At 36.4% G+C, this 72,089-nt stretch overlaps 4 protein-coding genes and 1 pseudogene across 4 annotated transcripts in view; 3 read left to right on the top strand and 2 right to left on the bottom strand.

Annotated features, from left to right (window-relative positions):
• The window catches only part of LOC133297364 (uncharacterized), a 5,702-nt gene extending 1,792 nt beyond the window's left edge, over positions 1–3,910 (top strand). Inside the window, exons 2-3 of the mRNA XM_061496485.1 lie at positions 1–2,950; positions 3,401–3,910. The exon at positions 1–2,950 is cut by the window's left edge and continues 1,307 nt beyond it. Of these exons, the coding sequence (XP_061352469.1) occupies positions 1–2,938 (2,938 nt within the window). The 3' untranslated portion in view covers positions 2,939–2,950; positions 3,401–3,910. The remainder of the gene's footprint in view (positions 2,951–3,400) is intronic.
• A 22,211-nt stretch (positions 3,911–26,121) lies between these two features.
• LOC133297361 (uncharacterized) lies at positions 26,122–29,463 on the top strand (annotated as a pseudogene).
• A 1,006-nt stretch (positions 29,464–30,469) lies between these two features.
• Positions 30,470–36,751, bottom strand: LOC133297356 (kinesin-like protein KIN-5D). The gene is made up of 23 exons (XM_061496479.1): positions 36,656–36,751; positions 36,228–36,465; positions 35,991–36,120; positions 35,458–35,613; positions 34,894–35,370; positions 34,516–34,613; positions 34,254–34,410; positions 34,085–34,154; positions 33,839–33,915; positions 33,696–33,749; positions 33,531–33,611; positions 33,326–33,437; positions 33,053–33,139; positions 32,781–32,956; positions 32,533–32,694; positions 32,349–32,456; positions 32,120–32,278; positions 31,936–32,019; positions 31,645–31,850; positions 31,456–31,557; positions 31,261–31,370; positions 31,022–31,173; positions 30,470–30,910 (listed from the first exon to the last, which is right to left on the bottom strand). Exons 2-23 carry the CDS (start codon positions 36,398–36,400, stop codon positions 30,689–30,691), a joined length of 3,153 nt encoding a protein of 1,050 aa, XP_061352463.1. The 5' UTR covers positions 36,401–36,465; positions 36,656–36,751; the 3' UTR covers positions 30,470–30,688.
• A 17,245-nt stretch (positions 36,752–53,996) lies between these two features.
• Positions 53,997–55,196, top strand: LOC133297366 (chitinase 2-like). Its single transcript, XM_061496487.1, has one exon. The coding sequence runs from the start codon at positions 54,106–54,108 to the stop codon at positions 55,018–55,020; it is 915 nt and encodes a 304-aa protein (XP_061352471.1). The 5' UTR covers positions 53,997–54,105; the 3' UTR covers positions 55,021–55,196.
• Positions 55,197–56,138: 942 nt separating this feature from the next.
• Positions 56,139–56,945, bottom strand: LOC133297360 (ruBisCO-associated protein-like). The gene has a single exon (XM_061496483.1). It carries the CDS (start codon positions 56,943–56,945, stop codon positions 56,139–56,141), a length of 807 nt encoding a protein of 268 aa, XP_061352467.1.
• Positions 56,946–72,089: the final 15,144 nt, after the last annotated feature.

The following is a 72,089-nucleotide window of genomic DNA, read 5'->3' as shown; positions in this document are numbered from 1 at the left end:
TCTTTCTTCAAAGGCTGATCTACATGGATACACTAGAAATGCAAACCAATCTTCTGATATGAAAATGTTCACAGCAAAGCCATCTTCTAAGAGAGGTTCCAACAATTTAACTAGAAAGGCTAAGTATCCTGAAAATGATCATCAATTTGTAGGTAGTGACCATGTGAAGTCTCGATTCAGGGGTTCAGAGTTACAGCTTAAAGTCAATAAGGTTGACCCATCTGATTATGATGAACTTTTCTTCAACAACAAAACACCGGGACAGGAATTTGGTATGGATTCATCATTTAAATATGATGATTGGAATCCAAAGAGCAAGAAATGGAAGGCAAGGACAGAGTCTCCGGATCTCAGTTATGCTGCTCATAGATCTTCCTCGCCACTGGGGAGTGATAGACTTCCATCCTCTGACTTCAGAGCAAAATCATTGCAAGAGAAGATCAGAGGGACTTTTAAACAGAATGGAGGAAAAGATATAGCAGCTTTGAGGGGTAACCGGATGCCTCTAAGAAATGAGGAAACTGAATCAGACTCATCAGAACAGTTGAATGATGATGAGGATAATCTATTGCAGAGCCAATTAGCTTACTCGATCAATACTGCTGCTGGTTCTCACATGAAATCATTGAAGTCACACCTAGATCCTAAGAAGGCCAAATTTGTTAGGACAGATATGAAGACACAGGTAATAACACAATCCAAAAGGAAGCGCAGCTTAGCAGAGCAGGGGCATATGCATGGTGTAGAAAATTATCTTTCAAAAGCAAAGCAAAGGGGTGAAATACGCAATGGTGGGCCTTTGCATAACCCAGCTGGTAAAATTATTGAAGAGAGCTATCCTTCAGGATCAGATATGCTTGATGATGGCGATAATGATCGGAGACAGGTATACAAGATAGGAAAGAATGGCCGAGTACAAGGGGAACCTGTTGAAAGGTTAGACATGCCCTCATCAAATGCATATGCTGCTGAGCGAAAGAAGAAAGGGAGAACTGGTCTAGATCATTCCATTCCAAGGTCAAAATATTTGCATGATTATGTTGGTAATGAGGATGACTCACTTGAAAAACGATTGCTAGCGGATGATAATGGAGTTGGACAGAGTAGGTTTGGGAGAAAAGGGCAGAAATATGCTGCATATAAGGGTGATCAAAAAGAAAGATCTGAGGCACCATTACTTGGTTGCAACTCAGGAACAAAGAAGCGAAAAGTGAAGGATGATACAGCAGATCTTGGTAGAAGAGGAGATGAAGATAATCTTCTGTCAAACACTCTCCTCCAAACAGATACTTTTTCGAAAAGAAAGTCAAAGAAAAAGGCAGAGGCTGAGATGGTTAATTCAAAAATGGAAATTTCTGAACTGCTTGGTACCGATATGGGGACAGCAGACATGGAACTGGAAACTAAGCCACAGAAAAAGCCATTTACTTTGATCACACCCACTGTTCATACTGGATTTTCATTTTCTATTATACACCTTCTTTCGGCAGTCCGCATGGCAATGATTAGTCCACTTGCAGAAGACAGCTTAGGAGTGGGGAAACCCAGAGAAGATCAGAACAAAGAACAGGAAGGCAGTATCAATGGTGTTCTTTCTGATGATAAGGTGGCTGCCAATTGTGAGCCTGCTGACCAACTAAATATGCCATCTCTTACTGTTCAGGACATTGTTAATCGTGTGAGATCAAACCCTGGTGATCCTTGTATTCTTGAGACACAAGAGCCACTGCAGGATTTGGTCAGAGGTGTTCTGAAGATATTTTCTTCCAAAACGGCACCCTTAGGAGCAAAGGGTTGGAAGGTACTAGCGGTTTATGAAAAATCTACCAGGAGTTGGTCATGGACTGGCCCAGTTTTTCATAATTCATCTGAACATGATACCATTGAGGATACATCTCCTGAAGCTTGGGGTCTTCCTCATAAGATGCTTGTCAAGTTGGTTGATTCCTTCGCCAATTGGTTGAAATGTGGTCAAGAGACTCTTCAACAGATAGGAAGTCTTCCTGCACCACCTTTGGCATTGATGCAAGTCAACCTGGATGAGAAAGAAAGGTTTAGAGACCTTAGGGCCCAAAAGAGTCTTAACACTATAAGCCCAAGTTCAGAGGAAGTAAGGGCTTATTTTCGTAAGGAGGAAGTTCTCAGGTACTCAATTCCTGACAGAGCATTCTCTTATACTGCAGCTGATGGTAAAAAATCTATTGTGGCACCTTTGAGAAGGTGTGGTGGTAAGCCAACATCAAAAGCCCGAGACCATTTTATGTTGAAACGTGATCGCCCACCGCATGTTACAATTCTTTGTCTTGTCAGAGATGCAGCTGCTAGGTTGCCTGGAAGTATTGGCACTAGAGCAGATGTTTGTACATTAATTCGAGATTCTCAATATATTGTTGAAGATGTTTCTGATGCACAAATTAACCAAGTAGTTAGTGGGGCCTTGGATAGATTGCATTATGAGCGTGATCCTTGTGTACAATTTGATGGGGAAAGGAAATTGTGGGTTTATTTACATAGAGAAAGAGAAGAAGAAGATTTTGAGGATGATGGCACTTCGTCCACAAAGAAATGGAAAAGGCAGAAAAAAGATGTTGCAGATCAATCTGATCAAGGAACGGTAACTGTTGCTTATATTGGGACTGGGGAGCAAAGCGGATATGACTTGTGCTCAGATCTCAATGTGGATCCACCATCCATTGACGATGATAAGGGAATGGAACTTTTGTCTAATGATACAAGGCTAAATGCAGAGGACCATGTTGATGTCAACCAGACTTCTGAAGAAGGCAATGCTTGCGAGGGTAATTCAATGGCTTGGGAGGCTCTTGGTTTAAATCCTGCTCGAGAGTTATGCCAGGAAAACTCGACAAATGAAGATTTTGATGATGAATCCTTTGGGAGAGAAAGGCCTGTTGGACTACCAAACGCAAGCTTTTTGTGAAGAATTCTACAGGTAGGTTTATACATCATTATGGCATTATTCTGCTTGCAAGTTGCTCTCTTTTGTTAGGTTGCGCTTGTTATATTTCATAACACCCTTGTTTATGGCACTATTTAAAGATAAGAAAGAGACATTAGATAAGCTTGCTGGTTTTGAGAAGTGAAATTTCATGAATAAAATACAGTATCTTCATTTATTTTTTTTAGCTGGGGGGTGGGGGGATATTATGGTTGTTCTTGGTGGTAAGCCTCCTAGGAAAACAGTATCTTTGTATTTCCCAGTCTTGTACCCTCGCAAAGTCGGGGATATTCCCGCCATTAGCAGTGGGATTTGTCCATTATTCTAGTTTTCCAATATTCAATTACTCTATTTTTTTGTCTTTTATTTGCATGGAAATTCTAGCAATTGGAGCATCTATTCTCGAATACTTGTGACTTAACGCAAAAACACATGTTTCTGCAGGCTTTTTAGACCATCATCCGCATTCAAGAGTTCAGTCATCCTGGTTGTAGCTGTGCTTGTATATAATGTGGACGCGGTAGCTTTGTATATTGATTTGATGTGAAAGAATAGAATACAGTGTGATCTTGTTGAAGATCAAGGGATTTGGTTGGGTTAACTGGATGTCTTTATGGCTTTACATCTCCTAAATAATACCTTTTGGGCCTCATTATCTGATGATATCAAGTTAGCCTCTTCTGTGATGGATCAAGGCTCAATGTGGCGTTGTTGTATTGCATCGCATAATTTTTATTTTATCTGTATATATAGTTCAATTAAGACATGATGTCAGTACAAAATAGCCAATAAGTCTGTTCACCCAAATGAATAGGACAAAATATTAAGGGATATATTTTTCTTATGTTGTAGGAAAAGAATTACCTCATGTTGTAGAAATAAAAGTATAAGTGGGACCCACATGTAAGAGGAGAGAGAAAAAAAAAGTGGTGGGACCCAACCCTTTTTGTGTGTGTAGGAGAGATGTTTATCTCATGTAAAATGAGATAAACATAACCCAAATATTAATTACCCTCGAGTCAAACAGTCGACCAGGATAAAAAACAGAAAACATTGTTGCTCATTGTTTGATGAATATTTTTATGATTGGGTGATCTGGTATTGAGAACAATGTTTGGCAAATGGAATAACAGAATGGGATGTATAATGTTTGTTGGAAGATATCCTTTTGGGTAGGGAGAGGGGGTTGTGCTTATTGAGAATCGAGTCAGGTGTTAGCATTTGAAGTGTTTAACTGGTCATTCTTTTTAGTAATTTAACACTGGTAATTTGGGATGAATTGGCCATGTATTTGTTAACAACTCCGATTGCAGAGTTCAAATTAAAAAGGAGAGCTGAAGAGGGATAGGCTTGTGACTTGGTTCCACTTTAGGTTGCGACCATATGACGAACTGGCTTAATTAATTAATTATTAACATTGTTAATTTTTTTTATTCATAATCATGGTTAACTATTTTTAATTGTCGTGTCACTCAAATTATTTAATTTGAAAACGTTGGATGGTAATTCTCTCATTGAACAATTTATTTAGGATTTAAATTTGGCTTAGAAAAACTTCATGCTATCATTGAAAATGACACTGAGAATAATTAAATTTAATTCTCCTAAGAATATATACGAAGAATAGACACGGTCTGAGAGAACATTTTTTAATATGAAAGTTCCAGGGTCCAGCCAGCCAGCCCAAACTCATAGATCGTCAGCTTGTCATGATCCATTAGCGACAAGAAAGGCTTTGTTCGTTGTGGCGCAGGTAGGGGTGAAACTGGGTCAGACCGACCTATAGGGATTTACGGCTCGACCTATGTCAGGCTAGACCTAACCTAACATATTTTGAAAAATAGACCGGGCTTAAGCCTTGAAAAAAACTTGTTTAATAAAAAGGTCGTAGGCCCACTTTCACAAGGTCTGGCCTATAAGCCTACAGGCCGGCCTATATTGTATTATTTATTTTAAATAATATAAAATAGAATAAGTATGCCTTGAAGAAAAAATAAAAGATATAAATTTAATCAATTACAATTATTTATAACTTAATTATATTCGATTATATTTTAATAGAAATATGACTTTATTTCTTTTGTAGGAACAACTAACATCTCAACATGTTAGATTGTGTATATAAATATATTAAAATATTTTTGGTAGAAATTATATTTACTACAAGCATCATGATGTGTTTGTTGGATTCATATAGTTATTTTAATTACATAGTATGGATTTGTTTGTTGGATCTGATGAAATATATGTTATTTAGTTTGAGCATTTTGCTTTTGAAAGTGACTTAAATGCAGATTGTAAGAGTTTTGTTGTGATTCATAATTCTGTTTGGACGTTGAAATTATAATTTTTGGTTTAGCAACATTATTTGAATATTTTGTAAAGTTGATTCATGGTTCTGCTTGGAAGTTTAAAATTAAAAGGCTAATGGGCTAGGCCATGCCATTTGTTTTTTCATAAACGGGTCAAGCCAGGCTAACAATTAGACTCGTACTAGGCTTGGGCCAGGCCAAATTAAAATTTTTTGACGTAGGCTTGGACTTTTCGGGGCAAAGCTTGACCCAGCCCAGCCCAACCCACTTTCACCCCTAGGCGCAGGTCACCTCCAAATGTTTCTCCTTCATGGGTTATCGCCCATCACCCGTGATTACTAAATGATTCAAAATTTTACGGATGATAATGCGAACATTGGCTGAGAGAAAATCAGTTTCAATTGCAGTTTGGAGTAAAAAAATTAGTAATGTAACCCAAAAAAAATGTTTTTTTAATTACAAGCTGCAACTTTTTCACACAGACGGCTTTGACTTGGGACCGAATTGTCAGTTCTTTGATGTTGATGTCATGCAAACAGATACGAGCCATGGACTGCCATGATGTCTTGGGCGATCGAACTATCTGAATATCAGCTCAGATACGAACCATGGACCGCCATCAAGACTCAAGCCCTTGTGGACTTCATAGACGAGATGACGCATACCTCCCTACCTGATAGCCAGATCGCCATGTCCTAAATGTCAGCAACATGGAAACTCTACGTTGATGGCTCCTCAAATGCCAAAGGATCTGGAGCTGGTATGATTATTGAAAATCCAGATGGACTGGCGGTGGAACACTCCCTGTCCTTCAACTTCAACATTACCAACAATCAGGCTGAATATGAAGCCATGATAGTCGGGCTACTCCAAGCCAAAGAGCTAGGAGTTCAACGCCTTAAAGTCTTCAACGATTCACAGTTGGTGACTTCCCAAATCTCAGGCGAATACCAAGACAAAGGCCCATTGATGTGCAAGTACCTTGAAAGGGTGAAAGTGATAATGCAAACCTTTGAGGCGGTTGAAGTGGAACATATCAGGCGGTCAAAGAATACCCGAGCCGACATCCTCGCCAAACTAGCCAGCACCAAAAACCCAGGTAACAACCGCTCTGGCATACAACATAATCTGCCTAATCCATGCATTGTCATGTGTATCTCAGACACAGTAGCTGAAACCACTGAAGAAACATGGATCACACCCATCATCAATTACCTGTCTGAGGGAGTCCTCCCATATGATCAGAAAGAAGCGAAGAAAGTAGTACGGAGAAGTGCACATTTCTGCTTTGTGCAGGGGCGTCTGTACAAGAGAGGTTGGTAAACCACACTCCTAAAATGCTTAAACCCTAGTGATGTGGGGTACGTTTTAGAAGAAATCCATGAGGGTTTGAATGACCACCACATGGGCGAGCACTCACTGGAAAAGAAAGCACTCAGAGCTGGCTTCTACTGGCCAACCATGGAGCGTGACGTCCATAATCATGTCAAGAAATGTGAAAAATGTCAAAGGTTCGCCGACGTACATAAAGCCCCGCTCGAAGAACTGACTTCAATAACATCCCCTTGGCCTTTCTACAAATGAGGAATGGACATTCTAGGCCCATTTCCCATGGCGGCTGGAAAAGTTCAGTGATAGTCGCCTTTGATTACTTCACCAAGTGGGTAGAGGCTGAACCGGTTGCTACCATAACATCCCAAAGGGTGAGAAAATTCTTTTGGAGAAGCGTCGTATACCGTTTTGGCATCCCAGGAAAGGTTATAATAGACAACGGTACTCAGTTCATAGATGCCAAATTCAGAGAACTAATGGAAAATCTGCAGATTAAACACCGCTTCGCCGCAGTTGAACACACTCAGACCAACGGGCTCGTAGAGTCGGCCACCAAAATGCTGGCTCGAGGAATCAAGAAGAAACTAGAATCACACAAATAAGTATGGGTTGAGAACTTGGATAACGTCCTATGGGGCTACATGACAACCGCCCAATCCAGCACTAGAGAAACGCCCTTCAGACTGACCTACGGTGCAGACGCCATGATCCCAGCTGAAGTTGGCGAACCGTCCTGAAGGAAAGATCACGTGATTGAGGTGACCAATAGCCAAAACCTCAAAGAAGCACTCGACCTTCTGGGCGAGCTATGGGAACAAGCCGCACAATCTGAACGCCACTCCAAAGAAAGTCCTCACCCCCACCAAACATTGACTGGGAAGGTTCTCACCACCCCCAATCAATCCACAAGTTACGGGATGGTCTCACCCCCGCCAAACGTTGATTGGGAAGGTTCTCACCCCCAGCTAACCCACAAGTTACGGGATGGTCTTCACCCCCGCCAAATGTTGATTGGGAAGGTTCTCACCCCCAGGAAACCCACAAGTTACGGGATGGTCTTCACCCCCGCCAAACATTGACTGGGAAGGTTCTCACCCCCACTTAACCCGTAAGTTACGGGATGGTCCTCACCCCGCCAAACATTGACTGGGAAGATCCCCCCCAGTCAACTGACAAGTTAATCAACTCGTAAGAACGCCAAAAGAGTATAAGATAATGGCTGAAGTCTCAACCAGAAGAAAAAACGAAAAGGTAAACAACAGAGCTAAATTAAACCCGACTACAGCCCAAAGAGTTGACGCCTTCTTTAGCCGAAGGTTCTGATTCAACCACACCTTCAGCAACAACAGCCTCTCCAACACCTTATACCCCTTCGGGTGCCACAGTGGCACCAGGTATCAACCCATGAAGACCTTGCGTAGTCATATCTCCAGGAACCCTGCAATCGGTTCCCGGGAGCTGGTCCTCCCCAGTGTTACGACCTTCCTCCTTTGACCCTTGAGCCTCCTCAATCACCTCCACCACATCGTCCGAGACGCGATGAACCAAACGATCATTTTCCACCATACTCAGGATTGAGGCCATCAACATCTAGCCCGGGGTAACGAAACAGTATTTGGCGGAGAGCATTGTTGAAAGACTCAGAAAAAACCTGAGCCAAGGCGGACTGAGACTGGTCCAAGGTAGATTGGGATTAGCCTAAGGCGGTCTCCAATTCCTTCACACGCCCAGCTGACCGCTCCAGATCTTGCTTGTTTAGTAAAGCAGCCTGTAGAGCCTCCTGAGCAGTCGTCAGTTCGACGGTCAACCCTTCCCTTTCCAGCTGGAGGTTAACTTTCGCCAATGTGAGCTCGTCCAAAGACTTAGACAAAATGTCATTCACCTGAGATAGGTGTTGACCTCCTCACTATATTTCTTCAACAACTCGTTACTGTCTTGCAAAGATTTGTTGGTAGCTTGCAAGTTGTAAACCTCCTTACCAAGCCGGCAGACCTCGGCGGTCAAATCTTCAACTTTGTGCCCTAGTTGGGCAAGGCGGTCACCCTGCTCAGAACAGCGACGACCACCAGCAAGAGCTGCCTCTTGGACCGCCAAAGCACGGGCAATAAGTACCTGCGTGCATTGAACAACCGCCCGGTAGTCAATCTGTTCAAGCACCTCCACATTCAACACAGGCTTTGGAAAACTCGAATCGAGATCCCTCTCAGATAGCCTTAGGGCTCGATTCAGCGAAATAGCAGTAGAAGAAGAGGACTCCTTGGCGCCCACCATAATAGCTATCCCCTCAGACAGATCAATGGCCACCAGTGCATCGTCAGCATGAAGGTCCTCAGTAAAGCTATCCATTACAATACAGTCACTCCTCCCTGACTGACTAGACACTGCAGGCTCAATGCTCGCCACCTTTGAATTCTGGGGAGAAAGCACCACCTCATCCGCGAATATCTTCTGCCCAGAATGAGCGTGGTCAGAGCGACAAACTTGGGGGCAGACTTCTCAACAGACAAATTCTCCTCCCGGTCCTGCACCTCTTTGATGACAAGTCCTTTAGCTCTCCTCGCCAGCTCGTCGACAGGAATATCGGCGGCTGACCGAACTTTCTTTTTTGTCGGAGGAGGAGCTTTCCCTTTCCCCCTATCTTGGTTCTTATCTTTCTTGGCGGAAGAAGGAGTAAGAGAAGGAACCCCGCCACCTGCAGCTTGGATACGGGCAGCCGCCTCGCGTGCTATCTTCAATGCATCCATCGGCAAACTCTCAACTGCAAATAAACAAAGAAATATTAGCCAAATTGAAAAATAGGGAAGCGAGAAAAGGGCGACCTAAACACCGCGAACAACCATCACACCTGCGTAATCCAACACTTTCTTTGTGGGTCATCGCCCTAAATGCGTCTTAAGATCTTCAAACCATTTAACCACCCATTCTTCCTCTCGTGACAAAGTGTCGTAGCCAAAAGAATAACGACTGGCGGGAACCTTATAATGCCTCTTGGACCAATATAGCTCAATCCGACTCACCCCACTCCAAGAGTCAACAAAAAAGGTACCTCCCCCTTGCTAAGTACAGGCTTCACCTAAAAGACTGTTTCCCTCCAATTCTTGTATGAATCAGCATAAGTTGTGAATATTGCCCCCAGTTTAGCCCACGCCTTGAGAAAAACCCAACCAAACTTCCTATCTGTGGGAGACACTTGGAAACAGTTAAAGAACAACATCACAGAGCAAGCACATCCAAAGTACCGACACAATTTCTCGAAAGCCCGGACAAATGCCCAAGCATTGGGGTGCAATTGGGATGGTGCGACATGCAGATGACCCAAAACTCCCATCTCAAACTCAAAAAATGGGAATATAACCTTCTAGACGGTAAAGTGATTCTTGTACATGAAGAATCGCCAGTTAGCAACCCCCTTGTTGCGTGGTTGGTCACAGACGCGGTCAGACTCCTTTACTAATCACAACTGCCACTTGTCATCATCAACACCACCCTCGGTGAGATCGAAATTCCCCTCCAGGTCATAAGCGATACTTAGAATGGATAGATCGGTATAACAAGAAGACGTCGATGCAACATCTTCGTCCACCCAGTTCCTAGCCGTCAAACGTGCATGAAGCTGATCGCCCGCCATACGTCGTCAAGAAGTTTAGGACACTAAAATCTGGGAGGAGGAATAAATAGACAGTCAAACGCCAAACATTGCAACCGGCATCAAAAAATGAGCATCGCCACTCTAAGAATTTAGCCGTACTCCCTTTACTCCACCTGACACTCTCCCTAACCACCAACTTTCCTCCCTCACCTAAAGCATAAAACAAGTTTAAACCAAACATATGGCGTGCATACTTGAAGAATCAGATGTCTCAGAGGAGCTGGAGGTGTAGAAGTCTGAATAAGTGAGTGAGGATGGCCACCAGGGTGGAAGCACCTTATAAAGCCCCAAATCTTCAGCAATAGCATCACACACGCTATAACGTGTGAGCCGAGCATCTTCCGGATGATACCTACCCTACCGGTTATCAGTCGACTCGTCGTATTTACGACGATGGAAAGATTTTGGAATAGGAGGAGTGCGACGACAAGATGTACATAAGAAGAGTGACGGTTCAACATAAGGGTATATTATTTGCAAAGGACGAGGTTGGCAAGATATTTCCAAAGGACAGTTTCTAGGGTCTTGATTAATAGAAGATAAAGGGAGAATAAGACGCCCTGCACCAAAAGCAGGTCGCCGAGAAAAATGGCGACACAGGTCAGACCTAGAATTAACAGAAGAGCGCCCAGCAGAGCCAGAACGCCTCCTCCGAGAATGCCACTGCCTGCCAACGTTCTGGGGTCCACCAGAACGACGCCCCCAGATCTATAAGTCCTCCCACTAAGCGTAACTCGACGCCCACCACGACGGCTCGACCTAGAAGCCTCACCAGAATACAGACCCACAGGACCCAAGGCACGCTCGGGCAAAAGACCCTGGATCTCCTCCTCATTGAAACCCAGAAGTTCAGGTATCCTACCATGTGGTAAATATTCAACCCCAGGAATCAGTGAACGGCGGGCACCAGCATTATTACTGGGACCTGTACGACTAGCAAGGAAAGCTCTCATAGCCTCTCCTACAACACAGCCATCAAACGCCTCAAAATCATCATCAACTTCTTCCTCCTTAACAGCAACCTCCAACTCATTCAAGACCTCCCCAGTCAACTCACTTAACTTAACTATCACAAGAAAAAGAAAAGGCAAAACCCAGAAGCCAAAGAAAATAGAAACAAGCAAAGAAGTTACAAACGCAAGCAATTACAAATCCAGTAACACTATACCTGCAGCAACGAAGGCGAAGAAAAGAAGGAAGAGTGGAGGAAGAGGAAATTTGATGTAGTACTCGCATAGGGAAAATGAAACCATAGGAACAAAAATCAATTATGCGAAGAGCAGAGAGGAACAGTGAAGAAGACGACAATGAGAGGGAAAATCCCTTTAAATAGGATTTTATGGGCAATATTCCCCGTTCACCTGTAGCGTATTACACATGTCAACAATAGGATGCAAGTAACCGTTGGTCAATCGACGGCCCAGATGAAGGGCCTTACAGTAACTTCAACACGACAAGACACCCCTCACGTCACAATAAATGCGGCACGCTTCGTGACGATAGGAAACCTGCACTTCAATAGCAATGATGGGTTTGTCTATCATTATAACCGTCGAAAACCCAAAGGTCACCCTCTTCCCTCAAAAGACACGTGCCCAATCCTGCAAACCTCCAAGTCGTCAAACTTGCTACAAACCGCCAAGTCGCCAAACTCGCTACAAACCACCAAGTCACCAAACTTGCTACAAACCGCAGAGTTGCCAGACTTGCGACAAGTTGCCAAATCGCCAGATTCCCCCCAAGACGCCCAAGACAATCTACCTTAGCACCAAGCTACGCTTGCTACTAAGCTGGGGGAGCTCCTGTTCCGGATAACCCACATCTTAAGGCCCAATGACTTAGGCCCAAACCCCCCATACCCTTTCCACGTCAGCCCTGTTGACCAGTCGCTACCAACCCTTTTCCCTTTCTGTTCCTTAGGCGATCATGCCCCCCAGGTGAGACACTAAATAGTAACCCCTTGGGATATCAACCTAAAGTGTCTCACCTTGGGATATCAACCCTGCAAGAGACCGCCCCCAAGTACCCTAAATAGTAACCCCTTTTCTGCAGGGGTAGCATCAGATGCTGCCACCTCTGATGTAGAAGTTGTCCCACTGCTACCGATACAGTGTCAGCCACCCTTGGCACTCCCCGAGGAGGGTTGACCCACTACACCTACCCACACCAGGAGGATACCTGATTCTCTTATAAATACCCCCTCAAGACAATGATAGGGTATCTTATGTATCGTTATTCTACTAGTTTGTATCATTCATACTTGGGACAATACTTCCTAACTTGGTAACTACCTGTGTTAGAGGTATAACCCATGTAGAGATTCTATCCCTCAAGGGAACATATTGGGCTTATAAACACTTACGGTACAGTATAATTCCAAAGTTGAATGATAATTATGTAAAAGAGACAATAATGTATGTAATTGGACATTATGTTGAAATGTGAGTTAAGTGAGTAAGATGCTCACAAGGAGAAGTGTCATAGTATGAAAGGATGCATGAATGAGAAATACATGTTGGTAAATTACCTACGATGAAATGAAAGCAATGCATGAGATGCAAGATTGTGTATGTATAAGTTAATGATGTAACTTAAGACACAAGTCATGCAATTTGAGAAATGTAAGCTGAGGCATAATGCATGAGATTGATAATTGAATGGATATGTATATGATAACAAGTATGTTTAGAAGATGAATTGAAAAGGTCCATGGACAAATCATAGATTAAAGCCTTGAAATAGTTATTATCTTGCATGAGAAAAGATAAAATGTCAATAAGTTTCAAGTTGGAGAGCTTATATGACAAAAAAGTGGTCTATGAACCCTAAACCGAAGCTGGCCAATTTATTTTTGGCCACTGTCATGAAATATCCGGATATTTCATGACCAATATCCTAATATTAATATCCGGATATGACTTCCCAATTAATATCCGGATATCTGGGTGAGACAGCGAACATAATATATCATAACTTGAGCTACAGAGCTCCAAATTGAGCGAGGTTTGAACCTATATAAAACTAACACATAGGTACATAATTTTAGATCCATTAGTTAAGTGAATTAATCCTAATTTAATTTTGAAGTCGCTGCCCTATTTTTCAAAAATCCGATTTGAAACAGTTGGTTTGCGACGAACATCTTGAGCTATACAAATCCAATTAAGGCTTATAATATGTCGTTGAAAAACTCAAGATGTCTAGTTTAACATAGTAAAATTTTAGAATTTATGGTGAAGATTTTCAGTTCATTTTTAGAAAACGGTGGCTATTCAGTGTCAGTAAAATTCCAATGTACGTTTTACGCTATATTAGCTTATGGGGGCTACATGGTGGACAAAATTAAGCCAATGTGAGATGTTCCGCGTAATGCATGGGTAAGAAATTAATTATAAGCAGAAAAGAAAAGAAATTTTATTCGTAATTTAATTTAATTACTCTGATTATAACTGTGCTTAATATCATATGCAATACTAACAAACCAGATGCATACATACTATTACATTCGGGATGTCTTGCTTGCCTGTCATGAGCTTGCTATAGTTAGTTGTGTATGTTAGAGCTTTTGTATTCTGGTCTTGAAAATGTACCATGGAAGCTCCCTTTGAAGTAAACAACCAAACGAAAGGCAAACGATGTTTTTCAATGTGTATCCGTGTACATGAACCAAATAGAGCTCAAAATCTATTTTTTTTAAGAGAATGGACTTGTTGACCGGGAAAACTAATTGGCAAAAATAAAAAATGATTTTCTTTTATTTATTAATTCGCGGCACATTATATATTAAATACAAACATCATGAAATGCATTATTAGGATTTGTTAAAAATTTTATTTATTAGATATGTAAAGCAACCAATTTAACCCAAAAGCTTAAACGATTAGGTGATGCTAAATTAATAGTTTTTGTATTATATTTCTCTAATACACCCTCTTATACAAAGTCTATTGAGCTTTAAGGGTGAACAATGCATCAGGCCCGCATTAGGGGTGTAACTGGGTTAGGCGAGTCAAGCTTTTTGCTTAAATAGGTCAGACCTATGTAAAATAATTTAAGTTTGACTTAGTTTATTATTTCTGTGTAGTCCAAATTATAAGTCTGTCCTACCATGGATTTAAAAAACAAAAGATTTTCCCTAGGCTTGATAGTCTGTTTAAACTTATTAGGCATTCAATAATTAAAATAATAATATTTTATTATTCAACATTATTAAAATAACAATTTTATTTATTTTATTTAAAATAAATAATATGATATAGACTAGCTTATAGACTTATAGGTTGTGCCTTGTAAAATAAAGTCTATGGCCTGATTTCTAAAAGAACTTTTTTAAAAGTTTGAGCCTGTTTTATTTTACAAGATGTAATAAGCCAAGTCTGACCTGATGTAGGCCGAGCCATAGACCTCTGATAGATTGTCTACCTCATTTATACCTCTAATTAGGGGTGTTCAAAATGTCCAAAAGAACCAAACCAATCCATAACCAAACTGCTACACATTTTAAAAACCGGTTATTTTTAAAAACCGATTTCATATGAAATTGCATTTTATTTTATAGACTGGTTATTTACCAAACCATAAAAATAATTGGTTATCCATAACCAAACTGCTGTACAATTAAAGAAAAAATAAGTATTATCTTTTATCATGACTGTTATATTAGTCAATTGACTCGAACTTCCAAACAATAAATTAGCAGAAAAATTAAGCAACTCAAGTAGAAAATATTTACTTAAAAAAAATTACACATAAATTGAAAGCTCGCATCCTAATAAAGCACTTCTTATGCAACGTAACAATTTTTTTCCCAAAAAAAAAAATCACATACAGACCTCCGGGTAAACTCACAACTTAACTAGGCGAAGGCTTTGAATTGACAAAGATGAGTTAAAAAATCATAATGAAAATGGCAACAAAATTAATCAATTGGCTTAACGTCTCTGAGATGTTTAAGATGATAAATCAGAGCCGTTAAAAGGACAACTCACAACGAATTTATTTATTTGTTCTTTATTGTAGAGTAGTTTGGTTATGAATAACAATGGATAACCAATTATTTTTATGGTTTTCTAAAACCAATTTATAAAATAAAATGCAGTTTCATATGAAACCATTTTAAAAATACCAGTTTTTTAAATTGTGGAGCAGTTTGGTTTTGGATTGGTTTGATTCTTTTGGACATTTTGAACACTCCCTACCTATACCTTCCTCCATCAGTTCAAATGAAACTCTTAGTAACATAAATCTTGAGAGAACAAAGAGCAATTTTTTTTAATTTAAAATAATTCAACTGTTCTTCTACCAATCACTCTCAAAACAACATGAAACAATTTCTATAAGAATCATTTCGTCCAGAGAGTTCCAAAACAATAAAGATTCTTGCAAGAAATAGTTGGTTAACTACCTATAACCGAGAGAAACAAACGACTACTTATAAAAATAGCACAATTAATCAAAAACCGATTTTGAATTTTTTATAAAATCGGTTTTGAACTTAATAACCGGTTTATGGTTCATAACCGGTTTTGATTTAAAATCGGTTTTGAATTAAAATCGGTTTAAAACCGATTTTGAATTAAAACCGGTTATGAACCATAAACCGATTTTGGAACCGGTTTCAAACCGGTTTGGAAAATTAAAAACCGGTTTTAAAAAAAGAAATCTGGTTCGTTTTGAGAACCAAACCGTTTAAAACTGGTTCGGTTTGATTTTTGTCAAAATCGATTATAAACCGCTCCATGCACACCCCTACCTCTAATCACATACTTGTGCTGAGAAATTATATAATATTTAATTATTATTTTTAATAGAATGAGAGTAGTGAGGATCAAACATGTAATCACTTAATTATATTGGCTCTGATACCATATAAAGTAACTAATTCAATCCAAAAACTTAAGTTATTATAGGAAAGTCAATTAATGATTTTTTATTATATTTTCTAATAACATGCATTCTCTAATAAGTTTGTTATTGAACATTATTTTTTTTTCTCAAAAACTCTTCCCAAGAATAGAAATAAAAAAATATAAATATTTCTTTCCAAAAACAAAGCTAGAGAACAGAATCATTACCATGCACATCCTAGGAGAGCAAGCCGTGTTGTATAGCTTCAACCAAGCAAAGAAACCCTAGCTGCAACCCTTTGCAAGGAACATGAAGTAGAACCCATGGCAGAAGACGATTTTGAGGAAGGAGATAGTTTTGTAATGTGACAAGCCACTTATATCAACTTCAAGGATAACGTCATTCAAGAAAGCATCCACGAATGGTACCCTTAGTTAAGATGATAGTTTGCCACATCAGACTCAAGGGTTTAAAAACCCTAGCTAATAGGAGAAATCAATGCATTAATGGTTATAAAGTATAGACATTTATAACAATTTTTATACTACAGAAACCAAAACCAAATATTAAGGAACACTATAGGTACGAATTACATATTTTAACCTAAATAATAAATATAAAAAAATGAAGGAAAGTTTATTTAACCATACCTCATAAAAAAGTTGATGTAATTTTTATTGAATAAAGTTAGTAATACAAATAAACTAAAAAACTACCCTAGTCCTGCCTTGGTTGGTTCAATACACAAAGGATGTTTAAACACTTCAACAACCAAGCCGAAACGCATTTCAAATATCAAAATCAAGAATCACCAATGTTTCAAAATTTTATCGAATCTTAGCTTTCTTTAGGAGTAACTATGGATGCTAGGATTGGGTTGATATGAGACTTGTCTACTTGATGCACACTATCAATATTTTCTGCATCAGCTTTCTCAAGCAAAAGTTGTTGCTGCATTGCTTTCATCATCTCTTTCACGGTTTGTTCTTCCTCTCCTACACCCATTTTAAATAAAATCTCAGCTTCCTTCTGGTTGGTTTCAATGTTGTCTACTTGATGCGTACTTGCAATTTTTTCTGCTTCAACTTTTTGAAGCAGAGCTTTCACCATCATCTCTGACGTTTTCTCTTCCCCTTGTAGTTGCATTTTTATTATGATCTCAGCTTCCTTGTCAAGAGGCTTGAAATATTCTTCAATGGTTGTTTCCTACATGAAAATTACATCTTGTAATGTAACGAATTTGGGTGCAATAAATGAAATAATCAAAGTATAAATTAAGGAAAAGAAACAAAATATCACTAAAAAACTTCCATATAACAGACAACTATCTTAAATAAGACAATCATAATAGAATTTGCATTTCACACGGAAGTTCTCAATGCATAATGTAACATCCCGAGCGCTGATGAAGGCGGTGAGTGATCGCCGGTGCGAAAGGGCATGGGCAAGGAGCGGCTCCTAACAGGCTTCCAGCGGGGGGTTACATGCATGAATGAATCGAATCGACACCCGAAAGAGAGGGATTCCAAAGACTGTGCAGGTGTGAGACTGCACAGCTTGGGATAGCTTATAAGAATTAATTGGTACTACCTATACTAACAAGATGCATCTGCTTTTCGGTAGCCCAGAACGGAAGAACTCCATAGTTAAGCGTGCTTAACTTGGAGTAATTCTGGGATGGGTGACCTCTTAGGAAGTTTTCCCGGGAAGTGTGCGAGTGAGGAAAAAGCACACTGAAAAGTCTCGTGTTAGTATGTGGGGATAGTCGTTGATTCTTGAAGCGGTCGAGCATTACAAGTGGTATCAGAGCAGTTCTGAAAAGGGAATTCCTTGATGTATTGCAATAACTGTGTTGTTTATGAGTGGCTTTTAGGATTTTCTATGATAATGCATGTGTAACCACTTAGTGTGAGCCTGATCAACTCATTCCTTTGCGTAACATGTGTAGAGTCATGGTTCTTCCTAGGAGACCTTTGACAGCAGATGACGATCAGACAGATCCTACATTAGCTACTTTGTTAAGATCTCTGAATACTGTTAGGGCCACTTCCAGTCAGCCTGATCCTATAGCTACTGCTTTGGCTGGTGTTCAGCAGGAGCTGGATACTAGTAGGCAGGCTAATGAAAATCTTATGAAAACAAATCAAGATATAATTGCTGTCAATCAAATTTTGATGAACCAGATGATGGCTGAGTTGAGAGCCATGAGAGATGGTAGAGCAGGAAATCAGCCCCCACCGCCTCCACCTCCACCACCACATACTCCCATTCCATCTCCGCATACTCTTCATGAAGAGCACGAGGATGGAGAGGGTGAGGCTAGTCATCATGATGGTGCTACTGTTCATACTGGGTTGCAATTTGTTCATACGGTTGCAATGGATAATGTTGAGGCTAGAGAGAGACGATTAAATGCTTTCAGGAAGCATCAGCCACCTACTTTTGAGGGTGGTTATGACCCTATTGTTGCTTCTACATGGTTGTAGGATCTAGAAAGGATTTTAGGGTGATGGAATGTCCGGATAATCAGAGACTATTGTATACTACCTATATGCTGAAAGGTGATGCTAGTGATTGGTGGTTAAATACTTCTCATCCATTGGAGCTGCAGGGTTATGCTATTACATGGCCTTTGTTTGAGAGGCACTTTCTTGACAAGTACTTTCCCCGAGATGCTAGGGAAAGGAAGGAAGGTGAATATAATGATCTTGTGCAGGGTGAAATGCCTGTTGAAATATCTGGCCAAATTCAATTAGTTGGCTAAGTATGCTCACTTCAGGAGAGCTATACCAGATTCAGAGTCTTTAGCTGCAAAATTTCAGTGAGGATTAAATGATAGAATTGCAGAAAGTCTTTTAGGTTGTGGTTCTAGAGATTTTCCCACCCTGATTAATCAATGCAGGGCTGTTGATAGGGGTGTTCGCGGTCTAGATTTGATCGGTTTTGAAAGCAAAAATTATCCAATCCAATACCTTCGGTTTGATCATTTAATCATTCATTCGGTTTGGATTTTTTTTCAAATCTAATCCGATCCGATCCAATCCAATTTTTTTCGGTTTGGATTGGATCAGTTTTCGGTTTTTTGAAAATCCTAAAATTTGTTTTATGATTATTGTGCAAATAACATCTTTTGTATATATTGGCTTTGTAATTTTTATTTTTTTTGAAATACAAAAGCATTAGAAAACGATAATATAGTTTTTTTTTGCCAATGAGATATGAAGCTCTACACAGATAAAATTTTGTTTATGAGATGTGATTAGATTTTTTCTTGGGTGTAGTTGATGAGTTAACAGGTCTTGGGTTTAGAAATTTTTGGACTATGATTGGGGAAAAACCCAAGTAGGTAGAGAAAAATTAATATATTGGACCGGTTTGGATTGGATCGATTTTCATTAACCCATCTGAAAACCAATCCAATCTAATTAAAATTTGCGGTTTTTTTTTTCGATTTTAGGTTTTTTGGTTTTCGGTTTATTCGGTTATCGGATTTTCAATTCGGTCACCGCGGTTTGATTCGATTTGGATCGGTTGATGAACACCCCTAGCTGTTGAGGATATCCACAAGAGGCAAAAGAACTGAAATTCTAAAGAGTCTGATTCCAAGAAGTCCGGTGGTTCAAATTACTGGAAGAACAAGAAATCTGATGATAAAAATAAGAATTTGCAGGTGAAGCAATCAGGTAAGAATTTGCAGGTGAAGCAATCAGGTAATAAATTCAAGAAAGCTAGTTCTTCTGAGAGACCACTGATCCCTAAGTGTATTGGTTGTGGTAAAGAGCATAGAGGACCGCGTGCCACGGGCCAGGTGATTTGTTATAAATGTGGCAAGACTGGCCACCACTCCAGAGACTGTCCTCAGAGAGATGTCAGGGTTGCACCTCTTCAGATGGTTCCTACTCCAGCTATCCCTGAGTCTCAGACTGTGGGACGAGTTTATGCTATCACTCAGTAGCAGGCGGTTTAAGCGCCAAATTTGGTAAAATGTACGATCTTTATTAATGGTTTTGATATAGATGTGTTGTTTGACACATGAGCTACTCATTCTTGCATATCAGATTTTATGGTTGTGGGCTTAAATTTGCCAATGTATAAAATGTCTTCTCCTATGAAAGTGACTACGGCCACGGGGAAAAGTGTAGTACTTCCTATATGTGCAAGGATGTTGAATTTAAGTATAAAGGCCGAGACTATATAATTAACTTCATCCGTCTACCCATGGTTAGTCTTCAGGTCATCTTGGGTATGGACTGGCTTTCTAAAAATTGTGCAGTGATTGACTGCTGTGGTAAGAAACTAGTGATGCTGTCTGAGGAGTCTGTTACTAGCTCCTCTCCTTGTATATCAATACATCAGGCTAGACGGGCCTTGGAGAAGGGAGCATTCAGCTACATATGGTTGGGAAGATTAGTGAGCAGTAGTACTTAGGATAAGATTGTTGATATCCCAATTGTAAATGAATTCATGGATGTATTTCCGGATGAGATTCCACATCTTCCACCAGAGAGAGAAATAGAGTTCTCTATTGAATTGTTGCCTGATATGAGGCCCATTTCTATGGCTCTATATCGGATGTCTCCTCTGGAATTGGCTGAATTGAAGAAACAGATTGAGGACTTGTTGGCTAAGCAGTTCATCCGGCCTAGTGTGTCCCCGTGGGGAGCACCAGTATTATTTGTCAAGAAGAAGGATGGAACCATGAGACTTGTGACTGACTACAGGAAATTGAATAAAGAGACTGTAAAGAACAAGTATCCTCTCCCTCGCATAGATGATTTGCTTGATCAGTTGAGGGGTGCTTGTGTTTTCTCAAAAATTGATTTAAGGACAGGTTACCACCAGATTCGGGTTAACTCGGATGATATTCTGAAGACTGCATTCAGGTCTAGATACAGACATTATGAGTACCAAGTAATTTCTTTTGGTCTCACTAATGCTCTGGCAGTGTTTATGGACTATATGAACCGTTTGTTCAAGCCATATCTTGATCGATTTGTAGTTGTTTTCATAGATGATATTCTATCTATTCTAAGAATAACAAGGAGCACGCGGACCACCTTAGGATTGTTCTGCAAGTGTTGAAGAATAATCAATTGTATGCCAAGTTTTCCAAGTGTGAATTCTGATTGTCAAAGGTTCAATTTTTGGGCCATGTCATATCTGTTGATGGAGTGGCAGTGGACCCTAGTAAAATAGAGGCCGCGATGGATTGGGAAAGGCCTAAGACTATTTCTGAAGTTCGAAGTTTTCTAGGACTAGCTGGTTATTACTGAAGATTCATTGAGAGGTTTTCTACAATGGTTTTACCATTGACCCGCTTGACCAGAAAAGAAATCTCATTCGTGTGGACTCAGTAGTGCGAAGATTGTTTTCATGCACTAAAAGAAAAGTTAACGACTGCTCCAATATTGACTCTTCCTGATCCTGAGCGTACTTTCGAGGTCTATTGTGATGCCTCACGGAAAGGTTTGGGATGTGTCCTGATGCAAGATAGGAGAGTTGTTGCATATGCTTCTAGGCAATTGAAACCGCATGAGGAGAATTACCCTACACATGATTTCGAGCTAGCAGCCATAGTGTTTGCCCTGAAAATATGGCGACACTTTCTATATGGTGCTAATTTCTTAGTGTATAGAGATCACAAAAGTCTGAAGAATCTGTTTGACCAGAAAGAGTTGAACATCAGGAAAATGAGATGGATGGAGTTCCTGAAGGACTATGAATTTGAACTAAAATACCATCCGGGTAAAGCTAATGTTGTAGCTGATGCCTAGAGCAGGAAATCTGTTGTGATTGTAAATCTGATAATTGAAGAATATCAGTTGATTGAGAACTTCAGAAATCTGAATCTGGTGGTCAGTAAAGGCGATGGTAGCTTAGAAGTTGAGAAAGTTTCCATTCAGAATGCATTGTTGGAGAGAATCTTAGAGGCTCAACAATTTGATAAGGATATTGTGGCCATGACAGGCCAGAAAGATGTGTTTGTTGATAATCAGGGCTTCAAACGATATCAAGAAAGGATAATTATGCCCAAGGGTCAGTTAGTGGATGATGTGTTGACTGAAGCACACAAAGGTCAATACTCTATTCATCCAGGAGCTACTAAGATGTATCATGACTTAAAGGAAAATTTCTGGTAGCCGGGTATGAAGAATGACATTGCTAAGTTTGTTGCAAAGTGTCTTGTTTGTCAGAAAGTAAAAATTGAACACCAGAGACCTGGTGGTTTGCTTCAACCTCTGGATATTTTGGTATGGAAGTGGGGTTGTATTTCCATGGATTTTGTTGTTGGGTTGCCCAGGACTCAGGCTGGATACGATTCTATATGGGTTATTGTTGATAGACTTACGAAGTCTGTCCATTTTCTACCAGTGAAGGTGACTTTTACTACGGAGCAGTTGGCTCGACTCTATTTGAAGGAGATTGTGCGACTTCACGGGGTGCCTGAGAGCATTGTGAGTGATCGGGACCCGAAGTTCACATCTCGCTTCTGGGGAGCACTGCACCAAGCTTTCGGCACTCAGTTGAGACTGAGCACAGCTTATCATCCTCAGACTGATGGTCAGACAGAGAGGACTATTCAGACCCTGGAGGATATGCTGAGAGCTTGTGCCCTGGAGCAGGGTAAGTCATGGGATAGGCACCTTATGAGGCTTTGTATGGCCGGTGGTGTAGATCACCTACTTGTTGGACTGAGGTTGGAGAGAGGCAAATGTTTGGGCCAGACTTGGTACAAGACACTTCTAATCAGATCAACATAATCCGAGATAAATTAAAACAAGCACAAAGTCGCAAGAAAAGCTATTATGATCATAAGCATCGACCTCTTGAGTTTGCAGAGGGTGAGCATGTGTTTGTGAGGTTGTCACCTGTGACAGGTGTGGGGCGTGCTCTTGGAGTAAGGAAGTTGAGTCCTAGGTTTATTGGTCCCTATCAGATAATAAAGAGGGTGGGACCGGTTGCTTATCAGCTTGTCTTGCCTCCACAGTTATCCGGTATTCATGATGTATTCCACGTGTCGCAGCTTCGGAGATATATTCGGGATGAATCTCATGTTGTGCAGCCTGATGAGGTTCAAATAAAGGAAAATCTTAAGACTCCCGTGGGGCCGTGGAAAATTCTAGACAAAGATGAAAGAAAATTGATAAATAAGTCAATTCCTATGATCAAAATTCAATGGGAAGGCAAGACGTCTGAGGAGGCTACTTGGGAGCGTGAGGATGAGATCCTTCGGTTATATCCTGAGTTTGTTTCAAGGTATGATCCTAATTTTGCAGAAAAAATCCTAAAAAAGTGGGGTGAGTATAATAACCCTCATATGTAGTGTTGGATTTAATTATGAATTAATGATTTTAATCATGATATTGAAGAATAATTATAAGGAAAGTAGAAGAAAAAGAAATAAAGTCACCTTTGGTGAAAAAGGAGTTAAAATGACAGTTAAGGAGTAAAAATGTGGGTAAATAAAGTTACCCGAAAGTAAAAAGTAAAATTATAAATATTACCATAAAAATATTCTAGACTAGTGTGCAAAGTTTGGTAATGAATGGAGGTGCGTAGATAGATAAGCTTTTACCCAATTAATGTAACTTAAATACTTAAGTTAAGACACAGTGCTTCATTTCTTTTCTATCCTCGCGTGCGTCCCGTTCCACTTTTTTTCTTCTTCTTGCATCTGTGCACTCCAAGGAGCAAGGGAGAACTTCTTCTCCTCCTCTCCATTTGGCTTCAACTAATCCTTTGAGAAATAAGAGAATCTACTAACCAATCTCCATCTTTATCTCCTTCCCTTACCTTTCCATTGTGGCGTTGTGCTGAAAGAAAGAAAGAGAGACCCATGGTTTCCATTTCAGATTTAAGGGTTGTGGAAAGGTTGTGACCTTGTTGGAGGCTTGGATTGTCTTTCTCTTAGTGATTTGAAGCTTCTAAGGTAAATGCCCTAACTCCCCTTTTGTGTTTTTGGAGAAAATGCATGATATATGGTTGTATAAATTGGGATTAAATGGTATGAGTAGTTGGAGGGTGATTTGTAGGTGAGTTCCTTTGTTAAACATGTTTGGGATTGGTTCTCGTAAAAGGAAAAATTATGAAATCGCCATTTAGGACACTTTGATAAATTGGACTAAAAATCAAGTGTTGGCTTTTTGTATGTATAGTCTTGAAAATTAAATGTGGTAGACTGGTATATAGGAATACTGATTGTCTTCACACCTTGGAACTAGGTTGTGACTTTGTGAGAGATTGTGACTCTGTGGACACGAGAATTATTGGAGGGCAGTGCTTGACAGGTAAGCTTTCGGTCCTTGAGGTTAATCCCTCGTTTGTTCCACCAAACTTCTAGGGAGGGTGGTAGTTTGATATGGTATGTGAAAATGATGTTATATGTTGCATGTATATGTATGTATGTTTGTGTGCCACACAAGACGATGTTTCCTTGTGTGAGGCATAAGACGATGTTTCCTTATGCATAGTATGAGACGATGTTTCCTCATACGGTATGTTGCAAGACGGTGTTTCCTTGCATAATGCATACTTGTTATATTCTCTGGCCAGTAGGATTACATTATTGCACACTGCATTGTCATACATATTCTGATGCATGCATGGATTTTTATACTATGTTTATACCAGAAGTGAGCTTAGGGGTGGAGGAGACCTCCAAGGGTCCCTAGCTTACTGAGGTAATTATATTATCTCACCCCGCGTTATGGGGATTACCATTTCAGGTACAGGAGCTGATGGTGCTGAGGCATCGCGTGGCAAGAGACCAGATGAGATATACTACTTGACATGATTGTCAGGGTTTTACGGATATTTAGATTTGTACCTGGCATACTTTATTTTGGGTTGTATGTGCCATGTATTTTTTTTAGAGCATAGGAGATGTCTATGCCATGTTGATAGTCTGTATATGTTATTAGTGATGCATGCTCAGGTCTATGTTATTTAATTGCATCTCTTTTGTTTATTTGATGTAATTATATAAGTAACATCATGGACGTTATTTTGAGACAATATGATTATGAGATAGCCTATGCCATGGATGGCTGGGTAATATGGTTTATGTCTGGATTATACTAAACTGTCAATCAGGTTAAAATTACCATAGTGAGAATTATCCCTAATAGTCCAAAATACAGAGGAAATGTTGTCCGTTTTATTTTAGCCATGAAAGTGAAAAAGTTTGCAATACATAAGGAAAAAGAGAAAATTATATAGTTAGCTTCCGCATTAATTAAGTTGAGCATGTTGCGCTTACTATCATATGAATGTTAATTAACCGGCTGCAGACGGGGCATTACGCACGAGTCAGGGAAAAAGATTCCAAATTTCAAAGATAATTTTATAAGAAATACAATTATTTAAATCTTAAATTTCCAAAATTTCATATTTTTCATGAATATGCAACTTACTGTTTCTTCTAGCTTTTGTTACGAACAAGAGAAGGATTAGAGCTCCGGTTTGGGCAAAAGACTTTGTGGCTAATATTCAAAAGTAAGCATAGGAACAACAACTATATTAGTAGTCTTGTATAGTTGTATATCAGTAGCCTTTTTGTAAGTAACAACAGTAGTTATGTTGAATATCAGTAGCTAGTGTAATAGTAAAGTAGTGGGTATTCTTTAGTGCTAATGTGGCACTTGTTTTGGCGTGAAGCCATTGGTTGTTAGGAGTCAATGTAATAAAACCCAATTGTAATGATCAGGGGCGAGAAGAGAGGACTTCCCTTGCCTTGCCCCTCTGTTTCCTCCACCCAAAGCTTCAACAATGATCAGGGGCTTACCTTCACCGCTGAATCGAACAATGATGTGATGCAAAGTTGCTTCAAGAAAATCCACCATACTTCCAAGAATGTGTTGGTTGATGCAGTGGACTCGCTCGATCTGGTGGATCTGCCGCGATCAACCCTTGGCGAGGGCGTTTCGACCTTCGCTATGCTGACAGTGGATCCTATTAAGCCGCTAGAGCAATAAGTGGAAACTGAGGTGTTGATTAGCCACGATTTAGAGTTGCCTCCAATAGAAATGAACAAACCAATTGTTGCTGGTGTGACATTCCATACAGGCATGGCTATTGCAAACGACGTTATGCTTTCATTCGATAAGCTTGATTTAGGCCAAGTGGTTTCATATACCATAATTCCCAGATATGGGGAAGTGAATAGTACTATTGTCACATATCAATTTCAACGAATCACAATCCTACCCATTCTGCAGGCACACTTGATGTTCGCCCAATCCTTCGTGCATATTGTGAAAAGGTGCGTGGAAACCTCCGGTGATCTTCCCTTCCTCGATGCGACACATCCCCCTCCAATTGATCCTCCTTGGGATCCTCAGGAACATGCAACCTTGTATAAGAAACTAGTTTTTGATGCCATCAGTTATTTGGTATTTGAAGATAGAGACGATGTTGTAGCTGTCGAATTGCATTCTAAGCTTCTAAAAGAGTTCCCATAAGATCTGGTCTCTCTAAAGAGAGCACAAATCTTGTGCTTCTACATAGGGCGACATGATATTTCTTTATCTCTTGTTCATCAGGTTCTACCTCAAAGTAAATGAGAAAATTACAAATATGGCATGCTTGCTTTTCCTTTGTTGGACCTTGGACAAATGAAAGATGCTGAGGAAACTACTAAAAGGGGGTTTGAAATCAATAAGAAAGACAGCTAGTCACAACATGCTTTGTGCCATGTTCTTCAGTGTGAGTGCTGATTTAAAGAAGCTGTTAATTTCATGGAAGGATGTTCATCATCATGGAGTTCTTGTTCTTCTTTTATGTTGACACACAATTGGTGGCATGTAGCACTTTGTTAGTTAGAAGGTAATGATCTGAGGCAAAGAATGCTTGAGGTATATGACAATTATATATGGAAGGAGTTAGACCCAGCTGATTCTGTGAGGGCAAAGGTTTACTTACATGTTGATAACACATATTTTGTTACACTCATTTATTACGCTTGGTTAGTATTTTTAGGATTTATTTGAGATAAATAAAGGTCTTTTGGGTCAAATCAGAATTCTAGATTTTAATTGGGTTTAATTGATAACACATATTTTGTTACACTTTCGTATTTTGTCCATATCTCACTCTACAGATGTCAGATTAACTTCTTTCTTGTTGCGTTTTGCAGCTAACAGAAAAGACTACAATCTCTATTTAAACCACTGAAGCCCAATTCAGACGGAAAGATGGTCGAAACCTGAGCCCAAGATGGAGTGTTTTTGCTGGAATTTTATTTTGACGTTTGGACTTGTAAATTAGATTAGAACCCAATGTGTTTAGGGCCCAAGGCCATATTTTAATGTTTTATTCTATTAAGTTTTTATTTTATGTATGGGCCAAAGTGGTGGAACCCTAACCTGTTCTGAATGTGGGTTATTTAAGGAAAACTTTAGGAAACCCTTCGGCAGTCAGATTTTGGAATTGAACAATTGTTTGAGTTTTCTTTATCGAAATTTTGCACTCTTTTCCTTTCATCTTCTTCTTATCTTTTATTTTATTTTGAATGATTTGTAACCTCGCGATGCTAGGCTAAACATCTTTAATCAATCTAAGGATTAAAGGTTCGTTAGTTTATTTTAGAGGATCTGTTTTTAACTTTTAAATCAATTTCATTTTTTTCCTAATTCAGGTTGAATATCATGCGATTGTAGGTATTGAAACTGAATAATGCGATTGCATTCTATAAGGGAAAATTGATCATTAGACTTAATGTTCAGATTAATTAACCCAATGAACGTAAGTTGAGCAAGTTAAAACTACTGCGATTGCATAGTTGAAACACTGTATTCAACCAAACGCTAGGCGATAGTCTAGAGAGGATTTCCAATTGAATTTGAGGATTCCAAATTCAATTGGGGTTAATCACGAATTGATAATTTTATTTTTATCCAATGACGAAATAAATTAATAAATCTTAATTCCTTAGGTTGATTTCTTTTAAATTCTGATTTTTAAATCCCCTTTTCAATTCTGTTTTTATTTAAATTTCAAATCAACAAAATCCCCATTTTCTTTTTTGTATTTTATTTTACAGAATGATTTTGATTTCTAGCAGGTTCTTTGGGAGACGATCTGAGTTGCCCTATTACTATAAACCTAAATCTCGGTAATTTGTGTGGATTCGACGGTGCACGTCACATGTCGTGGGTTTGCTTTTGTGATTGTGTTATAAGGTGAACTGGATAACTCTGGTGATCATCTCAAGTTACTAGTAGAATGCCTTACTAATCAAGCAAACTGGTATATAGAGTGGCTAGACACTTATTCAATGAGGGAGGAGTTAGATGCTTTACAATTTTTTTTGAACACAAGATGGGTTAATTTGCTGAATTTATATGTTGAGATGTTCCATAAGGGAATGGCTAGTGGACTGGAGACTAGTTGTGGATGGGCTTATGGAATGCAGACATACACTGTTCTATTCTCTCTTATTTTGGTTTGTCTTCCCCTGTCTTTCCTTTGGATCAGCATGGAAATGATACTAGTTTTCATAGGCCAGGACCCTCCAATTGCACATGAAGCAAGGAAATTCATGATTTTGTTTCTTCCAGCACTTTTTGCATATGCAATTCTACAACCATTAGTTCAATATTTCCAAATACAAAGTTTGCTTCTTCCTATGCTTATAAGTTCTTGTGTCACTCTTTGTATCCATATACCTCTTTGTTGGGCCTTAGTATTCAAGATTGGACTGAATAACGTTGGTGGAGCATTAGCAATTAGCATTTCAATCTGGTCAAATGTGATTTTTCTGGGATTATACATGAGATAGTCTTTTGCATGTGCAAAAACCCGTGCACCAATTTCTTTGGAGTTGTTTCAAGGAATTGGAGAGTTCTTTTGTTTTGCTATCCTTTCTGCAATAATGATTTGCCTTGAATGGTGGTATTTGAGCTGCTTGTCTTGTTGTCTAGGCTTTTACCAAATCCACAACTTGAAACTTCAATTCTCTCCAGGAGCCACTTGATACTTTGTATTAGGCAAGTATAGAATATTTCTGCATTAATTAGACGTTACAATCATGTAGATAGATTATATGTCACCAAATTCATTTTATGTCAATTAATAAAGAAAGGATAGTGTTAAAAAGAAAAAATTTATCCGCCAATTTTAATTAACATTTATGATTGTAACTACGTTTAATATCATAGTTGGTGATAACTAATTATTTCTAGAACGGGGCGTTATGTGGTGCTCCAGGTCGCTGCATTCTTTTGCATATTTTGTATGTTTTTGTAGTCTTAGTGACATTATCAGAGATAGATTGCGATTCTCAATATAAAAGGAATTCTAGTTTTTTTTTTCTCTCTCATTGGGCCTTGAGAACAAGGTCACTTTTGAAGGGCAAGGCAATGTTATGAACAAGAGAAGGTTTGGAGCTCCGATTTGGGCAAAAGTCTTTCTTGTTAATATTCAAAAGTAAGCATAGGAACAACTACTATATGAATGAGCAAAGTCAACTCCAAAATCAAAAATCTCAAGTGAAGAAAGAAACTAGAAGACAAGACTCTAATTGACACTTTCTGTTTGTAATATTAGTTTTAAGTCTTAGGAGATTGGAAGTTAAGGCTCTGATTGATTACTGTTTTTAAAAACAATTTTTTAGTTTTCAGAACAAAAAAACTCGTTTGGTAAGGCTTGTTTTGTAAAAAAAAAATTAAAAATTGTAACTACTTTTTTGTTTTTAGAATCAAATTTAGAGAACTTGTCTGAGTTGTTTTTGTTTTCTGTTTTGATTTTTAACTTTAAAACAAAAAAACATAGAAAACAACTGTTTTCATAATTATTCTACAAAACAGTTTTAAAAACAAAAAAATCAAAACACAATCAAACATGCCCTAAGTTTATTGAGCTATAACTCTCAAAAACACTAATAGAATGATGTTAGAAACAAAGATACATGTGTGAGAAGTGAACAAAATTCATTTAGAAACCAATTGGATTGAAACTATTTCTCCACATGTGACCAGGCTGTGCAACAGTGCAAGCCTTTTTCCCCAGGTTAGAGTTTTTGCTTGTGTCTCCTACTCCTGGCTAAGTATTTTAATTCCTTTATCTGATTATGGCACGAGCAGATGAAATGTACAACTCTCCTTGTGTCCGGAAATGCATATCTTTCTTGGTTTGGTTAGTACCTTATCTCGTGCTACTTGTCCATGTGCGAAAAAGTATCTCATTATTATATTAAAAAAATTCAACGATAAATTTTTCATCGTCATCGTCAATGGATACCAAACCCTTGCTAACATGACCCTATATCCCTAATCGTAGTATCTTCCAATTTTTCTGTTTGTCATTAGCCATGGCAATGTCAATTATATAGATTTAGAATGCCTTAATTTAATACAAACACGCCAAAATCATTATAACGTACCAATCTCAGCAGACATCAATAATATATAGATTACTTCCCTTGCGGAAGCGAAACTAAACTTAAAAAAGGCAACCTTTTTACATATTCCGGCCTCCACAAAGACTAACCCTTTCTTCCTCTTTCCCAAAAATAATAATAATAATAATAAATGAATATATCATTTTATGGAATTATATCTAAACAATATGCTATTTACAGAATTTCAACTCTCCCTAGTTAATAGCAGTAAGAGGAACTCTGGAATCTCTTACAGATTGAGTGGCTTCATATGCCCCAATATGTTTAACATCTCCATTTGCTTGTTTTGGAGATTTTGCATCCCAGAATGATCTCAGTAATTCCTCAAATGATGGGGTTCTTAGTTCTTCTATGGATGAAACGCTAGGTAAGTTGAAGAGTCTCTTTCTTGGTGTTGAACAAGATGGTTCGTCAACCTGTGTGTCAATTAGCAATTAAACAACATTAAGAAATTAGAATCCAGTAACCAATGAATATTGTCACGGCTGAACAGGTGAGGACTGTGTATACAGAAGTCTCCTACTTACCATGTATTCATTGAGTAGACATTTCCCTGCATTTTCAGTTATCTCTACAATTCTGTGGTAATGACCACCCTTCAATTCTCTCAAATCCCCACAGCATGGGATAATCATAGAATTCAGATTCCCACAAGCTTCATGATCAAGTTGCAACGAATCTGCAAGTGTTTTAACTTGTCAGTTGGCATTTATGGTATGACCTACCAAGGCAATAATGATACATAGGTATAACACTAAATACTAACGGTCAACGGATGAGTTAATATCTTTGTTTGCTATTCCTGCATCTTCAAGTGTAGTTGACACAGCATTTGAGAATCGGGCTCGTAGAGCTTGATTAGCTTCCATTCCTCCCCTAGACATAAAACAATTGAAAAAAAGGTTAACAAAATGTATTGTCTTTTGACAGTTTCGATCTTAATAAGGAATACAAAACCTACATAACAATAGTATCCACAGAAGCAGCATTTCTCTTCTCTAAACTGAGCAAGGACTCTTGAGCATTTTTCCATTGTTGTGAACCTACTTTTGCTTTGTTGAGGCTGCAGTTGTTTGTTCAGAATAGGACTCAGTAAACAGGATAGAATATACTGGAGACAAAAGTGTGCGTTGTCCAAGCACATACATACCAGATTTGAAGAACTTCCACAAGGTCATTCTTTCCGGATTCTACAGCAGAAGTATCCTCATGATAGTTGGATTCTGTTTTTTCCATGTGAACTCTCCATTCTGCCTTGACAGAAGAAGTTGAATCCTGCATGGTTAATGCTTCTTGCCGAAGTTTACTGGTTCTACAGTTTGCACTTTCTCGAAGATCATTAACTGCCATTTGTACCTAATAAGTACGAAAAGAATGTTAAGTTCAGGTACTCATGGAAGATACTATAGGTATACTTAGCATGTTTAAAAGCAACAGCTACCAGTTTTTTCTTTCTAGCATTTGAACTTGCTAGCATTTCTGCCACTTTCTCTAGTAATTGCTTTTCTTCATAAGCAGTACACTCCTACACAGTAAATAATGAGAAGCAAAGTTAAAAAATGAAAACGAGTATAAAAATTTCAGATCATGATTTATGTATTTGTCAGAAAAGGCACTGCATTCACCTCAAACTTGTTTTCAAGTTCACACAATTTCTGATCATTGACAAATTGTGCTTCTTCCACAATTTGGGTCAGACTTGATGCGTGTCTGTCTATAGTCTCAAAGAAGTTCACCGTTATTTTAGATACTGCACGTGTAGTTTCCACTGCTCTGGCATGTGCCTGCATGCAATAGCAAAAAAATCAGCATCTCTATCTCAGAAGTTTGGTCAACAAACTAAAAATCACAGACCTCTCGTTGTTGATGAGCGTAAGCAGTTAAATTGGCCTCTTGCTTGTGGAGATTACTTTGAAGATCATTTAGTAACGAATCAGCTTCTAAAGCGATTCCTTTAAAAAGCTGAAGCACATAAATTAAGTTAAAACACACAAGAAAGCTTGAGTAGAATCGACTTTAATGGTAATTAACCACTTACATCCTCCAAGGCAGATGAATGCTTAGCTACTTCAGATTTCAAGTCTTCATAAGTTAGCTGGTTATTTACTTTAAGCTCCTCAGCTAAATTATCCAAAGCTTTAATGCCAGAACCATACATGTTTTTCAACTTTCCAACCCTTACTCGAAGGGCTTCAGTAGCCTTCAAAAACATACCAAAAAGGAAGTTGGTAAATCTGAAAATTGAAGTTTAACTAACAAACATAATAGCCTCCTTTGGAAACCCACCTCTGCTTTTGTTGATACGAAAGACTGCATATCTTCCTCCATGTCCTTCAGTTGCTGTTCTTGATGCATTACGGATGCTGAAACTGTCTTGTGCAAAACTTCAAGTTGTTGAGCTAACTGAGACTGGAATTTCTGGATAAGTATTCTATTTCCTTCTTCAATTTTATCCTTGCGCTCTAATGTTGATTTATGGGCAATCATATCCCTGATGTCAGAGGCATGCACTTCTCCAATTGATACGCAACAAGAAAAATTACTAGTGTTATACTAACCAATTTTAGAAAACAGGTTTGACACATCTGATGCAGCATTCTCGAGCTCTGTCCGTAGTTCAATTGCACGCTCCACAAGTTCTTTCTCTGGAAAAGACATAAAAATATTGTTGAAAATAAAAGATATGAAGTGTTGTGCAAAAATATTTTCAACCAACCCTAAATACTATTACTGCAGGCATGTGACGAGTAAAAATTCTCAATCAACCTAAAAAAAAAAGTAACGAATATTCTAAAGGGAATACACAAACAGTAAGATTACACATGACTAACCAGATTTTAGGAGATTTGATATCAAAAATTCCTTTTCCTTAATTGTTGCATTTGCTTGTTTGTGCCTTTCCTCAAGATCAAACAGTGACTGCTCAGTTTCTTCTAGACTTTTCTGAGAATACAGATGCCAGAAGTACGTTTAATTCTTTTACAGATCAGAAGTTCAGAACAAAAGAATGAAGCAGTTACGTACAGCCACTTTTACCTCAGTTTTGTCAAGTTTAACACTTAATTCAGCAGTCAAAAGTTGCTGAGAATTGTAGAGCTCTTGAAGCTCCATCAGTTGCTACATACATACCACGGAACGTCCTTGTTACAATAGCTAAGCAATCATCATAACTATAGGGAAATAATTAATGACGGGATATACCTTATCCTTAGTCTCTGCTTCTAGTTCCACGCGTTCTATCTTTTCAGCCATGGCCTAGAGAACATAGTAAAAGTTTAGGATTAGCAATGTTTCCAAAATCATAACAATATTTCCAATTCATATCAAAACACTTATAAGGAAACCTTCTTCTCTGCTTCTTCATGAAGGTAGCGATCCCGTGGTATATAGATTCCATTCTTCTCTCTTGCAGCATACACCTCTGCGTAACATAAATAAAAAGTGCTACTTTTCAGCAGTGAACCATCAAAGGTGGAGAAAGAGAGAAAGAAGTTTATCAACATACCCTTCTCTCTCTATTTGGAGAAACAGAGCATGGAGGAGAAAAACAAAGTTACAGAAACTACATCAATATGGGAACAGTCAACTACCTTGCTTTAGTCTGTCAATTTCAGAATACAAATCCTTAATCATTGCAGATTTCATCATTTTCTGATTAATCTGAAAAAATGACCAACTTCAAACTATTAAATATGTTCCGCTGCCTGATAAAAAGAGCAAAAGATTGAGCAAGGAAGAAGGAGCAACTATAAAAGTCACCTCTGGTTTGTTCTTGATATTTTTGGCACGGTGTGCGTAGTCCAAGGTACTAAGGGTTTCTTCCAGACAGTGAATTGAAGGTGATACTGTGGCAATAATGCATGTCTTGGTTTTACCACCCAAGGAATCCCTCAACAGTCTGGTTAATTTGCTATCCCTGATATATTAAGAGATATCTTAATAATAAAATTATTCTCCAGATTTGAAAGCAAACCAAAAAATGTCATTGAGAATTGACTAAATAAGTTGCAGCTACTCATACCTATATGGAACATGACCTGAGTGCTCAACTAGAGCATTAATCACTCGACCAAGTGTAAGCAAGCTTTTATTTATCTCCCCAGCCTCCCTTGCTCTACCCTGCAAGCATTTTTCTTCTTAGTGAAGCTCCAAAGTTATGAATTTTTTATTAACGCCAGCAGTGAAAAAGATTAAAAAGACAAGGGTCAAGGGATAATTCAAATTTAGAAATATAGTCAAGGGATTAACACTAATTTTTATAAAATACCAATATTCTTATAGCCGGACTGAATTAGTAATCTTCCATATCGTATGCCAAAACATGCTGGTTTTCATATTATTCCAAACTACACCATTTAATTACAAGTACCAACTGAAATCTGGCATAATCATTTGATACCTCTCTTGCACCAGAACGTGAAATATTCTCAGAGCCTGCGAGGTCCACAAGATTTAGCTTCCCACACTTAATCATTTCTTCACCCTCTGGAGTACACTCCTTAATATGAATTGTGATAGAAAATATGGAGTGAGAACGGCTGCTCTGTTTATTGAGAAGAGTCTCCGCCGTACGCCTTTTTGCAGAACCTTGTTCCAATATCTTGTAAATTTCATTTGCAGTGCAAACTATCTCTTCTTCTAAACCTCTGACAAAAACACCTCCTTTCCCATCCTCCATTAGAGCAATAGGTTTCTTAGACTTATCATCTACAAATTTTGAAGTCTCCTCAGGGGCCAAAAGATCTGTAATTTCCTCATTGTAAAGCTCTAAAAATGTTACTTTCATGCTATACTCAGCACTCTGAGCTTCTAATATATCAAAAATCTGTTTCACAGCTCTTGGGATGACACCAGCATCACTTGGAAACTCACCATTCTACAGAATCAAGGATAGAAAGAAATGGATTTGAATACAAAGCAATGAGAAAATAAAATAAAGAGTAAGGCAAGTGAAATGAATAACCTTCTTTCTTGCGCCTCCTTCCATTGTGTATGTTTTCCCCGTTCCTGTCTGTCCATATGCAAAAATGGTGCAGTTATAGCCCTCAAGCACTTCATACACAATAGGAGACACAGCCTGGTCGTACAGTTCTTTCTGTTGAGAGGTAGGACCAAACACCTAGGCCAAAAATAAACCAAAATCAGGATAATTGCATGGGACAATTTTATCTGAATAACAGAAAACAAGTAAGGTCTTCTTTATTCATGATTACGATAGATAGAGAGTGAGGTAAGGCGTAAGAGAGTTGGTTCAAAATGTCATAATTAAAAAAGTTCAAATTCGATATTCCATTCTTGAATATTACTATCTTCTGGAAATCTGAATGCAGAATCAATAAATATCTCTATCCTAAGTTGAGTCATCACATGTAAAAGTTATTCAATTAACAAGAATAATTTCTTCGATTTTCCAGATGGCACAGAATGAAAACATGACCATATAATTGGATTCATTTTAACACACAATTCCACAATTAAAAAAAAAAAGCATAAAACCTTGTCAAATGCAAAGGTTCTATCGATCTGCTTGTTGGCTATATTCTGGACAGCTAAAACTTCCCTCCTTCCCTCGTTACACGAAATCACAACAGGCGTATGCACCCTCATTTCATCTTCACTCAATGGCCTACAAAAAAAAACAAATAAACAAACACGAAACCAATCATCAATTTTCCGAGTCGTAAACAAACTCGATCATCAACTCACCGAGTTAGAGTGACTCATATCACTCACCTGCACCGAACCAGGACCTGCACATTGACGCCTTTGTCTTTGTCGTACTTGTTATGATTACTGGAATTAGAATCCGCAGATCGCAGATCTCGCGCTGGCTTATCGCTCGAGCGTGGAGTCTGCGACGGCGATAGTGGCACCAATCCTCCTCCTCTCCTCTGCTGATTCTCCATTGAACTACACAGCACTTCCAATCTCAACAACCTTCTAAATCAGTTCAAACCTCACACAGCGAAACCTGATCAAATAAAAACTTCTCTCATAAGCTTTTCTTCTTTTTTTCAGATACGGATTCCGGTGCGATCCGCATGTTCGTGATGGAAGAGTGAACGTGAGATGCGAAGAAGAACAATGAAATGGTGCATCGATGTGTGTAGATCGAGAATGAAGAAGAATCGGTTACCTACGAAATTGAAATCGGAACTTACAGTGTGCGTTGCCGGCCTTCAAATGAGGTTCTAGTGTGTTCTGTTGGAACGGAATTTCACGTGAGAAATCGTCAAGTCAAAGACTACACTACACTGCACAACCAATTGCTTTAAGATATTTCTTTATTTATTCTTAATGATTATTAATGTATATATCTAATTATCTAGAAAGCGAGAAAGAGAGAGAACGTGTGGTGGATGAAGAAAGGGGAATGAGGAAGTGTCTCTTTTGGGAGCTGGAAGAAAAAAACCGGTGATTATGCAATTAGACATTAGACAGAAAAAAAAAAAAGAGAGAGAGAGAGAGAGATGGCAAATTGAATTTGAAGGCCGTTACGGCGCGTTTGAAAATTAATAGACGGCAATTGACCATGAAGGGTGAGATAACGGCGTTTGTTTGTGACGTTTCTCTTATTATCCGACCGTTATAAAGTAGACAAGCTGCGTCAATAAAAAATAAAACATCTTTTTTATTTGAAATTTTTTGAAACCTAATCAAACAGCAACTCCCCCCTCTCTCTCTCTCTCTCTCTATATATATATATATATATATATATAAACTTTTATAAGAGTTATGTTGTAGGAAAAGTGATTGTGTAATGTTATAGAGATTCGTTTTGCGTGCCATAATTTTGTTTTTGTTTTTTCAAAAAGTGTGAACCCCACAAAATGTTGTGTGTGTAGGAAAAATTTTCGTGTCATGTGAATAATAAATGCAAATCTCATATATATATATATATATATATATATATATATATATATATATATATATATGACTTTAATGTTTCTAAAATGAATGTAGATAAGTTATTTACATTCGCTCTCAAAACGACTTCGTTTGGGATTGAAAAATTTAAAAGTTATAATGAAAAAGACTATTATAACTCTGAAATAAATTATAATTATAAAAATACTTTGATTTTTGCCTCAAAACAACGTCGTTTTGGGCTCGCAATAGATAAATTATCTATGTAGAAAAAGCGAAACTTATATATATATATATATATATATATATATATATATATATATCACTTCAACTCTAATTATTTTTAGCTGTTGATTGATTAGGCAATAGAATAGAATGACTTTTAGTTTCTTAGTCACTTTTTTAGAAGTAGGTACGTCTTGCGCTTATTGCGTGGTATTATTTATAATTAAAAGAAGAGGATCATTCCTTCACCAAAAAAAACAAGGTGAGGGTTCCTATTATGATTAAAAAATGCTGCCATCTATAACACGCCGAAGGACCCACTGCAAATTTTATTGCTTAAAAGATAATTACTTTGGGGATTTGTCAATTGTTTTTTATTTTATTTTTTTTGGCTTGTTGATTAGTCTCTAACAAATGGATTTTTTTCCCTTTTCGTAAATAGTTTGGTTTTCGGATTAAGGGTTTTAATGGAAAATATGATGTCCTATTTAAGCATATATCTCTTGCTTAACCACAATTTTCGGCTGCTTCCTTACTTAACATTTGAATCATTCCCCAAATTAAAGCAATTTGTCCCGAGATTCACTGGACTTGAGATTGAGCATAATTAAGAGATACTATTATTGTTCAAACCTTCTTTGCTCTTGTGCTTTCTATAGGAAACATATATAAAAGTATGCAAAGTTGGTGCTTAATTGGGATGGAAAAACTATATTATAAAGTTATTTTTTTCGATTAAATATGTTAGAGAAAGAGGCTAGATAAAAGGGAGTAGAAGTTTGGTGGTTCACAAAAGAAAGACAGAGTGGGGTTTAGCATGGTGGTCTACTGGTTAAGTAACCCCACTTGATAAAGATTGAGGCACATGCCGGTTGGTTTTGATGATTCCATCTTCCTTTCCTTTTTCTTCTTTTTTCTTTCTTACGTGGCTTCTAATTTTGATGCTTGACAGCATCCTATGACCATTAATATATTTTGAACTTATATGGAATTTTAAATAATTTTACAAGTAACTAGTTATTTAGTTTACATGTGACTGAGTTGCTTTGTATCCCACGGCATTTCTCTACCTTTTTTCTTTATTTTATTTTATTTTATTTTTTGAGTTTCTTAAGGTATCCTTCAATCGACAGTCGAAGACTAATCTTTTCAAGGCATAGGAATCACCGAAATGAGTTTTACCTCTATAAATAAAGACCATTCCATACGCACGATCAGGATCGAACCCCTATCAATAAAGTCTTTTCCATACGCACGATCAGGGATCGAACCTCTATCAGCATGCTTAAGAAATTCAGTCATCTACCAACTGCACCAAGCTTTGTTGGTAAACCATTTCTACCTTGCTTTCTTTAGCATGTTATACCATTATTATTGTTTTATTTTGCCTCATTAATAGGGGTGTTCAAAATGTCCAAAAGAACCAAACCGATCCATAACCAAACTGCTCCACATTTTAAAAATCGGTTATTTTTAAAAATTGATTTCATATGAAACTGTATTTTAATATATAAACTTGTTATTTACCAAATCACAAAAATAATTGGTTATCCATAACCAAACTGCTCAACAATTAAAGAACAAATAAGTATTATCTTTTATCATGCCTATTATATCAGTCAATTGACTCAAACTTCCAAACAATAAACTAGCAAAAAAAATTAAGCAGCTCAAGTAGAAAACATTTATTTAAAAAAAAAATTACATATAAATCAAAAGGTCGCATCCTAAGAAAGCACTTCTTATGTAACGTAACAACTTTATTTCCCAAAAAAAAAATAACCACATACAGGCCTCCGACAAAACTTATAACTTGACAAAGCGAAAGCTTTGAAATGACAAAGATGAAGTTAAAAAATCATAACAAAAAGGGCAACGAAATTAATCAATTGGCGTAACGTGTCTGAGAGCGCCGTTAAAAGGATAACTCACAATGGATTTACTTATTTGTCTTTAATTATAGAGTAGTTTGGTTATGGATAACCAATTATTTTTATGGTTTAGTAAATAACCAATTTATAAAAATAAAATACAGTTTCATATGAAACCGATTTTTAAAAATAACAAATTTTTAAAATGTGGAGCAGTTTGGTTATTGATTGGTTTAGTTCTTTTGGATATTTTGAACACCCCTACCTGTAACACCCCGTATGCATCCGGATTTTTTATCATATTACGGTATTAAGCGCAGCTCAATTAAATGCGGAAGCTAACTTTTTCTTTTCAATTATGACGTCATTCTCAATTACCAAGTTGATTACTTAATCTTTTTAAAAACATTGTCTGTATGTAAATTGCAAATAGACAGCTATCTACACTGAATAACCTCATTATATAAATAGGTGAGTATCTAAGTCACAGATCTATAACACGTAGTCCGGACCATATCTTGATACAATTATACAACTCAATGCTAAATAAAACATAGTCAATCAACGTGGCATGGACAACCCACATGCTCACCAAATAAGGCAACAAAGCCCCAAAATAGTCTCAACAACAACATCATAATAATAACATAAAGCATAACAGCACCCAAGCACATCATCATGATCAGCATATAACTAACTCAGCTCCGACCTCGTGCCGCCCGAGGTCTCAATCCCCGAGTTACCTGAACCTGAAATATGTGCCCCAAACGTGGGGTGAGATCTCTAAACAGAAATCTCAGTAAGACAAGGGGTCCTCAATGATTTCTCCACCCCAAGCTCACTTACATGTGCAATATAAGTTCAAAAGCTGGAATATAATATAAGTTCCAAAATCAGTGCAATGCAGCAGAATAATCATGTCAAGTGTGTCAACTATTCTACTGGCCAGAGAAATGCGGGACTTACATACGTCTATTGCCTATATTCAGTGCAAGTACTACTTACACTACCCACAGAATCACTTATGGCATGTCTACTACATACACAGGCTTACCGTCTAGGTGGAACAACACATGCATATTATAAGCACAGCATTTCAAAATCAATACATAAAAACACATCATGCGTATAAACCATCCCCTCATGGGGTATGGTGGAACCAACAATGGCTAACCGAGGACGCGAAAGCTTACCTCTAAGCAATCAATCCAATACAAGGTCCACACAAGCTCAAAGTCCACAAACAACAGAATCACAATCTGTTTTAGACCAGCAATATCATCAATAACCATACTCTACAAGTATATGATATGAAGACAACGTTTTCCTTTTACGTTTCATGTCTTTAGGCTTCTCACAAAGCCATAAGCCCTTAATCACTTAGATTCTGACTTAGTTAATTAATACAGAGGTTCAACCTAACAAATCTAGGGTCCACAAGTCCCAAATACAGTTCTGTATGAACAGAACAGTCACTGTCTCGAAATTCCCAGAATATTCGGATATTTGTCGGGGACATATTCGGATATCCATATCCGGATATCACAAGTCCCATATTCGGATATCAATATCTGGATATTTCGCGACAGAATGCAGTTTCTGCATTTCGCGAGATATCACTCCCAATGTTCCATTTTTAATCCATTTCAACGTCCAAGCGTGCATTTTTATAGACAGATAGGTTCATGTTCAGGTTGGTTACCTATTCAACTCATTAACATGCCAAGACTCTACTTTTATTAGAGAAAACTCATGATCAAGATTCAACAACTTACCCCAAGCTCCAAAACAGAGATGAATGATGCTCTTGGAGTTCACAAGTCAGCTCCAAGGTGCTGACTCCAAGGGTACACGAAAATGACACTCAAGCAAGGTCCTTTCTTCACAAAAATTGCTTTTTGGAGCATCAACTATCATGAAAATGACTTCTACACTGACTCAATCATAAGAACAACCCTCAACTCACAACACAGCCACTGTCTGCACAGAAATGGGGAGCCTTTCCCCCTCACCAAGGTTGCTCTCAAGTGTATACTAGTTTAGAGATGAAGAAATCAAGAAAAAAGAGGTAACTTGGAGAGTTTTTTATGCAAGGGAGGCCATGGAAGAAGGTGGCAGCAGATCCTTCAGAAACTACACGTAGGAGGCACAAGAATCTGACCTAGAAGTGTGTGTCATGCCCTTATATAGTCCACTTATGCCTTAATCACACTGTATTAGCATTAATAGCTACGCTTAATATTTTAATCTCAAACATAGGATTCTGAACCTAGCCATTTTTCTAAGATTTTTCATATTTTTATTTTATTTTTCGCAGTACCTTTCCGGTAGGCGCTTTAACATAGCCAGTATCAGTTCTGACATCAGTTCTCATTATTTTGACTCCAAACTTGTTGTACAAGTCCTATATATTATTCTAGTAATATATACACACTTTTCATAATTTTCCGGGATACTTCATCGGTATGCATTTATACCGTGAGGCAAAACCGGTATCTGCACTTTTCATCAGAAAAACGACTTTCAGCATTATTAATTACTTACCATAATTATTTAAGCCTTCTCATAATTATTAGGGTCAATTATGGAATTATTTCATTAATCTCATAATTAATTAATTAAATTCCTAACTTAACGGTGCAGGTTCTTACACTACCCATATCTTCCTCCATCAGTTCAAATGAAACTCTTAGTAACATAAATCTTGAGAGAACGAAGAGCAAATCTTTTTATAATTTTAAAATAATTCAACTGTTCTTCTACCAATCACTCACAAAACAACGTGAAATAATTTCTATAAGAATCATTTCATCCGGAGAGTTCCAAAACAATGAAGATTCTTGCAAGAAATAGCTGGTCAACTACCTATAACCGGGAGAAACAAATGACTACTTATAAAAATAGCACAATCCATCAAAAATCGATTTGAAATTTGTTAAAAAAACCGGTTTTGAACTTGATAACAGGTTTATGGTTCATAACCGATTTTGATTTAAAATCGATTTTGAATTAAAACCGGTTTTAAATCAAAACCGATTTAAAACCGGTTTTAAATCAAAACCGGTTATAAACCATAAACCGGTTTTGGAACCAGTTTCAAACCGTTTTAGAAAAATAAAAACCGATTTTAAAAGAAAAAAAACGGTTCGATTTGAAAACCAAACCGTTTAAAACCGGTTCGGTTCGGTTTTTGTTAAAACTGGTTATGAACCACTCCATGCACACCCCTACTCATTAATGTAGGGATGATAATGGTATTTTCCATATCTGAATTGTATTCATATTTTGGAGTCAATCTAAAATGTGGAAAATTAATTATAAAGTGTATGAAATTTAAAATAGGAAAAGCAAGTTTTAAAACAGAAAGAAACTTTGTTAAGATCAAGAACCAAAGTTAAGATCCCTTGTCACACCAACGCACAAAACACACAACACACACAAATATATATATATATATATATATATATATATATATATATATATATAGAGGGTAGGATATTCTAACAACTAAGTAGGGTTACTACCATGTTACTACCAATCAATCTCACCGTTAATTGGCTATTTTGATCCGACGATCCTGATTTGATCAATATAAAGCCCTTCTCTCTTCCTTTCTCTCTCCCCCCTTCTTTCTCTTGCCTTCTCTCTAGTCTCTACCGCCGTCGCCGCTCCCCATAGCTGTCGTCGTGCCGCCGCTCATAGCTGCCATCGCGTTGTCGCCCATAGCTGTCGTCGCCCATGGTTTTGTCCAATCACCCCCTTATAACTATGTACTTCGGGGACTATGTAATATTAAAGTTTTTTTTTCTCTCTCCACGTTAGCGTACAAGTCTATGAAAAATTTATGAAAAGAAAAAAAAAATTCAATATCATAACTATGTATTCCTTTGAGTACATAGTTATAATGGAGTGACATGACAAAACTTTATATTCAGTCACAGGACAAACAATAAATCTTATATATATATATATATATATTACATTTTTGCAGCTGTTGTACGTGTAGCAATCAAATACTTGCCATATATATACTTGAAAGCATTAAATGCAGGGAATCATAACCATACAAAGGTGAAAGCATTAAATGTGGGAAATCATAACCATACACTTATCGTTGTTGTACGTAAAGCGATTGCAGAAATGATTTTACCATATATATAGGGGAAGGATATTGTAACAACCAACTAGTGTTACTACCAATCAATTTCACCGGTAGATCGTTATGTTAATCCAACGATTATATTTATTTCCATCTTTATATGGTTATGATTCCCCACATTTAATACTTTATATTTATTTCGGTCTTTGTATGGTTATGATTTCCCATATTTAATGCTTTCACATTAAATAATGGGAATCATAACCCTACAAAGATGGGAATAAATATAATCGTTGGATCAACATAATCGATCAAACGGTGAAATTGATTGGTAGTAACATTGGTAGTAACCTCTGAAACACGGACACGCCATTTTTGGCCAAAAATGCGTGTCCGACACGGACACGTTCGGACACGCGTCCGACACGCGGTCAACTTTTTGGGACACGTTGACTAGTGGGACACGCGAGTTTGACCGAATCCGACATGCGGTCAACGTATTTGGACACGTTTTGGGACACGTTTTGGCATTTTTTTGTAAAAAAGAAATAAAATGACAATTAAAAAAATAAAAAATATTTAATAAAATTTAAAAAATCTGGAACCCTATCCTTTCTTTTTCGTTGACGCTGGAGGAGGCTGCTGGTCACTGTCTTCATCGGTCTCGCCGGTCATCTTCAATCAGAGTGGCATCACATCATCACTAAGTTCTCATTCTTTCTCTTCTCTTCCTCCATTAACGACTTTAAACTCTGCCCTTTCTTTACCTGCACCTCAGCTTTTTCTTTTTCTTCTTTTTTTTCTTTGTGTGCATTCTTCTCTTCTTTTTCCTTTTCTTCAAGAATATCATCTTCGCTCTCTCTGAATAATACCACGCATGAGCAATAATGCATTCGGAGGAGGGACACTGGGCTCGCCAATTGATCCATCATCTCTTACCTTATCCTTGCCCTCTCTGTGAAGCCCATTATTTTGATCCTCATCTTGCAACACCATGACTCATTTGGAAAACACAGTTCTCGATGCTTCCTCATCCTTTCTACTACATCTTCCCTGGAAGTTGTGTTTACTTTAGTTTTATTTATTTATTTTTCCTTTTTTAGTTTTTGTTCTTTGTGGATTTGTAACTCTTCAATCATTATAATAATTTTTCTACACTCTACACTCTTGGGAAGTTCTATTTTTTTTAATATTTACGTTATGAAATTTGAATTTTTGATTAGTATATGAGTTATTATGAGTTGCTATATGTATTAAATGTAAATTATATTATATATATTAAAAAATTTATTTAATATCAAAACGTGTCCAAATATGACATTTTTTAGAATTAACGTGTCGGCGTGTCGTGTCGTGTTGTCTCCGTGTCCATGCATCATAAATAGTAACACTAGTTGGTTGTTACAATATCCTACCCACACACATATATATATATATATATATATATATATATATATAGAGAGAGAGAGAGGGGGGGGTTATTTTTACAACCTAAAAGTTTTAGAACTTCTAACAACCTATTTTTCATCGTTAATTTTCGTCAATCCAAATAATTTATTGAAAATTAATAATTAATTGATAATCGTGACTTAATAAATCACCTAATTTTTAAAAAATTATAACCGTTGAATTGACAGAAATCAATAGTAAAATATAGGTTGTAAGAAGTTGTATGCAAAAAGGGCTTGTAAGAATAACACTCATATATATATATATATATATATATATATATATATATATATATATATATATATATATATATAGGCTTTAAGGTTTCTAAAGTGAATGTAGATAAGTTATCTACATTCGTTCCAAAAATGACGTTGTTTTGGGTTGAAAAATTAAAATATTATAATTAAAAGACTATTATAACCCTGAAATAAATTATATTTACAAAAATACCTTGATTTCCGTCTCAAAACGACGTTGTTTTGAGCTCACTGTAGATAAGTTATCTACATTGACGGTAGAAAAAGCGAACTCATATATATATATATATATATATATATATCTTAATCATTGTTTTTCGTCAATCAACGGTTATCATTTATTGTAAATTAATAATTAATTAATAAATCTGATGACGAAAATGATAACCGTTGACTGGCAGAAATCAACGATTAGGATTTGATGTCAAATTTCAAAGTTTGACATATATATAAACACACACCAAGAGTCTGCCAAAGATTTTTCTTGGTCAGAAAACACGCTTCGAGTTGCTGGTCTTGAGACTAACTCGAATAAAGAGAAATTAGTTTCTTGGGTTTTTCCTTCGGACCCTTGGGTTAAGCTCAATGTGGATGGGTCAAGTATGAATAATGGAGAAGCTTCTGCTTGTGGGGGTGTATTTAGGAATGCTAGTGGAAGGTGGCTTGTTGGCTTTTGTAAAAATCTTGGCTGTGGTAATGTTTTGTTAGCAGAACTTTGGGGTTGTCTCCTTGGGCTTGAGATTGCTTGGAGGAAAGGTTTCCGTTTTGTCTGGCTTGAAGGTGATTCCTTAGTAGCCCAGTTTTTCATAAGAGAAGGGTGCAGCTCTCATCATCCAGCCTCTAACTTGGTCTTGCGCATAAGGAATATGCTGGATTGGAATTGGAGGGTTAGAATTTCCCATATTCATAGGGAAGGGAATGGGGTTGCCGATTGGATGGCCTCTTTTGCCTACTCCTTTGATTGGTCTTTACAAGAGTTTGACTCGCCTCCTTCTGGTTGTCGTGACAAACTTGAAAGGGACTATGTAGGAGTAGTTTGGTCTAGGAGGTGTTCCTAGTTTCTTTTTTTGTTTTTCTGTTTCCTGTTTGCTTTTCAAAAAAAAACATGTGCCTTTTTTTTTTTTTTTTGATAACATCAACATGTGCCTTTTATTGATAACATCCCCGTGTACTTTTTTTTTTCCGAATATTTTCATGTATAATAGATAATATAAAATTACGGGATGGTTAAATTGTCTACCTATTTAATATTTCTTCATTTATAATCTTTTTATCACCATTGATTATATTTAAATCAACGATCTCAAATATAATAATATTTTTTATTTTATTTATCTATCCCTTGTTTTTTTTCAACTAATTACATGAATTGTTTATCACCGTTGATTTAATATAATCAACGGTAATAAAAAGGTAGTAAGGATAGAAAGATTAGATAGGTAGGCAATATAATCGTCCCTTAAAATTATTAATGTAATTATCACTTATCAATTAATTAAATTTTTAGGTTGGATTGGTTATAATATATTTAATTACTTAAAATAGCCTGTTTTGTATAATACTAATAATGATAAGGTTGTGTGATTTACTCTATTTTCCAGTATTAATCGAAGTAATACTAGAATGTTTTTAGAATTCCTACTTGATCCATAATGTACTTTAGGTACTTATGGCCATGGGGAATTACCATTTTAATGAAAAAACAAAAATCAAGTGATCCAGATAGGGTACCCGATAACAACGATATATAAAAGCTCAACATAGATCCAATTTGTGGTTGATGCCCTTTATAAAATATTAACATAAGATATCTCACTCAGATTGTATACATGAGACGTGTCTAAGAAGGCGATGGCGAAAGATACCTGCCGATTCAAAGCAATATACGTTTTCTGTTTTCAGTAAGTAGTTATTTGAAATCAGGTCACGAGAAAGTGAAAATTATCTTGTATGCTTAAAAGCATATATTCATACAGTATCCATTGCCACACTCCTTACAACTTGAGTCCATCCTAATTACCAAAGTTATACGAACCATCTTTCAATATTTTTACTTGGGACATACTCTATCTCTATGCTTCGTACCCTTCACTTCACTCCTTTTATTTCCTGAACAGATGACCCCCTTCTCTGACATGTACACATGAGGAGGTTCTGATTGTTTCCCCTTCAAAAATATGCTCTCTACCACTTGCCCTTTTCGCACAACACTGCGAAGATTAAAACAAAAATGTTTATTTTTGCTCTCCGAAAGTTTTCAAACTAGTAAGAACCTTACTGTCCTGCATTCCTTCAAATTACGCAAGGCTGTTCTAGGGTGCAAAAACTAACTCTTTCATCTCTGCTGAGTATGACTCTATTTCTGTATGTGTATGACTTCAATCAGTGTAATTTCAAAAGCTTCTACCACATTTCTAACACAGATATTTCATTTTTATCTTTTTACAGGAATTTAAAGTTTTTACCAATGCTCTTCACTAAATAACTAATTAATTAAATATGTTAATTATAAACTTGAAATGGAAAACATATTTGTATAAAGTATTTTAATAATAAGAATAATAATTAAATTGTTAAAATAATATTAAACCAGCAAATAGTTTTTTTCAATTAAACATTTCACACAATATACTATATACTGAATTAAAAGTTTCCAATATATACATTATTTATGAAATTTACATTCATGAGTATTTTTAAAAATTATGTATAATTTACATTTTAAACAGAATAAAATATCAATAATTTGATCACATATTTATATTAGTTTGATTTTGTTAAAATCTGTCTACAACATCATGACAAATAATAATAATTCAATAGTAGAATTGATTTAAATTTATTGATTTAAATTTACTTTTTATAAAAAAAAAATTGAATTATTTAAATGTGTTAAATCTTATACTACTATGTCCAAGTGTCCAACATAAAAAATAATAGTAATAAACCAACCATAACAAGAAGAATAGTGAGAATTAATATGTCATGACTAGGCTTGGAACATGACTGTTATTTATGTTATTGCCAAGTAATTGCAATTGAAGGGCCATGTGTGGGTTGAGATGCCATTGAATAATAAAGCTCATATAGATACTACAAGCAAAGTACAAAAGCTAAGATTGGTCCGTTTTTGCTTTTGAGGAAGCTGGTGAAGTCCGAAGCTTGCTTTTCAGAGGATGAATATATATATTGAATTATGGTCCCCTAATGTAAAATATAGAAGCACTCCCATGTGCTAGCATAATTTTAATGGCTGAGAATGTGCCCTTTTTTTAATAATTTTATTCCGTTTTTTCCTTAATGGATTTTATTTCTTGCTCAGGTCATCCGGATGAAATAATTAATATTTTTTTTACAAGTAACTCAGTACAAAAAACAAGAAGAAATGCTCGGTATTCATTAATGTTACTCATCACTTTCTTTTTCTTTTTCAGCAAATTATCGTAAATATTATGCCATTCCAGTTATTAAGGGGTAAGAATGGTTGTAGAAGACTCAATTTGAGTTATCTATAACGAGTCATCAAAAGATAACGAGGTGATGACAAACCTTATTTTAAATACTTAAAATGTAGTTGTCGATCCATATACTAAATATATGAATCCGCCCCTTCCCCCTCTCTTAAAGTAAGGGGCATTAAGGTTAGAGGCGAAAAACCAGATTAGGGAAAGCAAACTTCAAGTAAAACATGGAAGCAACCAAAAGGTGAAGTAAATTTGAAAAGTATGTAGCATTACTCTTTCACATGTTTATGGGACCACGACGACGTAATATAGAGATATACGCATGTCATGCGTAGATTTAGATAGCTATCCAATGTCTTCAAGACTAGAGCGAGACACTACAGCCATATGTAGCTTTTCAATGTCGTGGTATGGCAACAATCTTACACAAGACAATCAAATTATTTATTATCTAGATACACATATTATGCTTTAACTTTTTTTTTCATGCCCTACTTTACTTATCAATTTTCAATATCATTAGATCAGAATTTTAATATGAGAGAAAAATATAAATGTTAGTTGATATTATAATTTAACGATGTTAAAAAATAATAAGTAGAGTAGGTATAAAAAAAAGTAGGTAAAATAATATATCTCGTAGATATAATACATTCAGTGTTGGCTCAAAGTGAGGCAACTAAATTGTTTCCTTAAGACAACCCTTTTTTTATAAGGCCTCATAATTTTTGTTATATTTAATTAAATTTGGAGATTAGTGTTTGTCTTTTTAAAGGATATAAAATTGTGTCATTTTTATTAAAACTATTGTGTTTTATAACAGAGAAACAGAAATTATGGTGGAAGAAAGTAGAATTTTTTCTAAAATTAAATATTAAATAAATAATAATAACTTTAACTAAAATGATTCTGCCTTTTAAAAGAACAAATATTTTTCTCTTAAATTTATATAACTTTAAAAAGTTAACATATATTTTTGAGAGAAAAATGTATAATTTAGTTTTAAAATTAGTTTAACTTTGATACAAATGATACATTGTTATTTTTAAAATTATCACGCCGTCTGGGTGAACATTTTCTTCCCTTTTTTATGGCTTCGGCCCTTTATCATGAAAAGAGCATAAAACGATTGGGTTGGGCTATGCCTTGAGGTTTTAAGATGGCCCCAAACAATTATAAGATGGCCCTTTATCACGCCCATCGGGTTGAACTTCGAAATTACTTCTCCCCGTCCAAAATATGGAAAACAAAAATTTCTCCCGCGAAAATGCTAGTTCCTATATAATAAATTTGAGAATTAATATAAATTCTCAAGCAACTTCATTGTAACATTTTCGTCTCGAGCCAGTTCAATTAACATACATATGATACTAAACAGAAGCAACGGAAGACTTAACTTCTAAAAATACGAGCTAACTTTTTTTTTTAATCATTTTTCACATGATATATTACATTGCATACTTCTTCTAGTTTAATTGTCACTTAACGGAGATGAAAATCGGACAGAGTACCGTCTGCAAACCGGAAAAACGGGGATTGAGAATCCCACTCTCAAGATATCCTGATAGACAATTTATACAATATATACTTTCAGAACTACCAGATATCCATATAGGACCATATACTCATCTATGAGTGCATGCATAACTTGGCGCCGTGCCACTATTGCTATCAACATGCCTATCCAACATGTAATCATATAGCTGAATACTACATCATAATATAAACATACCTGAATACAGAATTGTGCATGCATCAAAGCGGAAAACATGTACAAAACATATACAGGCCATATACAAGTAATGGATCAGACATCATGATCCTCAAAACGAATGGAATACTAATTCGAAATAACAAATCCTCCAAAATAACAGTAGCATACTGTTACCCAAAAATCCAGTCTGCGATGCCTTCTATCGACGGGTCGTATCCTTGCCCCGTGTAGGTTCACCGGCAGTCTGTGCATCTGAAATAATGTCACCAAACGGGGTGAGATAACAAATCTCAATAAGCTACATGTTTATAGAGAATTCTCCATACCCCTGGGCTCACTCTTGCATGAGAGTCAGATACAAAGTATACAAAACGTCATATAACAGATATCATAACATAACAAAGCATATAAACATATCTTATCAGAGGCGTACGCAATCATTCTCAAGGGATGACCCCAAGCGAAAATCAACGCACGTGTTCCCAATGGAGGACCCCGAGCGAAACCAGAATATATTAGAGGTGTACACAGTCAGTCCCGAGGGAGGACCCAAAGCAGACATCAGTGCACAATCAAATCAATGGCCAAGGATCAATACAGAAATCACATCAAAACAATTCATATAATATTATCAAATAACTCTATATGAATGCATCTATACAAAGCATCAAATACAATCATACAATCCAACCATAGTTCACTAACCATGGTGGAGCACTCAAGCAGGAAAAAGCTCCTTAAACATAGAGCTTACCATAGAGCTTACCTCGTGAAGCTTCACACTTTGCTTACTTGAAGAACAAGTTACTTATCTGTCTCCACGAGAATCCAAACGTTCACAGTTCCTAGGCACACCTAGAGAAAGAATCCAAAACAAAAATCAATAAAATGATACCACGACATGTACTTTACACAAGGCATACATCTTATTGGTTACATTTATTTCTTCACACTTATACCGAACATTATGCCAATTCACGAGTCAAGACCGAATATCTTAAACTCCGTTGTTAGACCATTTTAAGGGTGATTATTTGAACCACAAGTAACCACATGGTTTCATTTTTATGTAGGGTCCTAGAATGACCCAACAAAGCTCCTACAATACTTTTTACAATTTTTGCAATTCCAAGTTCCAAAAACCACGCAATGGCCAAAGCCAAGACTTAAGGAAAGCTAGGAATTTGCACTAATTTACTCAACACAACCAATGGTTCCTAGAACCCACACTTGGCCCCTAAGTTATTCATATAACAATTTTAAGCCTAAACTTTGCCTATTTTTGTTCACAAAGCCTATGGAACACATACAAAGGAGCCAAGGTATCTCTCATTATTTCTTAAGCCATTTCACTTCCAATTCATACCAATGCCATGCATTAGAACCTACACACATCATCAAAATAATTTTTAACATAACCAACCCACAAAAATCCCTATAGGCCAAAATTAAAGTGAGCTTTTTCCAATGGATTTTTCTTTTTATTAAATCAATTTAACCACTCATACACACTTCCACATACATATAATTCTTCACAATTTATGCAATTTAATTTTTTCACAAAGAACCCTCATATGCCTATCATGGCCGAACCTAGTGGGAGGAGGTGCAAGAAAATTTTTCAACATTCCAACTTATAATCGTGCTTATTTAACACTATAACATCACAAACCATACTAACTCATCATCAATTTCAAATTTCCAACTCCAATACTTTCCATAACATATGCTCATAATATTCAAAACTTAAATCATGACATTTAAACCATTTGAATGAAGATGTCTTACCTCAAATCACCTATACAAGGCTTGGAGAACAAAAATCAAGCTTGGTTCCACCAAAACTTCACTTCTCTCTCTAGGATGAATAATGACCGAAATCTTGAGAAGAAGAAAGCTCCTCACACAAGCCTTTTCAGCCCAAACAAATGAGTGGAATGGATTCACCACGATTTTTACTTAAACTTTCATGTATAACACTTTGTGTTTTAGTGATTGTTTGAGTAAGAAATCAAGGAAAAAAGAAAAGAAACCCAAGCTCCTTCCATGGAGAACCCTTCGACCAGCAAAGAGAGAAGATGAGTTTCAGAAATGAATTGTAACTTTTAGGAAAAACTTAAGTTTATAAGGATGTGTAATCTTTTACCGGTTATTTTTTGCTCACTTAATTTCACTTAAATTAACCCAGAACTCACTTAAAGCTACAAACATATTTTTATTTTTTTTGAACTTATTTACATTAATTTTTACTTCTGGACTATACCGGTTGCTTAAACAGCAGTACAAAATACCCGGCAGAAACACTATTCACGAGATTTTCACAAAAAGTGTCAGACTATACAATTTTTTGTTCTGAACTCATATTTGGCATCAGAATTGCCAAATTATAACTCTAAACTCATTTTGCTTATTTTAAGCTCCACTGGTTGCTACATAGTAATGCAGAATATCCGGTAGAAAGCACTGTTCATGACCTAGTCGTGATTACAGTCAAAATACTCGAAATCACGCTCTGAATCAAATTATGAAATTTAGATCCTTAAATTAAATCTCTAATTAAGATTTACCAGTTAGGGTCATTATATTCATCTCCCGAAAAGATCTTTCAGTAAATATTAAAAATGATTAACAGCAGATCAATTAAGATTTGAGATGCTTTGCCTTCAAGACAATTAGCTTAGCTACAAGGATTACTTGTATTTTGACTCTATCTCTCTATTGTTATGTTGTCACTATGCATACATATCATTTCTTTAGCTAATGTCACTATTATCGGTGCACAATGATCTGCTATAGTCAAAGATATCTAATTCATAAATATCTGGAAGAGCATCTAGATCTAAGATTAATTCAATAGTCTCTTGACTAGACATTTCTATCCCTAAGACATATCAAATCTTAATTGAAATTGATTAATTGGAATCATAGTTAATTTCCTTTTATCAATATTACCTAACTAAAGGCTCTGAATTCTCATATAAAAAATTCAACCCAAATATGGCCCACGTTTTAAAACATTTTATAATTAATGAAGCCAAAATCATCATACAATAAGATCAAAAATGTATATATGCAATATAGAAGATAGTTCTTCTTCCAAGATCATTTTCAGGGCTCTAACTCAAGACTTCTATTAAAGGGAATAAACTATTTACCACTTCAACCAATAATTATTGGTGTATAAATGCAATATTATGACCAAAAGTGTCACCAATAATATTTACTCTATCTCTACTATTGAAAGGCCAAAAAGAGTGCACGGTTGGATTTGCTTAATATTTTGAACAAATTTTAAAAATCTTTTTTTAATGATATTTTGATTATGAGTTATTGTACAAATTAAACAATTTTTATTTTTTTTTGGATAAACTAAATGGATCCTTCACTAAAAAAATCCTATTCCGAAGGGGTCCAACGCTTTAATCTTTATGTTTTGGCATCAAATTAAAGTAATATAAATACATACTAAATTTTCCTTCTAGTAAAACTATACACATTTATGATTTTTATATTAAACTTTTTCAACCACTTCCTCCACTATTGCTACTCCATATCTCTTATCTCTCCATCCATTATTAGTATATAAACGTATGTCAGCTCATCATTTACTCCAACCAATACCATAGCAGCTGGTAAACTTTGCTTTTTTAAGTGGCATTACAATGGAACTTCCCATTCCCAAGATTTGCTTTGCCATTTTAATCCTAAACGCGTCCTTCTTCTTTCTCCTTACATCAACCCAAGCTGAAGAAGCCCTATTCCGAGAGTATATCGGAGCAGAGTTCAAAAATGTAAAATTTTCAGATGTTCCAATCAACCCAAATGTTAATTTCCACTTTATATTGTCCTTCGCTATTGACTATGATACATCAGCTTCTCCTTCTCCCACAAACGGAAAATTTAACATCTTCTGGGACAGTAAAAATCTCAGCCCCTCCCATGTTTCTTCCATCAAGAGTAAGAATTCAAATGTCAAGGTAGCCCTTAGTCTTGGAGGAGACACCGTCAGAGATCGCTATGCTTACTTTGAACCATCTTCAGTTGAATCCTGGGTTTCTAACGCAGTTTCTTCACTCAAAAACACGATCAAAAAGTATAATTTGGATGGAATCGACATTGACTACGAGCATTTCAAGGCAGATCCTGATACTTTTGCTGAGTGCATCGGACGGCTGATAAAAACTCTCAAAAGCAGTCGGGTCATCACTTTTGCTTCAATTGCTCCATTTGATGATGATGAGGTTCAAAGTCACTACTTGGCCTTGTGGAAGCGTTACGGGCACCTCATAGATTATGTTAATTTTCAGTTTTATGCATATGACAAAGGTACTAGCGTTTCTCATTTTATTGATTACTTTAACAGACAAAGCTCAAATTATAAGGGTGGGAAGGTGTTGGTAAGTTTCACTACTGAAGGAAGTGGTGGATTGTCCCCTGATAGTGGATTCTTCATTGCATGCGATAGGCTCAAGAGACAGCAAAAACTTCATGGTATCTTTGTGTGGTCGGCTGATGACTCCAAGGTAAATGGTTTCCGCTATGAGAAGCAATCACAAGCCATCTTGGCTATTCCATAATTAAGATCAGTTTTAATATGTGTGTGGCCACCGTTGTTATTCCTAAAGACAGAAGGGCTTTTGGGTCTTTTCACTTGAATTTTATTCTGTTGCCGTTTTGTGTTTATCAGCATGTGATATTGATCCCTGGTCATAATATGTTGTGTTTGGTTTGTTAAATGATAAGGGTGTTTTATAACCACTCATTACTTCTGTTTTATTTTTATTTTTATTTTTTCTCTTTTCTGGATTGGTTGAAAACTCTGCTCAATCCCCTGTTATGGCTGGGAAGAAACGAAGCAATCATTGAGAAAAATACTTCGGTTTTGCAGTTGTAAGTGTAAGGGAAAGGTTCTATAGTGGAATGATCGGGATAAAAATACAATAACAAAATTGAAAGCGTTATTGATGCACTAACTATTTCAAATATTTGTTAGAGGGCGATTAACTATTAATGCTAACAATTTATTATTATTAGACAAATATCATTTTATACATGTAATAATAAAAAATTAAAATTTAGGAAGTAGGACTGGCCCTCCCCAATACTCGCGCTCTACATCCCTGAGTGGTACCGCGGATTTTTTCGTGTCTACCTTCAATGCTTGGTATATAGAATGGTTGCTCCCACTTCCTATGCCTCTTCTCGCTGAAAACTTTTTTTGTAAGCTAATGTAATTTTACAATGTGCTCTTATTGTCAACTCACTCGTGCAAATCATCATTAATCAACTTCATCCCACAAATTAATTTCTTTGTGTATGAAGAAGAATAGCATAACCCAAATGATATATACTCGGATTAGCGGCACAAATCTTAAAGACATATAATTTAGTGTCTAATGTCCACATCACATAACTCCTCCCTTACATAAGTATTTTTGTACTTTCAATGCAAGATACTTTATCGTTCAAAAATATAAATTTCAGTATACCCAAACAAAATTATATTATTCACGGAAAAACTTATTAAATGATAAAGGAGAGAATTGTTTTCAAATTATACAAGGTGCATGTTACATATGCTTTTTCTTTTAGACAAATTGGTATGTAATTCATACCAAACTCAGCTGTTTATTTTATAAGATAATATAATATAAATATGGCTGCATAAAGCATGCACTGCACATAATAAAAGGAATCATTCGTTATATATGTGTGGAGTTTCCGTATAGTAATTATGGTAATGAATGGAAATGCCAGGACCTCTTCTTTTCTTGAGAATGTCCATGCCACCCAGAAAGAACACAATTGGTGACAGCGTAGCCCAGTCCTCGTTCTCGGCACTGTATCCAGCAAAGAGTTTTCTTCTTGGATAAAACTCAAAGACTAGTTCCTTGTAGCGCTCCACCAAGGTGTTGGGAGCGAACACAGGAGTAACCTCATTCTGGAACTGGTAATCGACCCAGTCAATTAGGATAAAGTAAGTGCTGTACAAGCAGAAGTAGTATTCTTTGTTGAGAGCAAATGATGGTGAAATGGAAGCTTCTCTTATCACTTCAGCTTCCTTCAGGTTCTTTATAAGTTTCCCCACGCATTCGGCGAAGTCATTTGGCGAGGCCTCGATGCTTTCGTACAAGATATCGATGCCATCCACTTGAAGGTCGTAGTCATTGTTTTTTATGATTGTTGTGAGCGAGTGGGTGGCATTGGAAATCCACGACTCGTTCGCTTTGGGACTGAAGGGAAATTGGGTGCCTCTGTTTCCAATGCTAATGTACACTTTGACGTTCACATCAGGGTTTTCTTTCTTAAACTGAGTGATTGCTGAGGGAGTGACTTTTGTCATGTCCCAAGTGGGTCTAAACACCCCATTGGTGGTAACACCATTCTCATCATAGTCTCTGGCGAAGGTTAGAGAAATCTGGTATTCCTTCAGGAATTTGCTTGAGACGAATACTTGTTCAAATGAGTCATCAAAAGTGTATTGCCGAAATATAGACGACATTGTTTGAAGAATTAACAATGATTATGGGATTGTCACGAAGGCTCAAGGCTTGGAATTGCAATTTGGGTTTAGGTTATTATGTGACTAATTGGCCAGCCCAGGATGCACTTATATATAGTTATTAGATCAGATATTTCGAATTATATATACACACTTAAATTAGAAACTACACATGTCTCACCTAACTATATTTATTACACACACTTCTTGTCTTTTAATGTCACGTTTCTAATTTGATTGGATAAAGTATATACTATGTAGTAGAGAAAACTTGTTCGCAAGCAGAGGTCAACTTCACGGGTGAAACTAAAAAGCCAAGCTATTAGGGTAGCCGTCAAATCATACCCAAGTGGAACTTGTTCGAACAGCAACATTAAGCTACTATTTCACCCACTCCCCAGAGTAGATAAGAAAACAAAATTACAGTTCCTCCTCATTGGCTACTTACGGATGTGATCCTAGATTTCCGAGAGCTACTTTCACTTGCTAGAGTATTTTTTAATGAAGTGAGAACGATCATTTTTTCTATTTTTGCAAAAATTTACCGGATTGTCATGAGAAATTTTTTATCAAAATGTTACGTCACCAAATTAGTTGTACTCTGCAGCGAGCTTATGTAGCATCATGTCACCAAATTTAAGGTCACGTAATCTCGCTGCACTGTGTAGCGAGATTAGGTGGCATCATGTCGGCAAGTTTAAGGCCACGTAATCTCACTGCACTGTGGAGCGAGATTACGTGGCAAAGCCTAATTCGCTGCATTGTGCAGTATTTTATATGGCGCCAGTAACAATTTAACACATAGTTTAAGAGGACCAATAAAAAAAAACAGTATTTATTTGACATTAAATTGTCTTTTTGGATGAAGACGATGAAGTGTCCAATAAATGCTGATTTATTTTTTGTTTTCTTTTTAAAAAATATAATACACAATAAAGACGATGGAATGCCCATCGAAAAACGATAAAGACGATTTAATGTCCAGTAAATGCTGATTTGTTTTTTGTTTTCATTTTGGAAAATATAATACACAATAAAGACGAAAAAGTGTCCAAATGGAGTGTTCATGTGAAAATGATAAAGACGATTTAATGTCCAATAAATGTTATTTTGTTTTTTGTTTTCTTTTTGGAAAATATAATACACAATAAAGACGATGGAGTGTCAAATGAAATATTCATGGAAAAATGATAAAGGCGATTTAATATCCAATAAATGCTGATTTATTTTTTGTTTTCTTTTGGAAAGTATAATACACAATAAAGACGATGGAGTGTCAAATGTAATATCCAAGGAAAAATTGTAAAAATAATTTAATGTCAAATAAATGCTGATTTTTTTTATTGGTCCTCTTAATCCATGAGTTAAATTGTTACTGGCGCCACATGAAATGCTGCACAATGCAGCGAATTAGGCCTTGCCACGTAATCTCGCTCCACAGTGCAGCGAGATTACGTGGCTTTAAACTTGCTGACATGGTGTGTAACAGTCCGTTACGTACCGGTATTGTTAACATTAATTATGATATTAAGCGCAGTTACAATCACAGCAATTCATTTATAAAAATACGAATAAACTTTTTCCGATTATTACGCGAGCATTTAAAACAATAAAACACGTAATAATTAAAAGCTGTGACAATAACTGTTAACTCTTGCGGAATATTTATTTTATCTATTTTTACATCACAATATACTTATTATAAGTTACTAAGGGGTTCCCATAAACTCACTTAGCCAATTTCCAAACTTTACATTTTTACCTATTCGAACATGGTTCACTCCTAAATTTTCTGCGAACACACCGCTCGCAACCAAACCTTCTTCTCAGATTATATCTTTGTCTTACTTAATTCCCTTTTCAACAAGCTATCACACGCTCAATTCGGAGCTCAATTGCTCCGGTTATATCCGTTTGAAGTCGGATAAGCAAAATAGCCAACCAACCTCAAAAACAGCTCTAAACCTCTTTCACTCCACGAATTACTGCACTCAATCCACTCATTCAATTGCTCCCAAATTTTTACACCATAAACTAGACATCTCTATCTTCGATTTGATATATCATACGCTTAATTTTACTGAGAAACGAAGCGGGAATTAATTTCTCAAAACAGGACCAGAACTGCCTCAGATGCAGTGGGCACATGAGCAGTTTGCGTTCCTCCAATTTTTCCAGGTCGAAGATCAACCCAGATTTTCCCCAAATTTTGACAAAATTTAGAGGACATCTCAACCTTCAAAATGGCGTATGGCACATCCCTATTGGACCTCTATGGAGGGAGATATGTTCTCCCGAAGTTCGCCTAAAATCTGTCAATTCTACAGAAATTTCGTCAGAATTTCCTTTGTTTTTCCAATAATCCCAAATTTGTAAAAGATCATTTAAACCTCAAATGTACCTAATAATCACATGATAATACAATAATAATCCAATGGGTGGCACACACAAGGACCAACAATGTCTTGCGGCACTTACAACCCAATCCAGTTTATAGTTATTAGACATATAGCTCATATTAATCATTCTTAAGTAGTTGCAATCACTAACACCTTTTTCATGCATATTTTCATCATACATATAATCATAACCTAAAATAGACCTAAGGCCCTTCCATCATAAATAGACATGCATCAAGTACGATTACAATATTGCTTTACAACTTACAACTCCAAATGAAACTTAATTACAATCTTCCAATATTACAACATAATACAAATGGTAAATAAACTACAAGGCATGACCACTAGACTTAGGCAAAATGACATGAACAAGATGCTAATGAAGCTCCTACCAAAATACAATGAGATGTTCATGCCCTAAGTCTAGCCTAGGCCACATGGCCAACAAAATGCAAAAAGCTAAACTCCACTGAATCACTCTGCGGGCCTCTTGCCCGCTGCTCCCGCTCCAATGCTACCTCCTGAAATAAATGCCCCGAGACGGGGTGAGATATACGAATATATCTCAGTAACCCAGAGGTTCTGGAGAAAACTCCGCCTAATGGTTCACTTCGATGCATATGAATAGAATACAACAACCAATTTTTAAAACGGGATATAGCAAGGGTTTTAGAGAAATGAAGAATATAAAGATACAAACTACGACGATACGGGATGGTAACCCCAATTCCACGTACGCCCTGGGCATATATAAGCCTATGGGTATCATCCAAGGTGCGTTCAAAGAAACCACAACCATGATGCCCCAACCATCCAAAACGCCAAAGACATTCCTAGTGTGCTCCTACCCGGATCACACACCATGACCCACGGTCAACTGGAACTCCCTCCTGGAGACCTATCCAGTGGAAGTCCGAAACTGCCCGAAGGCTAAGAAAACTGTCTACTGGCCAGAGACTTGGTACATAAGTACCCATTGTAATAATGCATGCATGCTCATGTGTTCTATACTACTCATACACACTTCCTACCGTTGCCATCAACTGGCAAGGTGGAACAGAAAAGGGTAACAAGCCCCAGTACCAAGAGGTTACCTTAAATATTGCTTTCACAAGCTCCGCAACAGCTTATCCCTCAACTTGGTACATAGCAGAATGCATACACAGAGGACATTCCCAATCTCTTATAATTCAAACAATACATGCTAATTTACAATTATACATGCATTAAATCAATTACATACCTCAATCCACTTGGTCCAGGACCAAGGGCAACTCCCAGATTCAAGTTTCGGGATTCAAGTCAACGTACGACAACCTATACAATCACGTACATCTATCAGTACGCGTCAAATAGCATCAAAACGCAAAATCACGAAATCACCTCACCCACACTTGGTAGGTTCGGCCATCCTAGGCTTATTTTCAAATTTATTTTTCTAAATTTTCTTTCTCATTTTATTACGCCTCAATAGGTTGCCAAGAGGCAAGTTCAAGTGTCGTTTCGCCATTTTCGCGTCGAATTACATCAAAACGCGAAAACCGCAAAAATTCCCCCTTCCTCCTTGAAGGTTCGGCCATCTATGTGTTATTTGGGGATTTATTTTTCTAAATTTTCTTTCTCATTTTATAACGCTTCCTTACGTTGCTTAGAGGCTAGTTCAATCGTCGTTTTTCCGTTTTATGACATTTACGCATCATTTTGCGAAATTTTTCACTATAGGTTCTTTATGCCAACTAAGCCACTTATTATTTTTGCATTGATTCTTCTACTTGCCAATCACCACGAAACGCATCTAATTACCTTTTTAACACATAATTCATCACTCAAACAATTTCCAACAACATCAATTCCATAATTTTCCTTTAAAGGCCAAGTTGCAACCTATGGCAATTCTAGGATTTCCATTCACTTTTACTCACTCCACATCTCACACAACCACATTATATCATCATATAATCATACCACAATTCATCAAACAATGCCTCAACACAAAATTCCAAAGTCCCAAAATCATCACCTCAAATTCACTAAGTTAAAATCATCACATTTCACCTAAAATTTTCATTGCGTTTCTAGCATTAATACATCATTCTAAGGCTTTATCATCTAATAGACATTTTCCATTTGAGCTCTCTAACACAACACATCATAAAATCCCTCTTTAGGGTTCATAAACATAAATCACAAATCAACCATTCAAATGTTGAAATAACTCACCCAAAAGCAAGGCAAATGACTCCTCCTAAGTATACTCCACCATTGGAGCATTTGAAAACACCATGATCACTCTTTTTCCCAAGCAAACCGCGGCCTAAAATGGGGAGGATCTCAAAATCCACTCACTTTCAAGGTTAAACAAGGCCACCAATGGCTTTAGAAGGTGATTTCCTATGGAATTCAAGTCAAAGTTTGTTGATTTTGGTTGAGTTTTGTGTGAGTTGTGATCAAAGAAAGATTTGCACAAAAATGAAGGGGGAGGGGGCTGTTTGCGCGGCTGAAGGGAGAGAGAGGGGAGTGGGAAGATGATGAATAGTGATAGGATGAGGTGGACTTAAGTGATTTTAAGTGGGGTGGGTCCCACGCCACCTCACGCGATTCAAAACGCGTCAAAACTCTCACTAAACGTCCGTAAATTCAAAGCCTATTTAGAAACTCTAATTTTTAACATTAACTATTCCATTTTAATTAGGCTTGATCAGATGAATTCAGAGTCCCTCATCTGTTCGGAGAAAACACTGTTTTAAGCTATCGCGCGCGCCGTTGACACGCTTCCCCAAAATGACTTACTTTCATCAAATTTTATCAACAATCATATTTCCTAACTCAATAGACCATTTATGACTCATAATTGAAACCTAGAGCTCAAAATTCAAATGGCACGTTTTACGGTGCAATCGTAACGCGGTATTTTTACCCGCGAAAAACACTATTCACTGATTTTTCTAAAACTTTCCTAACCACTCAATTTTTCGTTCTGAACCCATTTCCAGGGTTATTTTTACCATCTGAGACCTTCTACTCAATTTTTATCTTCCTAGGGTTGCGTGTTGACTAATTACCGTTTTGCCCTTTCTTTGTATTTTGGCCTAATCTTTAAGATTTTCACTGAATCTCCACTTAATTACACACTTAATGGCTTAAATACTTAATTTAAAATTGTGAGGTGTTATATGGTGCCACCTAATCTCGTTGCACAACGCAGCTAGTTTAGTGACGCGGTATTTTGGCACAAATTTTCCCTAGAGTAGCAATCCGGTAAATTTTTGCCAAGAAGATGGTAAAATGGTCGTTGTCCCATATGAAGAACATAGGCAAAAAAGTGTTATTTACTTTATATTTTTGTTATCATGATCAAGTTTAAAAGTCAACCCCTTACTTAGTTGCTGGAAGTGTGGGCTCACGAGCCAAGGTGTCAAGAGTAGTGTTTTCAAATCTCGTCCTGCCCTAGAGTTGACCCCGTCGGAGATATTGACCTTCTCTATATGAGAGTTGGGATCAACATTTAGACCCTGTATATACGTTGACCCCTCTGACTGTAACGCCCCGTCTGCAGCCGGTTAATTAACATTCATGTGATAGTAAGCGCAACATGCTCAACTTAATTAATCCGGAAGCTAACTGAACAAACTTTCTCTTTTTCCTTATGTATTGCAAACCTTTTCACTTCCATGGCCAAAATAAAACGGACAATATTTCCTCTGTATTTTGGACCACTGGGGATAATTCCCTCCATGATAACCTGATTGACAGTTTAATATAATCTTAGCATAAACCATATTACTCAGCCATCCATGGCGTAGACTATCTCAGAATCATAACAGATCTCAAAATAATATCCATAGAGTTACCTACATGATTACATCAACCAACCAAAAGAGATGTAATCAAATAAGTAACCTATACATATACAGACATAACTAACAAAATAGATAAACTATCAACATGGCATAGACATCTCCTATGCTCTCAAAATGATGACATGGCATATAGATACATATCCAAAATAAAATCATGTCAAATACGTATCAGCATAACAAGCTAATCCTAACTATCAGATTAGGTAATGTCTCTCGTCTGGCTTCTTGCCACACGATGCCTCAGCACCATCAGCTCCTATGCCTGAAATGATAATCCCCATAACGCGGGGTGAGATAATATAATTACCTCAGTAAGCTAGGGCCTTTGGAGGGCTTTTCCACCCCTAAGCTCACTTCTGGAATAAACATAGTACAAAATCCATGCATGCATCAGAATATGTATGACAATGCAGTGTTCAATAATGTAATCTTACTGGCCAGAGAATATAACAAGTATGCATTACGCAAGGAAACACTGTCTCATACTATGCATAAGAAAACCCTGTCTTATGCCTCACACAAGGAAACACCGTCTTGTGTGGCACACAAACATACATACATATACATGCAACATATAACAGTTCATTTTCAACATACCATATCAAACTACCATCCTCCCTCGGAGTCTGGTGGAACAAACAGAGTATTAACCCCAAGGACCAAAGCTTACCTGGAATAGTTCTTTTTCTAGACTCTTCCAAGTCAAAGGGTCCATAAGCCAACACAATGCTCAACAAATGACCAACACACCTATCCATGGTGAATTTATCACAATTAAACATATATCCATTTCATATAAGTTTCACATCAAACCATTGTTTGATACTTACCTCAATCTCTAGTAATCAAGAGCCTTGCTCAATTTCTATGCTCTTGCTCCACAAGCCCACTTGGTCTCACACTATAACCAATGAACACATTTACAACATTATCCATCATCAGTTCATATATACAGTACTATTCATCTCTACAGTACTTTCACGTATATGTCACTATTCATGTATACGAAACTATTCAAAAATACGGTATTTTTAATTTTTTTTGAATACATTTTCACTGTTAAAATCTTCACCTAAACATTTTTCTCAACATGAGCTAAGCCTAAATCAAGCTCTAACATGCTCATTCAAGCCAAAGTTTCAAAATGGAAACCTAAATTCAATCTTTATAAAAACATGAATGGGAAGGGAATTTCTTACCACAATGCACTCTAGAACAAAGGAGAGATGGGTTTCTAAGCTCTTATGGCCTCAAGCTCCATCAAAACTCCTATTTTCCATGAAATTTAAAATCTTAGGGGAAGAAGATCTCTCTACAGTGAACCCCACATGAAAATATGGGTACCAATGTGTTCCTCTCGAAATTTCTTACAAGATTGGATTTGGAGCGGAGTGATTTGGAGGTCTCTAGCTCAAGTTATGAATTTCGGAAGATTTAAAATCAACATTTCCAACTTTTCTTTTCCTTTACTGTCGTCGGGTCTGATGAAAACGAAGAAGAAGGGGAATAGTGACTTAATTGAGTCACTTAAATGAGTTTACTTTACCAGTGGGTATAAGCTTATCTATCTACACACCTCCATTCATTACCAAACTTTACTAAATGGACTAGAATATTTTTCTAGTCGTATTTTTAACTTTACTTTCACTTTTGGGTAACTTTGTTTACCCGTATTTTTACCCATTAACTGTCATTTTAACTCCTTTTTCACCAAAGGTGACTTTATTTCTTTTTCTTCTAATTATTCTTCAATATTAAATTCACAATTACTAGTAAGGGTTATTATACTGACTCTCGAAACTCAGGAGTCAGAGGGGTTTATTGCTTTTAAAAAAAAAAAGAATTTACACATGAAACAAAGTCATTTTGTGTTTAGAAAATCAAACAAACAAACACTCGTTGTTGTCTAGGTCTAGAACCAGTGGCAGAGCCAAAAGTAAAACTCAACTGGTTCCTAAAGACCCAACCAAGTAGAATTCAGCGATGTCAAGGTTGTATTATTTTTAAAAACTCAGTCAGTGCTAAGGTTGTACCATAATTTTTAAAGAAAATTGGTACCATTTTTAAAAATTAGTTGGTGTCAAGGCACCACCTGAATAATAAGTGACTCCGTCATTGTCTAGAACTAGATACAAAATCTGAATTATTCTTCTTCTGCTCTTCTGTTCTTCTCTTCCAGATACAAACCCAGTCTCCCTGATCTGGTGATCTCCTCCGCCGTGGTTGTGGTTTCTCCTATCCTCTTTGGACTTCTCTCTCCATCTCCTCCACTGTGTTGGTTCTTCTCTCCTCATCATTGATTCGTAGTGTCGCTGCCTCTCCTTTGTTGTTCTCTCTTAGGTAAGGGATCTTCTTTCACATGTTGTTGCATAATTTTTATGCATGACCTCAAATGATACAGAGAAGTTCATTCCAATATTTCAAGAAGCAGCAAGTTTTTTGAAAGGGAGGATATATTTCTTCAAAGGCTATTATTTTATTCTCTCTGTGATGACATTCTTCTCTAGAGTCTAGACAAATTTGTATTTTTTTCTTTTTGGTAAGCAGTTTGTAATGAATGTGTTTTATTTCAAGAAAAAGTGCAAATAAAATAGAATGTTTTGTTGTTTATAATAATTATGGTATAGAGCGCTGCTCCAGTAAATCATGAAAGTAGATTGGGAGAAAGTAAGGGTTGACAAATTTTTATTTAGAAGGCATAGGTTTTTGAGGAATAATGTCATTGAATCAATTGTAGATAACATTGATATGTTTCTTGATGATTATAATTTTATTGTTTAATTTGATGATTTAATCGCTTTATATTATTTACTAGCTTACATATAATGTGTTATTGTAGATGAATTGAATTTAGATGAGGATGGTGTAGATCATGAACCTCATATCACCGTTGTACCCCAAAATGAAAGCAATTATCCTCATGTTTGGACAAGAATGATTGAGAAGTACAAGGAGGGCCTAAGTTTGATAAAATAACATTTCATTAACTCCATTGGAATATGTATTTTATACTTTAATACTTTGATACTTTAATTAACTTGGATAATATTGACTTGTGGATGTAATTAATTGAATTATGTTAAATATATTTTAAATCTTTGATGATTGGTGGTTTAATTTTTTAAAATTTTTCATATATGATATATATTTATATTTTTAAAATATAAAATCGAGTCAGCGAAGCGACCTATTATCCCCTGATTGAACTCGTGACCCCTGACCTCAGTCGAGTTAATGGTCAAACCGAGTTTTTAAACACTGGTCAAGAGACATATCTTTCGGACCCAAAAATTCTTTTTTCATTATTATTTTAAAATTTCTCAGCTCGGCCCTTCTTGAAGTTGAACCAGTCTTAAGAAATAATATAGGCCCCTTTCTCTTCCCTTGTAACAATTGCGCTCTATTAGGTCTCTTTTCTGGCACACATTTCCCGTTTCCAAATCTAAATAAGTTACTTCAGTAGTTAAGTTTAGAGAGAGAAATGAAATCGAATGATAGAAAGCATCATACACAATATTTATATCCAAAAATGAACGAAATATTTGCCACTGTGCTTTGGTTTCTATTACAGTTTGGGAATAGGCCAAGTCTACCACTGACAGAACATATGTATACTGTATGCAACAATCAAGACGCTGGGCAGAAAGGCCCATGAAGATATCAAAAGCCCAATCATTCTTCAAATGAAACCGAGATTCCTCTACTTCCTCACACTCAGCATGTCTTGCCACCATTGAGCTATATTGTAAAAGATAGTGAAGTGAGGTCCCCTCTGATGCTCTCATGTTAAATAATTTAATATGTGAGGGATATGTGAAATTTTTGTACATATTTCTCTATTTATTAGTGTTGAAAAATTATAATTGGATCTCATTAATGCATTTACATTATCCGGTTATAGATAAGTTGGGGTATACTGCTCCCTTTTTTTTTTTTAGTACAGATACGCTCTCTCTGTCTTGGTATAATAATTGGAATGGAGAAATTAATAATAGAGATAAGAAATTTTGAATCTCATAATAAAGAAAATATGCAAATTGTTTGTTGAAATTAACATACATCAATGATTATTAATGGAACTCACCAATCGCGGGACATAGAATAAGGCCAGCATTTTTCTAAATGACAGCAAGCACCCATAAGCACGTACGTAGGTAAATGTTGTATGCAGCGACCCGTAGCTGCAAAATGCGTTTGTGATTGTGAATTATTATTATCCAAGCATTACCAGCCGGCCAAGGTCCTTTTGACTCAACATTCCATAATGGTGTCTTGTGATTGGTAGATTGAAGCCTAACTATCTTTTTCAGAATTAAGATTGAGTTGACCTCTGCACATAACTCGTCTTCAATGCCATAATAACTCAGCACAGGTCCACCTCCTTTTCTTGTTTAGATGAATAGGCACTTACATGTGAAAAGGATCTAATGCGCTTGTCAATCATATGAGTTTTGTCAATCCTTTAAAATTCAGTTGTAGAAAATCAACAAAAACTCACTGTCATATATAGCATTTGCGCACACATCTTTGTACATCGTAATCACTAGTCAATCTTCCACCAATTTGCAGTGTTTGGGATATAGCGACTTACTTTGAATGTTTCCAACTGAAAATGACCATTAACGTGGCACTTGCAGTTGAAAGGGGCCAAGGGTTGAAGCCCTCAGTAAGGTCCAATTTGAAATGACAGATCAACATCGAGACTTTTGAGGCTTGCCAAATAGTACATCGACAGCCCAAGGAGATCACATTGTGATAAAGATTATGCTGCAAAGATAGTGTGACCCATTAAAGTTACTGATATATGACAAGTAAGAAAGTGATAGCGATATGACAGGTTAAGTGTAATGATTTTCGATCCTTCATATTCTATCTCTGTTGTGCTCCTTTCTTCTCGATGCCTCAATCTCCATCATTTGAATATACATTGATGGAAACCTCTCATTAGTGATATATGTATCTAGGGAATGGTTCCTCTAATATGGAAAAGTGGTTATGTGGTGATATTATTTGATCACAATTACTCATTTAAAAATTATATATTTTTTGCTCTCTTATCTCATCATCAATGAATGATTGTAATCAAATAACATGAACACATGATCATTTTTTCACGTGAGAGGATATGCAGAGTGAAGACGCATTAAGAACGAATGGCAATTGGCAATGTGATCAGTTTTGACTTTTATATTTTAATTATTATGTAAGACTTTCGCGAATTTTGTATTTGCTCTGTGATGGGTGTCTGATTGATGTTGCTGTTTCTCATCCAACGTGTTCATAAATTTGGGTCCTACTATTCGATTCTAAATTTCAAACGGTATGGGTGTTATTCTTCAGGTCTTTCTCTATTTGCAAAAATACTTTGTTGTTCCATGATCAGATCCCTTATTTTATTTCTTCAGAACACTTTCTTTTTGTTCAGCTCTAAGACAAACAATCTAAATCTTGATAAGAAAAAATAGACAAAATCGAGAGAATGAGAATATTGAATAAATAGTCAAGAAGAAATATTAGTACGTGATACATTCATTACCATGTGTATTTTGTTATTCAGTCCCACTTTTGTTTTTGTTTTTGTTTTTAAAAAAAATTGCATGTATAATAAGTTTCTAGAATATTCCATTTTAATAGTTCTTTTTAAATAACAAATAGACCCGATTAATTTAGTTTTAGGTTTGAGTCTCTCCATCTTTCTCGAAAATTACTACTTTCATGAAACAAACTCACTATTCTTTGTATAGATTAAATCCTAGACCAATAACTCTTAGGTAATTTTGTTGCTTTTTTAATGAAACTATTTAGTGGTGTTTTAGTCTAATACCTGAATTAATGAACACTACAAAATACTCAACAATATCATAAAAGAAAAAAGAATAGGAAACCAGTGAGTTTTTTCGCATCATTTACGGAGAAGTCTTCTGTGAAGCAACATAAGTTTTATCTCATGTTATAGAAAATAATTTTATCTCTTACACACATAAAAATGTATAGAGCCCATATGGAAGTATATATAGACCCCGCACTTTTTTATATATATAGGAAATAAAATTATTTTTTATAATACAAAACCCATTAATCTCATTTATTTCTTATAAGTTTATATCAGAAGCATGTGAATAAAAACTTACATACAGCAAAGAGGCAACAAGGTCAAAGAATGAGTGAACGTAGTGGAGAAACTGTATGTGGTGTTGAAAAGAGGTCACAAACATCTACAAAGGGCCTTGTTGGGCCATACCGGGTATCGTTGTCTGATATTCATTGGGAAGAGTTCAGCTTTCCAACAAGGCAAAAACTCCACTCAAACTCAATTTGAACCATGTTCCTTTTGAAACATAACACATTCTTAGATGTAGGATTTAGGCATGCATTATTATTATTATCTAGCTACCGGTCCACTAATCGGTGGACTCGACGGTGCTCCAAGATTCTTTTATTTTATTTTTTCAACATATAAGAAGAGTGAGTTTTGTAGAGAGTTTTCTAAGGGGTGGTTAATATAGGAGAACTTTTTTCATTCTTGCAAATATGATGAATTTTCCATGAATGTTACTAAAAAGGTGTTTGGTGAGCCAAAATATTTCCAAAAATATTGGTTCAAGTTTTTTGATTCTATGTTTGATTGATTGTCAATAATTCTTGGGAATGTGGGATGATTTTACAAAATTAACCTTTGATGGATTTTTGAAAAAAAAATCTAATATGTCACAAAATGGTCAAAACGCGACGTTGGAGATCAAAGCCAAATTTCCCAAATGAATTTGACCTTTCTCAAACCAGAGCAACCTCAAGTTATTCTCAATCGTTCTTAATCGATCTGCAGCATCTAGTCGTCGATTCAATGTCGAAACCGGATGACCGTAGCGTTGGAGTCACAGAGCGAAGCGGCGTGAAGCAAAGATTAAAGGCGTCATGAAAGGAAATAGAGGAACTCACGATTTTGTGAAGCAAAGTATCACGGCTAGGGCTATAACAAAATAGGATATTTTAGTCATATAAATATTAAAATAGGGTATTTTAGTCATAAAAATATTAAAGCAAGGTTATTTATATCCTATAAATTATGTAAAAACAAATTCATCATGTGAGAATCTAAGAATACCATCCACCTGATGGTATTATTTCATGGGATTGTTATTCACAATTTAAATTTCAAGGAATCTCATTTTCACAGGAGAAATTTTAGAATCCTTGTACCAAACGTGGACAACTAGGATTCCCAATATGAGTTTATTGGGAATCTAAAATTTATCCCTCAACTAAACAGCCCCTTAAATATTAGACGAAACAAGAGTTTTATAACATCATGTTTTTAATTTCTTTATTTTATTCATCTCAAAGTGAGTTTCAACAACTCATCATAATGAGAGAGAAACTCTTGTTAAAGTTATTTGGATAATAAACGTGCACAATTCCCGTAAAGAATCACTGATTTAGCAAATTAAGTTAGATTATAAGTTTCTCCTATTGCAGGATAAACTTATAATCTTCATGTAGTCACAAAAATATGTGGAGCCCACCATATTTAAAAAAAGAAAAGAAAAAAACTCGTGGGACTCTTTATGGGCGTGCAGGAGGAGATATTTTTCTCTTGCAACAGGAGAAAAACATACCCGATTAAGTTATGGTCGAATAATAAATAAACTCAGGTGGAGATTAGAAATAAAATTGGAAAAAAAATCCATGAATTTATCAAATCTAATTGATTTGCTAACAAGATAAAAAAATTTGTCTCGTCGACGTAACATTATTAAAAAGTCAGCCGACATGAAGGTTTTAACCACACTTTGTGTCAAATCCAAGGTTGTTGACTCATAATACGTATCGTGATTCAAGTATTTTTTTGCCCAACTTTTTATATCGTGAATCGTATCGAATCATAAGATACAAAAATATAATAAAAAATAATATAAAAACATATAATATACTTAATATCATACAAATTTAAATTTCAAAAAAGATCTAATCAGCAAAACACATAAATAACTAAAGTGCAAACCAAGTTACTCTCTTACTCATCAAATATCAAGACTAATATTATCACTACTATCACTATCAGCATCTATTAGTGACATAGTTAATCTATTATCCTCTTTACTAGTGTAATCATTTGACTCATCTCCTATTTCTTGTTCAATAATCTAAGGTCCTTTATTTTTGTTAGCAATATCATTTTGTTTATCAAGCCAGATATTATCTTGTTCTTATATGATAATAACTTTACTTTTATCATTCATGTCGACTTTAAGATTTCGCAGACTTAAAACATAAAAGTATACATAACAAAATATATAATTACATATGTAAACAAATTAGATAAGGCATTTGACTAAAAGAAACATTATACGAGCTAAAGCAAGGTATGATATCTTGAAAAGGCACTTTTTATTTTTTATTTACGCAACCTTCTGTTGCTTGAATCAGGCTTTTATATATTTATTTTTTTATTTTGAAGACAAAAGAGATTTTGAATATTTATTTAATTATTTCCTTTACTAATATATATTTTTCAGATTGATTTTTTAATTTAAATTACAAATCAAATATTTATTTTCTTTTCCTTATTAATAATAGTTTTTGTATACTTTTTTACGTATCACTGAGATTGTGATACCAATCGTATCGTGTATCATACAAAACTAGTAACTATGGTCAAATCTTAATTAATCTATCTGGTTTTGATTATTCTTCTAGATTAATGACTATTGATCAATTATTCTAAATTAATCAAAACACAACTCCTTCGTATCGATCCATTAACTCTTGAAGGGAAGTAATTTTACAATCTATATCTTCCTTACCTTGGATGGTTTTGGGTCTTCCCTAATTAGACCTTGTTTTAATAAACCCGAAGCTCAAGCCTGAATTTTACACTCCTA

The sequence above is a fragment of the Gastrolobium bilobum genome, unplaced genomic scaffold (assembly GCF_033153095.1).
Source record: "Gastrolobium bilobum isolate Gb01-03AN ecotype WA unplaced genomic scaffold, APGP_CSIRO_Gbil_v1 utg23917, whole genome shotgun sequence".
Taxonomy (NCBI): Eukaryota; Viridiplantae; Streptophyta; class Magnoliopsida; order Fabales; family Fabaceae; genus Gastrolobium; species Gastrolobium bilobum.
Note: the sequence above shows the minus strand (reverse complement) of the source record. Positions and strands in the feature narration are given on the sequence as shown.

What these genes read in the sequence shown, in the direction of transcription:
- LOC133297356 (XM_061496479.1), bottom strand. Translation starts at nt 36,400, where the DNA reads ATGGAGAATCAGCAGAGGAGAGGAGGAGGATTGGTGCCACTATCGCCG. An exon ending in AATTGACAGACTAAAGCAAG is followed by an intron (nt 33,916 to 34,084) that starts GTAGTTGACTGT and finishes TATGTTACGCAG; the next exon opens with AGGTGTATGCTGCAAGAGAG. An exon ending in GTCTACTCAATGAATACATG is followed by an intron (nt 30,911 to 31,021) that starts GTAAGTAGGAGA and finishes ATTGACACACAG; the next exon opens with GTTGACGAACCATCTTGTTC.
- LOC133297366 (XM_061496487.1), top strand. Translation starts at nt 54,106, where the DNA reads ATGGAACTTCCCATTCCCAAGATTTGCTTTGCCATTTTAATCCTAAAC.
- LOC133297360 (XM_061496483.1), bottom strand. Translation starts at nt 56,945, where the DNA reads ATGTCGTCTATATTTCGGCAATACACTTTTGATGACTCATTTGAACAA.